This window comes from Rutilus rutilus (genome assembly GCF_951802725.1).
Source record: "Rutilus rutilus genome assembly, chromosome: 3".
NCBI classification, from domain to species: Eukaryota; Metazoa; Chordata; class Actinopteri; order Cypriniformes; family Leuciscidae; genus Rutilus; species Rutilus rutilus.
This window is the reverse complement of record NC_140211.1, coordinates 8409543-8481631: the sequence shown is the minus strand read 5'-3', so window position 1 is coordinate 8481631 and position 72089 is coordinate 8409543. Positions and strand designations below refer to the sequence as shown.

Sequence of the window (72089 nt, the reverse complement as noted above, 5' to 3'; positions counted from 1 at the left end):
TTGTAACGAAACATAAAAAAAAGTAGTCCTTCCTAGACTTCCTAGGTTGTCTATGAAAGCCTATAGACTCATTTGTATGAGAAGGATGTTTTTTACCAAAAGAATGAGACGTTTGCGCTTCCGAGAGCTTTTCTTCCGGTCAGTGACACATTTGCGAATGCTTATACAATGTTCAGGATAATGTTGAAAGAGCCATTCTGAACTGTAATGTCAATGTGTCACGCAAAGAAAAGGATTAATTCAAACAAAAGTCTCACATAGCCAGATCTATATAGTCTATAGACTCAAATATACTTTATAATCAAACCATCATAACACTGTAATTTTAATAACTTCATCTGTCGACATGATGTCGGTGAATTGCAGAGCTTGTGTGAACATCACTATGATCAGATGCTTTCTGAACTGATGTTTTCTCACCGCTCAGTTTTGTAATTGAGAGGAAATTGTTCAGAACATATTTATATATTCATCTAAACGTCGCTCTCAGCAGCGTGAACGGCGTCGGCATGTTCGTTAACAGTATATCACAGCAAAGGTATTTACAACTTTTTTTTACTTCTAAGCAAATAACAAAAAAAAGAACTTTGCAGTGTATCATATTTCGGGTCATTGAGTCACGTTCAGTCTCTTGTCAGGTGTCGCTAAAAATAACCTAAACAAGAGATTTCAAAATGATTTATATCAATTATCACATAAATTACAACTGTCCCTCATTTGTGAACTCAATAAGTGACATAATTTGTTATGCAACCCTCTCACGGATCCTTCTCTCACACACTGGAGCACAAATGCACTTTCTATCTCTTTTTCTCTTCTCTTGCAAGGAGAGCATCTGTAGAGTCTCCTCATGGGAAGAAACACGACCCATTTTCTACAGGGGGAAATGACCGTACCTGAAAAAAAGAGAGAAAATCCCTATCCTAGAAAACCTCATGCAAGGCGACCTCTTTTTCTTTTCTCCAATCTCTGCTTTAGTCTGAAGCACTCAAACCGCTCTGCCTGTGCCCTAACTTTTATCTTTTTTCAAGCATGATATTTTAGACCAAAGAGACTAGTGTGAAGCCATGCAGCGAAGCATGCCACAAAAAGCAATGCAAACACGAAAACAGGAGACAGCTTTCTCCTGAGCTTCAAAATAGTCTAAAACAACAGAACCAAACATAAACATATAAGCTATGTTCCATCCACCTATTTCTGTGTGCATTTTGGGATATCGCATCAAAAACTGCTGGATGGAAACGCCCAGATGTGCATAAATTCTAAAAATGGGCATAAAAAACATATGCTCTCGTTTGAGTCGGATACATTTTAACTACGATGGAAACACGTTTACTGAATAAATTCCTCAATGCACAACAAAAAAATCATGTGACTTTGCGTGATGGGACGGCATATAACCAGTAATGGGATGGGGCTATGACCAGTGGAACGATCTCATTGCACAGCATCTGAAATGCTGTTTTGGTTGTTGTGAAATGCTTGTCAAATCTCGTCAAAGTGGTCCGGTAGAATTCCCTCCCAGAACTCTCTTACACGACAGCGTTCCCAAACAGCAGCATCCGCCTCCGAAAGCAAGAGAACGCATTGATTGTATTTCGTCTGCATGCTCTGAGTAATTTATTATATGCGAAAATTATTATATACAGTGGCTTTTCCTAGTTTTCTTAGTGATATTTAGCGCCAGTTTATCAGGAAGTGACGATTTTGTTGTCTTCGACTTAAAAAGAGAAAAAGAGGAAATATTATTTCCATCCAATCCTGAGATTGCATAGGAAGGAGAGTTCCACCTCCTTATCAAGGAGCTGCGGGATTATCCCGAGCGATTCAAACTTTACTTCAGGATGTCAGTGGCTCAGTTTGATGCTTTGCTAGCGAGACTGGAGTCACATATTAAAGGGATAGTTCACCCAAAAATGAAAATTCTGTCAGTAATTACTCACCCTCATGTTGTTCCAAACTCGTAAGACTTTCGTTCATCTTCGGAACACAAATTAAGATATTTTTGATGAAATCTGAGAGCTGTCTCACTCCTCCATAGGCTTCTATGTAATTTAAACTTGCCGGCCCAGAAAGTTAGTAAAGACAATGTTTAAAATAGTCCAAGTGACTACAGTTAGGCTGGGAAAACCCAGACAAACTTCCGGCAAATTTAGATTTGCTCTGCAAAGAGCCCATTCAAGCCGATTTCTAATCCGTCCAAATCGAGGCACCAATCAGAAACGTTGGGGCGGGCTTTACACGATGACGATCGCTCTGATTGGTTTTAGGTCTATCCAATTGCGCCCAGAGGCATTTGAGCGACGTCCGTTGGTGAAGCGCACCAACTTTAAAATGCATTATTATATTCAAATTGCAAACACATGAGGACAGTCTCCATGAAAGACCCACTGGCAGATGAACGCGCTACTACATTTCTCTCCGAAACGGTAGGAAATTAAATTAGATTTAATAGAGGATTTTAACTGTGACAAGATGATTGACAGGGCAGTTTACATGACAGGATGCACGCGACAGATCCGTCCGATAAAGATGACAAAGTAGTATGTCCCAAAGCTTGCCTACTTTTTTGCTACACATTCAAAAGTAAATACCTTTTCTTCACAAAAAGAGTACATACTTTTATGGCGTAGTGTAACTTAGGCGAATTGGGACGCAGCATATATGGCTTTACACGATGACGATCGCTCTGATTGGTTTTAGGTCTATCCAATTGCGCCCAGAGGCATTTGAGCGACGTCCGTTGGTGACGCCCCTTTGGAAATGAGTTATTAATGAAGCTTTGCCAGACCATAACTCTACTGAAAGTTACTACTGAGAATGGTCTGGTTTTAACCAGGCTAGACTACAGTGGCTCAACCATAAGTTTATCAAGCAACGAGAATACTTTTTGTGCGCAAAAAAGCCACAAAAATAAAGACTTTATTCCACTATTCATTTCCTTCTCTCTGGGCCTCTGAGTGAGTTCACGTAGTGTAACAGCGCAGCGTCAGAACGTAGGCTCACTATTGGCCAGCATCACACACATGACCAGCGTTGGCCAATAGTGAGCCTACGTTCTGACGTTCTGAGTGAGACAGCTCTCAGATTTAATCAAAAATATCTTAATTTGTGTTCCGAAGATGAACGAAAGTCTTACGGGGTTGGAACAACATGAGGGTGAATAATTACTGACAGAATTTTCATTTTTGGGTGAACTAACCCTTTAAAAATACGACCACCAATTCCCGTGAACCAATTCTGGATTTTGGCATTCGCTTATACGGTGGCTCTGAATTGTCAAAACACCTCTCAAAATGCTTGCTACAGATGCAAAAACGCAGAAAATTGAACCTGATCCAAATTTTTTATGATGGACAAAAGTATCGGAGGCAGTGTGTAAACGTTATTGACACAACGTGAGGTCGCATTGATTTTTTAATGTGTGAAAATTTCAGATGAGAATTTCAGACTCGGGGTGCAAGGACCTTTAAGAGAGTGGTTTGTTTGTTGTTGTCATCAGGTTGTGCACTTTATTGGTCTTTGATTTGATGGTTGTCGTTGGAGAAATCTCGCTACAGAACTGTGCGTCAAATCTTCTGACACTGCCAGAAGTTCGTCGGAGGTAAAACTGGATCGCAGTGATCATTTCTCAGCTGTTGTAAACATGTCATACTAGCGATCAAAGACTTCAGATTTTGGCCTGGGATTAGAGGAATCTTTTAGGATTTACAAAATTTGTCTCAGACGGCAAAATCGTGGCCAAAATCATGCAGTTTGAAATCGGAGCAAGTTTGTGTGTGTTTGTGTTTGTGTTTGTGTGTGTGTTGCTCTCTCTGTCACACATACCTGCCCTAAACTCTGAGCTTATCAATAATTCATGTTTTCCAGTGGCTGACAAACTCGGACGCGGCTCTCCACTGGGACTAAATCACTCACACACACACACACACACACCTACATACAGCCTCTTCTCTCTCTCTCTCTCTCTCTCTCTCTCTCTCTCTCTCTCTCTCTTCTTCATGCTCGTTCAACTTCTACTACCTCAGCCATTCTCTCTTTCTGCATTCTTGGAGTTCTCTCCTTCTCTTTTTACCATCTTTATTTATTGCCACCCAACCAGGGTCAGCTGAATTTGTTTCCATAACATTACCATAGAATCATTTTTAGGGAAACTAGATTGTACATGTTCAAGTGATGCTTGCTTTGCAAAGTCACCAGAGCACAATGCTAGTTTTGCCAGCATGTTCCTTAAAGGTGCTGTATGTAACTTTTTTTATAAAATGAATCCTTTTTTTATTGCCCGTCTGTGAAGGGGTTGTAATCACACATTACAATGATCCACTTTTCGCGTTTTGCTATTACCTCTGAAGGCCAGTATTCCTATTTTTATGTGAAGTCTCCGGGTCGGATTTTCTGCGAAATCCACCGGATGTGACGTGCATGCGCGCTCCCGAGCCTCTCCGTTTTATATATACAGTCTATTGCGACGGCACTGCAGCTAACGACATGGAGTCTGATAACACCAAAAAGGCGACCTGCCTCCAGCACAACACAGACTCCAACACAAACTCCAAAAAAAAAAATAAAAAAAAAAAATAATAATTATCTGCTGAAGCTCGTCAGGCCAAACGTCAATCGGATCGACTCAGAACGAAAACACGGATCAACATTGGCAGAGCGTTTGAATTATGGAGAGACATCCGCTTTGTTTTAGGTAACAGTTATAAAAACAGACCCTAGTTGGCTTTCATCCTTTTGGACAGGTAAGCTAACAATACTTCAAAGCATGTAAAATATATTGTGATTTTGTGCTTTAGTTGGCTCAAGTTAGACATCATTAGTTCGCCAGCTAACGCCGACCATTTGCTAACGTTATCTGATGTGAAAGACTACAGTTGTAACTTTATTGCTTTTCACGAGCACGAGCGCTGTTGTTGCAATCTGAAACATCACCGCTAGAGGCCGCTGGATCCTACATACAGCACCTTTAAGATTTTCAGTGTATTTTTGTTATTGCACATGGTACTGTGGACACAAGTGGACACTAATGAAGACTCAGAATGAAAGAGGTCTCACTCAGAGGTCTTTCCCATGATCCTCTGCTCAGCTGTCTCGTGAACGTGCGTTTGTGGTGAAGCATGATTATATACCGCAGTAATCTGGCTGTCATCTCTCTCATCTGACAGAACGGTGACGTTTGGGAGGAATATGGAGAAGTTGAATGGTTCACGAGGGATGGAGGGATAGGGATGGAGGAGTACAGGCCAGCGGGGGGTCTCACCGCAGGAACAAAGGCCTCCATCATCCATAGGAAGGAATAGAGAGATGGATTGACAAGAGAAGGCATGCAGAGCGGAGCCCATGGGGTTGCGTTCATCACTCATTTTTTATCATCGCTCTTGATCTTTCATTCTCTCTTTATTCTCTATTTTTCGGTTCTGTCATTGTCCAGTGTTTTGATTCCTTGTTTAGCTTCCTCTCGTGCTCTCGTCTGTCGTTTCTCTCTGAGGTTAGATCTGCTGCGAGTTGTATGTAAAGGTTAAGGTGTTTGGGAAACTCAGTGTCATTGCTGTGTGCTGCATGTGTTACCTGTAGGCGACCACTGGAAATTGCTATCCGATAAAAATAGTGCTTTGTCTCTGTAACCTGACCCATTTTTTAAACTCGACACACAGTGGAAGCCCTCCTGGGCCAGGAACACAAAAAGAGAGGGAGAGAGAAGGTGGGAATGAAACAGCACGCACACACACACACACACACACACACACACACACATCAGTGCATATTTGCACTGATAGAGGTGACCTGACAGAATTGGGGCAGATTTTGTTGAACTGACCAGTTTTTTCATGACAAAGTTTTAAAAGTTACCTGAAATGAAGGTTTAAACCTTTTAATATGGTGACCGTAATATAGCACACATTTGAAGCGTACAGTCTTTTTTCCATTTCCGTCTCCCTTTCCTTCCTACCTCATTATCGTCCTCTTCCCCTTCTTCTTTCCCTTTCCCTTGCATTTACCTACCTTTTCTGTTCCTGCTTGCCCTTTCCATTTTTCCTGCTCTATTTCTTTTTGTATCCCTCTTTTCCATTTTGTTTCCTTTCCTTTTTCTACACATACCACTGCAATCAAGACAGGGTTACTTTGGGTCACATGAGACGCCCAGACAAGGGACGGTGAGAGCCTAAAGCTAACTTTTTGCCGCACCTGCCATTGGGCGATGGCTTAAGAAAATTTACCGGCCATCAATATTTTTTACCAGCCATGAAACATAGTAGCCTGGAAATCCAGACCTAAATCTGAAAGATTAATGGTCTGGCGTCAACTAATGAAAATCGGCCAGCTCGAGGGGCGGCACCAAGCATGCATTTGAAAAACTCACTGCACGCAATTGGATAACACCACGACCAATCACAACAAGCCCCATACGCTTAGCTACCAGCGGAGCTAACTGGTAGATTAGACTCTTACCGTATCCAGTCGGAAAAACAGCAAAAACGCCCTTCTTGCAAAGGAACGATTCGAGCGCCGTCTTCTGTTCCTCTTTTAGATAAAAAGCCAAGTCTAACTCGTTCATTATAGCGGCCAAAGCCGTTTCAAACAACTGGTGTTCATCCATAGCCATCTTGCAATGTTTACTAATGACTTCGACGTCACAGCGCTGTCGTCATCTGTTTAACTCGCCTCTGGCCCGCCTATATCAGATAACCCGATGTGATTGGTGCAGCTCAGATCGAGGGGCATATTTAATGAGGATCATTACTCGACGCCAGAGTGACTCGCTGAGCAAATTCAACTTGTGCTCTCGCGAGAACTCTGGATTTCCAGGGTAGAAACATAGAGTAATCCTTATTAAATTTACAAAAGATATTCAGTCTTGAGCGGTGAGTGATTTTCTCTTTGTCTTTTGTTGTTTGATTAACAGTAATGACACAGACGGCAGCAGGTTTATTAGGCTGCTGTCACTTTAAGAGCTACTGCACGGATCCAATATACTGATACACATGCGTTTTCTTTCTCAACTGTTTACGTTCACTTAAGACATAACTGACTATACGAGGATACTTGCCAAGACGGGCATTTTAACATAATTTTGTTTAAATATGTCAGTTCAAGCACAAGAAAACATGAAAGAGAGCTCAATTAAGTGTCGCGTTCTGTCTGATATGCAGCTTTCTGGGTGCGCACTTCAGATGTTTGCACGCACACAAAACTTCCCACACAGCGCATGAGTAATGAACTGAGCTCCCTTTCACATCTTCTCTCTTAAATATTTCAATTGGCAAGGCTTAAACAATGCCTAAACTCACAATATTACATTGTCAGAATTCATAAAAACTTACCAACTAACTAGCGATTGACACAGTTTCATATGCTTTCCACGCCGATTTTTACTTGCATTTAGCATTTGGCGAGTGTTAATTTTAGGCCCTGAGCACAAGTATTCTTCATTCAGCCTAGATAAAACATTGCAAATCAAGATGAGTTGAAAGTGAATTCAGTAGTTATTTAGCTAGTGTTAATATCACTCTTCTTCTTGTACTTTAAGTACTGATACTTCAATGGTGTTAGACACTACACTACCATCTATCGACGTGGATCAGCATGATCATCTCTGAGTTCTATGTAAATTACACTGATTCAAATTAGTTTTAGATAGCGGTCTACACAGTAATTTATTCCCTTACCTGCCCAACAATGGGAATCACTACTAAGGATTTTCTTAGTCATCAAATCTTTCCACCTTCTGTATGCCGTAGCAATGCTTACGCTTTTTTTGTGTGTGTGTTTGGTAGTTTTTGTTCAAATGTTTTCTGCTTCTTCTGACCAATAGGCACATTTTCCCATTGTCTTCACTGGTAAAGGCCCATTCACACTGCACCGACAGACGGCAAAAGACACTTCGTCGGGTCAGTGTGTTACCCGTCGGTGTCTGTTGGCATCTGTCTGAGCTTGTTCTCGTGGATTGAACATGCTGAATCAGCGCTTGTCTGGTCATGGAATGTCTGAGAAGAATCCAGTGATTGTCTATGTCTATCGGTGCAGTGTGAATTAGCCTTTAAATATGAGTGTGTTCCATTGTCCATTCATTCTTCGCATCACCAAACTACACTACGCTGCTAGCGTATCTACTGATGCGACAGTCATGAGTGGGAGGATCCTCTCCGATGTTTAGTAAAACTTCATTTCAGCATGGTTAAATATTTTGAGAGGGTGACCAGCACCATACATAATTATAGCACTTTTTTTTTTTTAGAAAACTATTATGAGGACAGTCTTCATCTCATTTGAATGTACAAAAACACAATTAAGAAAGCAATTTATTTACTAAAGGGATAGTTCACCCAAAAATTAAAATTCTGTCATCATTTACCTCATGTTGTTCCAAATCTGTATGACATTCTTCTGTGGAACATAAAATTAATTATTCTGAACTATGTTGGTAATCAAACCATTTTGTTTACCACTGACTTCTATTGTATGGACAAAAAACAGACATATCTTTTTTTTATGCTCCACTGGGAGAAAAAGTCATACAACTGTGACAATGAGCGTTTATCAGAATCAACAAAATTGCATGCCGGTCTGTGATTGTGGGGACATCGACTTTACATTTTCACACCCCTAACATGACGCAAAACAAAACGAACAGTGATTGGTTTCTTCACATGTCAGTCAGATGTCCTCTTGGGCGGTCCTTGGCCAATGAAAGCTGCGATAGAGTCCAGGCCTTCTGCCGTCAGTCTAAAGGTCTGGCTACGCGAGACTATACACATGCTGATGGGACTCTGCATTGTCTGCTGCGTCACATGCAGGTTGTGGTAAGAATGACTGGACACCAATAATAAGCCAAATACTTGGAGTGGATGAGCCGCAAACTCGAGGGAGCATATGTCAGGATGTGTGTGTGTGTTTGTGTAATATGTGTTTTGCTATGCCCTGTAGTTCTGGCAGGATTATTACTCATTTCCAGTAGAGGGTGTTTCTGCTCATGGCCCTCAGCACCCTGCCGCTGACACTCACACACCTGGATCCGAGCCTCAGGTCCTCACACACCCACACTGATGAAATAATTAGTCTAACTGCTGATCCCGAATGATTCTAGCTGACCTTAGACCACCTAGCCCACATGAACAAGTACACACACACACACACACACACATCCTTTTTCTTTTTCTTTCTTGTACACACCTGCAGTCTTTCCATCTCCTCACACACACACACACAAGTTTGTGACCTTGCCTGCCCTGTTTAAAGTGGACTTGATTGGTCCTCATTGAGTCAGCAGTCTATTCTCTCTTCCTCAGTTTAAAGAAGTTAACGTCTATGTGTGACTGAGTGAGAGAGTGACTGAGCGAGAGAGCGAGCGAGTAAGTGACTGAGCAAGTGAGTGAGTGAGTGAGTGAGTGACTGCATGAGTGAGTGAGTGAGTGAGTGAGTGATCTAGTGACTGAGTGACTGTGAGTGACAGTGAGTGAGTGAGTGAATGAGTGAGTGAGGGTTTGTGTGAGTGATTGAGTGAGTGAGTGACTGAGTAACTGAGTGAGTGAGTGAGTGAGTGAGTGAGTCAGTGGCTGAGTGATTGAGTGACTGAGTGAGTGAGTGAGTGACTGAGTGATTGAGTGACTGAGTGACTGAGCGAGTGACTGAGTAACTGAGTGACTGAGTGAGTGAGGGAGTGAGCGAGTGAGCGAGTAAGCGAGTGAGTGAGTGAGTGACTGACTGCGTGAGTGAGTGAGTGAGTGAGCGAGTGAGCGAGTGAGCGAGTGAGTGAGTGAGTGACTGAGTGACTGAGTGAGTGACTGAGTGAGTGAGTGAGTGAGTGCGTGTCTGAGTGAGTGAGTGACTGAGCAAGTGAGCGACTGAGTGAGAGAATGGGTGAGTGAGTGACAGTGAGTGAGTGAGTGAGTGAGTGACAGAGTGACTGTGAGTGAGTAAGTGAGTGAGTGAGTGAGTGAGTGAGTGAGTGAGTGGGTGACTGAGTGACAGTGAGTGAGTGAGTGAGTGAGTGACAGAGTGACTGTGAGTGAGTGAGTGAGTGAGTGAGTGATTTAGTGAGTGGGTGACTGAGTGACAGTGAGTGAGTGAGTGACAGAGTGACTGTGAGTGAGTGAGTGAGTGAGTGAGTGAGTGAGCGAGTGACTGACTGAGTGAGTGAGTGAGTGAGAGAATGGGTGACTGAGTGACAGTGAGTGAGTGATCTAGTGACTGAGTGACTGTGAGTGACAGTGAGTGAGTGAGTGAATGAGTGAGTGAGGGTTTGTGTGAGTGATTGAGTGAGTGAGTGACTGAGTAACTGAGTGAGTAACTGAGTGAGTGAGTGAGTGAGTGAGTGAGTGAGTGAGTGAGTGAGTCAGTGACTGACTGAGTGAGTGAGTGAGTGAGTGACTGACTGAGTGAGTGAGTGAGTGACTGAGTGAGTGAGCGACTGAGTGAGTGAGTGAGTGACTGACTGAGTGAGTGAGCGAGTGACTGAGTGAGTGAGCGAGTGAGTGAGTGACGGAGTGACTTCATGAGTGAGTGAGCGACTGAGTGAGTGAGTGAGAGAGTGACTGAGTAACTGAGTGAGTGAGTGAGTGAGTGAGTGAGTGAGTGAGGGAGTGAGTGACTGAGCGAGTGAGCGATTGAGCGACTGAGTGAGTGAGTGAGTGACTGAGTTATTGAGTAATTGATTGAGTGAGTGAGCGACTGAGTGAGTGAGTGAGTGAGTAACTGAGTAACCATGTGACTGAGCGAGTGAGTGACTGACTGAGTGAGTAAGTGACTGAGTGACCATGTGACTGAGCGAGTGACTGAGTGAGTGAGTGAGTGACTGAGTGACAGTGAGTGAGTGACTGAGCGAGTGAGTGAGTGAGTGACAGTGAGTGAGTGAGTGAGTGAGTGAGTGAGTGAGTGAGGGTTTGTGTGTGTGTGTGTGTGTGTGTGAGTGAGTGAGTGAGTGAGTGAGTGTGTGTGTGTGTGTGAGTGAGTGAGTGAGTGAGTGAGTGAGTGAGTGAGTGAGTGAGTGAGTGTGTTAGTGAGTGATTGCTGAAGGAGATGTGCAGCAATGATGTGCTGAAGGAGAAGAGAGTGAGAGAGTCTGTCTTGAAGGGGCTTGTTGTATTATTTTGTCTTGGAAATTCCCCAGTCGCTCAGCTGGGTCTAGCCAAGGAGAGAAGCAGAGGACGAGTGTGTCGCTACAGCTGTTGTGAGGTCAGCAGTGCAGGGACGAGCAGGTGTTCTGCCAAGGAAACCACCTCTCCTGCTGACCTGGGGTCAGTCTGTTGTCAGTCTTGTAATGGCCTCCTTGAGAACAACAGTTCGCAGGGCTGTTCTCAGACCTGTGCTTGAGGAAGTTTCGGAAAGTGTCTCAAGTCTGGTTAAAGGAAGAAAACACGGCTGCTTGTTTTATTTTTAGTGCTTAGTACAAGGTTTTATTGCTGGCCTCTGCAATTACAATCTCATTACAACACAGCAGCATGTTTGTCCTCTTTGAAATGAATTGCAATTAATTTGACTAATCATTTTGCAGTGAAATACTGCCTGTTTATTTACCCTCCATTTATTTGTTACCGAGTTATTCGTTACATTTTCTCCCACCTTGTCCATCTGATGTCTTCCTCATGCCCCTGTCATTCTGCAAGCTCGTCAATGCTCACTGGTGTGTTAAACACGTTCTTAGTAAGCAGTTTTTGGATCGCCTCATACCAGTGCACACATCTATCCGGCTAAATCAAAGTCTTATATCGCCTTTTTTAGAGGAAATTCTCATTTTCTCGTTTTGCTGCGGTCTTACGTACATTAAATCAATTCACCTCAATTCAATTAATTTTACAGTCATAGCAGTGAAAAGTTTATGTAAAAGCAAGCACTCTGTGTGTGTGTGTCTGTGTGTGTGTGTATGTGTATGTGTGTGTGTGGGTTACTCTCAAGTTCCACAATTAACACTCGCTAAAAGGCAAATGTGTGTAAATTTTGGCTTTATAAAATAAATTAATCAGTTGTCACCACTTATTACGATATGCATATTAGTAATACTTGGTTTAAATGGCTTCAATTGGCCCTCACTCATGTAAGCTAAATAATAGCAGCAAAAAATACAGTAAGACTAAATATATATTTATTTCTAAATAAATTACCCCTTTGTTGTTTTATTGTTTATATATTGAGATTCAACTACAGTTCATAGTGATCTCATCTGTCAAGCTTAAAAAGGGACAAGAAGAGTCGTCTATATGTAACTATATTAAAAGTCTGAGATGCATGGAAGTTTTCTTAAATTCCTCCTTCCACTGAAAAGCAAAAGGTGTGCAGGTTTGGAGCGATATGAGTTCATTTAATTTCTGTGTGAACTATCCCTTTAAATGTTGGTGTAAATGTTGTGCCTGTGTAAGAGGCTGATGAGGCATCTCTCCTGTCAGAATGCCAGTCCTCTGCTGATTGCTAGGAGATGTTTGTGGATTCAGAGGATTCTGCGGATTCTCAAGCATCCTGCATCTTCATTAACTTTATGCAACATAACATGTCAAAAAATCCTTCTGTAATAGTCAGATTTCCCTAAATCACACAATCCTGGATTAAAAGGGCAGGGGAGAGAGGGGGAAAAAGGAAGTGAGAGAGACTGTGTTATGATATGTAAGAAGCCAGTGAAAGTGTCTGAGCAGAATGAAGACGCTCACACGGAGCCTCGTGTGCTGCTCTGACACCTGCTGGTGAATGAGAGAAGTGCAGGCTGGAGGACAAAAACACCAGAGGTCAACCTCATCGCTCTTCTCCTTTATGGAGGACAACAGGGATCCCTTAAAGCTGGGCTAGGCAATGTTTTTCATAAACACTTATACTGGTTGAAACTCTCTTCTCAGCCTGATATCAATCAGCATATCTATTAATATCAACCTGATATCAATAGAAGGGGTCTAAATAAAACAAAAAAAGTAAAAATATCTTCTGTTAGGTGCAGTGTTTGGGATTGTAAACATGGATGTAGACACTTACTGTATGTTCACCTGAACAGAACACATGTGGTCGATAAATGTGTAATAAGAAAGTGTGTAGGGGGTTTCGCTTTCCTCATTTGCTGTTCCTCGGCACACTAATGCTTTCAGACTCAATCATCTTCAGCTGGAAGCGCCAGTTCAATTAAATTTGGTGATTAAATAATTAAAGTTGGCATAGACTTTAACTTTGAGCTCCTTACTCTGAATGATGTTTAATGTCCAGCTCAAGTCTTGATGAATGTTAAAAAATATATAAATGCAATTAAATTGTATTATTTATTATTATATTAATACATTATTTTAGACGTATTGTGTTTAAAATACTTCCTGTAGTATATTAATATTTAATAATAATAATAATTATAATTATTCATAACATGCATTTCTTTGATAGCACACTTTAAGACTATCGAAACCATGATGAAGATCAAAAGCTTAAATGACCTTAATTTAATTACAGATATTCTATTAAGCCTGGTCAATTTTGAACCTGTTTTATGAAGAACGCTTCATTTTAATTTTAGCTCTTTAGATGTTTAAAGTACAGTTCAAGCCTTATGCTTGAAAATATGCATAAAATGATTTCAGTCTTTCCATAAATGCAACTACATTTGATTATTCATTATTATATTATATTAATTTTATTCATCATTTTAAATATTTAAAATACTTCCCGTATAATAATATTATAATAATGTATAATATACTAATTCTTATAATAATAATAATTATTATTTATTACATGCTTTTCTTTAATATGGCACTTTAAAAGCCTGAATGGACACTATTTAATTACAGATATGCAATTAAACCAGGGAAAATATGAATCTGTTTTATGAAGAAGGCTCGATTTTACTTTGGTGACAGAGGGGAGTGTTTCAAAACAAACACATCCGAGCACGAGAGAGAGGAAGAGGAGTAAACCCCTTATTCAGCTGCTCTGCTCACCAGTCACACCAAGGATCCCAATCAATCCTGGAAATTGGTTTGTTCCCTGACAAGGTTACGAAATGACAGGGTGGTAGAGAGAGAGAGAGAGAGACAGATGGGATGGGAGGAGAGAGAGAGAGAGAGAGAGCGAGTCTCCAGCAGGGATGAAGAGAGTCTGGGAATTTGTCTGAGTTTGGGATTACGCTGAACAGAACACATGTGGTCGATAAATGTGTAATAAGAAAGTGTGTAGGGGGGTTCGCTTTCCTCATTTACTGTTCCTCGGATCACTAATGCGTTCACAATTCTGTCGCAGTGAAATGTGAGGCCCATTCTCCTCTTGATATTGCTGAACTCAATATATATGCTATATACAGCCAGCAGTTACAGTCTGTTATTCTGGTTAACTCACTATCTGTGTATCTCTGTTACAGGAACATTTCACGCCTGAGTGTAAGTTTAAGGAGTGTGTATTTGAGAACTATTATGTGACATACTCCTCGATCTTGTACCGCCAAACGCAGTCGGGTCGGGCCTGGTACATTGGCATTAACCGGGACGGACAGGTCATGAAAGGAAATCGGGTCAAAAAGACCAAAGGAGCTGCTCACTTCCTGCCCAAGCTCATAGAGGGTACGTCTTTGTTTAAAATATGCAATTATTTGTCATTTGTTGATACCATTCAAAAGGTTTAGGTCAGTAAGTACTTTTTTTTTTTTTTTTTTTATGCATTTATTTGATGAAAAATACAGTTAAAACATTGTAAAAATAGTGTGAAAAATGATTACAATCTAAAATAAATGTTTTCTATTTCAATATTTTTTAAAATGTATTTTATTCCTGTGATCAAAGCTGAATTTTCAGCATCATTACTCCAGTCTTCAATGTCACATGATCCTTCAGAAATCATTATAAAATGCTGATTTGCAAATTAAATGCAGTGCTTTTTACTTTTTACTTTTACATTTTGCCCACCACAAAAAAGTCATAAATAAATACAATTTTAATTGTTTTTAACAATTTGGTTGTGAAACCAAAAACTACTAGCCTAAATGTATGTTTATGTAAACTGTCAGTAATGAAATAAGAACATATAATCAAATTATGATAATTTAAGATATAACACACTATGTTTACAAGGATACTCGCCAATCCCTCTTTCGCGTCTTCTCGCGCTTGAATATTTAAATTGGCAAGGCTTAAAAACACATTCAAATGATAAACTTTCATACGCACGGTTGCGCTTAAAGAAGATTAAGGAAAATAGTCCGAAGCCGTGGTATAACGAGCACATTCGGGCCCTTAAGAAAGCAGCGTAGCTGGAAAAAAACTAAACTAGAGGTATTTCGCATTTCGTGGAAGGAAAGTGTTATTGCATACAAAAAGGCCTTAAAAACTCCTAGATCTCTCAGCAAGAGACAGTGAGAGTTGCGTCAACTATCCCGAGGCCATCGGGCAGTCCTTATGGTTGAGCCCTGAACTAATTACGTTACTTAGTTTTTTTTTTTTTTTTTTTATGGAAAGTAATCCGTTATGTTGTTGTACAGTACAGTAAAGAGCTCAAACAAACCTTTCAGCTGTGCTGCCATTTTGGACTGCAGAAGAAAAGGATGCAGGAAAAGAAAGTTTAACACAATGGCTGCGTCTGAAATCGCATACTCCCTTGAGTTAGGTACTTATTTTGAATAAGTAATTACTGGTAATTCACGACAGCTAAAAACATACGTATGAATGTTTGTAGTATGAATGTAATCTGGACGTACTAGATTTTCCATGTTGTCATTATCATGTGACCTACCAGCGTCAGTTGCGTCGCTTCACTGTCATTCACAAATCCTCTCCTGTGGCCTCATGGGACAGTAAAGTGCCCATCAAATACACACTTCAGAATCTCACCGAAGGGATAGGTCATCCGGGGACTTTTTGCCTACTCTTTTTTGAGTACTGTGAATTCAGACATTTGATACATACTGTTTATCGCCTACTATATAGTAGGGAAGTATGCGATTTCGAATGCAGCCTCTTACTTCAGCTATTAAAAAAAAAAGTTTTATATATAAGTTTATATAAAGTAATTTTTGCTTATTGGTATGGTTGAATTTATGAAGTTCCTAAAGGGACATGGTGATGGGGAAAAAAGGGGCAAACTATACTTCAATGCTTCTCTTTGCATTCTCTGAGAAACTTGAATTTTGCTCGTAAATCCTTTGCGTTCCTTCACAAGAAATGTGCGTTCCCTGGTAAACTTTGCGTTTGCTCACAAAGAAGAAAGTTTTGCAAGCGGACGCAAAGTTTCTCAGGGGAACACAAAACTTTGCATTGAAATATATGTTTTCCCTCCCATCCGATCCCATATTTTTTCCATCACCATGTCCCTTTAGGGGCTCCGTATGAATCGGATCATCGAAGGTCAGCAGCAAAGACATTGCAAAGTGAGATTAAATGCATAAAGTATATTTAAAGAATCTGTATTCATTTTGAGAAATGCTGTTTTTCTGCAAGTGTGATGAGAAAATGCCTGCTTACGTTAGTCTACAGTAACCATCATGTTCACACACAACGCCTCTGCTCTTACTCATGATTTCTCTCAACACGAGGATAGGAGAGCTGTCAGTCAATTCCTGGAAAAACAAAGTAACTTGTATTGTTGTCAAAAAGTAACTCAGATATTTTGCTGTAAATGTAAAAGTAATGTGTAACTTCACTTGTTACTTGAAAAAAGTAATCTGATTACTTAACTCACGTTACTTGTGGTTAAATGTTGACGGACTTTTCATTTCAGGGTGAACTGTCCCTTTAAGAGTCTCTCTTTTTCTCCTGTCTCTCCAGTTGCCATGTACAGGGAGCCATCGCTACATGAGGTTGCTGAGCAAAGCCCGCCTAGGAAAACAGCCAAAACCTCAGACTCGCCCGTCCATAAAAACGGCAAGAAAGAAAAAGTGCTTCCCGTCCCCACAGCATCCTAGCGGCAGGAGAAGAAACGCTTCATTTGCACGGACACGCCACGATCGCCAACAGTGGCACGGGAGGTTTGGTACAAACAATGTTTTGTAGTCCCTCCACCGATCCTCAGAACTTTGACATTTCCAACAATGCATCAGGGCTCGAAAGACCCTTGCCGATAGGTCTAATGCCCACCGCACTTCCTTTTTGGTCTCTCCCGCTTCCCTAACCAAGGGAATACTGAGCAATAATAACCGTAATGGTCTGGGATCAGAGTGTGGCAGTGCCGCTTTTGTAAGAACAGCAACACCTGAAAGAAAGGATCTTCGTCTTCCTCTCCTTTTTTCGTATTTCTAGAAGAAACTTTCCTCTTTGTGAAGCGATTCGTGCTTGACATTTAAACCCTTTCTTTTCCTTTGTTCAGGCATTTATAGATCCCTCAAATCGTTTTTTTTTTTTTTTACAGAGATCCCCCGCCATCTCTAAGCCTAGTTTGTAATCTCCTCTCCCTTCTCTACCTCTTCTGCACTTTGATTAGCTTGAGACAGAAGCCATTTTCCACTTCACAACACAGGAAAAGCCCCGCACACTCTCCCGGGGAACATTAATGATGCACACACACACACACACACACACACACACCAAATAACTAACTAAATAAAAGTTCCCCTCCTCTTAGGATGATGATGCTCACTGGCTCCTGCGCTGATGAGTCTGTGGAGGGTGGACGTGTGTGTATGTGTGTGTGAGTGTGTGCGTGAACAGTAATACAATATCATTTGTAAGATGACTCATATCAGAGGGAGTAGGGTGGCATTATTGTTTATTTTGTTATGATAAGTCGTTGTTTTCCTCATTGCAATATGCCCAGAGAGCAATATTGGTACAGCTGCACTCGCTCTCCTCCCTTCTTAGCATGCGTGTTGCTTTAGAGCAGGGTTTTTCAAAGTAGATGTGCTGACTACCGAGGCTGCAAGTTTCCCAAAGTTCATGTCCCTACATTCAGTTTTATTCTATTACATTTGCCTGAGAGCAAAGGCACTTCGCCCAGCCGAATGAAACAACACAAGTGCTGAAAAGTCCAATTCTGCTTTATTTTCTTCTGATAAAACCGGGGAATTGGACCCGGAGGAGCTCATAGGGAATCGGTTTGGGAATCCTTGCACAAACAGAGCTGTAACGTCTGACCTCCAGTTGTTAATGATATCAGTATGTGTGTTTTGAGTGCTATTAGGGAACCTGGTGACACATTGCACTTCTTCCTTTGCAATAATAGTCCTGATATGTTCATGCATATCACCTACATTACAGAAATATGATTTAATAATACACAACCGTTCAAAAGTTTAGGGTTGGTAAGCTTCTTTTTTATGTTTTTTGAAAAAAGTCAAAGTTTATTTGATTAAATATGCAGTAAAAACAGTAATATTGTGAAATGTTATTACAATTTAAATTTTCAGCATCATTACTCCAGTGTTGAGTGTCACATGACCCTTCAGAAATCATTCTAATGTGATGATTTGCTGCCCAAGAAACATTTCTGATTATTATAAAGTTTGAAAACAGCAGTGCTGCCTCATATTTTTGAGGAAAATATGATTTTTAGGATTTTATGATGAAGAGAATTTTTTTTTTCAAATATATAAATATATATTTTTTGTGACGGAGTTGTTTTCTTTTAAACGGTTGTGTATATAATGTAGCTATAATATAATTTTGGATGTAGAAAATGTTCCCTATTTAAATACATAATTATTAGGATCCCTTACAGAAAGAACTTGCTGGTTATATCATCACTGTGGTATCAAGAGCAGAGCTTAAACAAAGTGCAAAAATCAAACTTTTCTTCTGCTGAGCTGAATAATTTCTCATAACGTGCACCTGGTGTTGAGGAAATTATGTCTGCGATAATTATAGGTTCAGTCCCCTGCAGCAATGCATTATCGGGAGAAACAAAGTTATTAAGACCAAAGTGGAAAACCTATAAAAATCTGGAATGTTTGCGAAATTCTTCAACATTTCGATCAGGATGTCAATCTTTCCCAGGTTACAGTTCACAGCACCCGCAGGTCATGCACAATCCCCGTTCTAGAAGTTTGTGTTTGCGTTTAAGGTCTCGAGCAGATTGTTTTTCAAATATTCGGCATCTCATTGCTTCTAGGTACACATCAATAAGACTATAAGGCATCTTGGTTTTTCTTCATACTCTATAATTTGTTTGTAGTTTTGCAAGCAACATTGCTCATCTCAGACTCTAGCTTTTCTTAAAGGGAGACTTTTCCACTGGCAAAATGGGCTTTCAATAACATCCGGACGCCTGTACAGTAGAGAGGTGCATAAAAATAAATCTGTGCTACCTGACTAGAGAAAACAGTTGCTAAATAGGTAGGAAAACTTACCCATAATGCACTGGGCATGTTGCCATCCATGGCCACTCCCATCATCTGCTGTGGAAAAGCTTACCAGAGTCAAATACCGCTTTGCTTTAGTAGGAAATACTTCTTAGCAAACACTGACACGCCACCAACTCGTGCAGATCGTGGCTCAAAGAAAATCCTGAGCTTCCCTCTGGTATTTATGACTTTGTGTTGCCGTTCATGTGCATTCAACTCGTAGATCTTTCCAACATGACTTGAAAGCACCAAAATAGGTGTCGACTTGTGTTGATCGCGGGTGCAAGAGTTCAAAGAGTCAACGTTTATCGGGAGTGAGTTACTTACTTTCGATTTCCAGTGAAGGATCCAGACCGTATTCGCAGTCATGCAAAGAATCGTAAATACGGAGAGAGCGGTACGACAGAAAATCTGAAAAACCTCCATGTTTGTAGTCAACATTTCAAACTATATGCCTACGAACAGTGTTCCAGGCCAATTTTTCGGTCCAGGTAAACATGGAGAACAAGTAAACATTGTTCTTTTACATATCCTACCGACACTATAACAATAAAAAGCGGATTGAAAATTGGCAAAGTTAATCTTTAAGTCTTGCATTGTCCACAGCTCATTCAGCTGCCACAGTTTAAGGTTCAGTAATATCTGAAGGGCTATTTACATAAGGTTTTGCAGGCCCATGTGTTGTTGTAATCACAATCAAGGAAAAGTTGACCAAAGCACATGATTATGTAACAGCTGGATGCGACACTGAAACAAAATCCAGCAGGACAGACAGCAAAGGTTGAATAAATGACAAAGGCAATGTCGTATGAAGGCACAACTGTGCTTTGATTAGCATGGTTCATTCATTCAGTTTAATCACAATTAGACCATGAAATTGATAGTTACTTTCAAATGTCTCGCTTCTCCAATCCCCCACTCTTCTTTCAAACTTTGAAATGTCACGGTGGGGCTTGTGCTAACTTGTAACCTGACTGAACGAAAAAGGCTCTTGTGTTTGTAAGGGCTTTCTAATCCAATGCTTGAGTACAAAAGAAGATGAAATGCCATAACTGGCACTTAAACTACCATTATAACATCTGCTTTGGGACAATTTTTGAGCTGATTGTGAACACAACATAATATTAGAGAAAAGAAAAGGGGGGAAAAAGAACATTAGTACTTTTTTTGCTTTGATATATTTGGCGTGCGCATAAGGGCCAGATCGGGTGATTTAACAATTATTTTAATGAAACCACTCTCTGTGCACAGCTAAGTGCTTCTCTCTCAATCTCCCTGCTATTTTTCAGCCATAAACACAGAGGCCAGAAGATGAAAGCTAAGGGCTAATGCTTTTCAGAATATAGCCAAGCCATTAAAACACTGTACGTGTGTACTTATAGATAGAGATGACCTTGTAAACTTCAATTTGATACATTTACTAAACTGACATTTTTGCACATCATATTTCTGTCTTTTTATGTTTCTTCTTTCTTTGAATGTCCTGGTCATGTTGTCAGTGTGTGTGTGTTGCCCATCAATGTTGTGCATATGTTTGCATTTAATGTTTGCATTTAAGGTATTTCATTTAAGTTTAATCTACCTGTTCATTGTAATTTGCACGAGTTCCAGTCTTTCTAGAAAGATACAGGCACTTCAGCGGATGAGCATTGGGTCAGAAGGTCATTATGATGTTGGGTTATTGGTTAGGGTTAGTCTGTGTAATTGTAATCAGCTCTTAACAGATAATTAACAGACTGATCTTGCTGTGTTAACTCTACACTGATATATTGGCTTACAACTTTCAGTGTTTATGTTACACATATTACACATTAAATTAATTACCAAGCAATAATATTAACAATCTGCAATTACAAAGCTTTTTGCAAATGATTATATTAAGTATGCATCGTTCATCAGTATTATTTATTGCTTAATTAAATCATTTATTGTGACACGAACACTGTGATCCCCCCTTACACACACACACACGCACACACAGTTAAAACGTTGTCTTCCTTTTCACTGATTGCCTTTTTCTGTGCTGCAGGATGGGTTTGATCCATATGCTCCATGTTCACTCCCTTTTATTGACTCATTGTCGATAAATGCTTTAAAAACAGATGTTATTTTTCTCTCCAAGTTATTTCAGATAGATTTATCAAATCTGACCTATTGGTTTTGTTCAGACGGACTGCAAAAAATCAGATTCTTTCATTTCTTTTTTGCAAAATAGCAAAAACATAAACAAATGAAAAAACAAACCACATCCATGTGGTTTGAAATCAATCAGATTTCTAATATTTTTGAGTCATCTCTGGCTGAACACTCAGATCGTCATTTTTGCTGCTGTTGTTGTTAATCGGGGTTCAGTATGTGTGTAACGTCATACAAAGTGCTCAAAATTATCTGGAGCTCTGTATTTAGACTTTCTAACTTGATCTAGTGAGCACTGTACATTACAAGTAACACATGTAATCAGATTACTTTACCAAGTAACTAGTAAGGTAATGCATTACTTTTAAATTTACATCAAAATATCTGAGTTACTTTTTCAAATTAGTAATGCAAGTTACTTTTTTCCCCATGTATTGACTGACAGCTCTCCTGTGCATATGTTGAGAGAAATCATTAGTAAGTGCAGAGGCGTTGTGTGTGAAAACATGATGGTTTCTGATTTATGTAGACTAATGCGAACAGGTATATATATCTCACTTGCACAAACAGATTCAGTATTCCTGAACAGTGAAATGCAAACTCAGAATATTACAAAACCCATGAAATAACACAAATGTACTTTATGTATTTAATCTCAATTTATTAACCAATATCTTTGCTGCTGACCTTCGATGATCCAATTCAGCCATACTAATAAGCAAAAATGACTTTAGATAAACTTTCTTCAGCATCCTATTCTTCTGTGATCCAGAACAGCAGAACAGCTGAAAGGTTTGTTTGAGCAGCGCCCTCTTCTGTACAGACGTGAATTGATTCACTTTTGGTGTGAAAAGGCCTTAATGTTAGCAAAAAATATAAAAACAAACAAGCAAGCCCAGGTGAGAAAGAGTAATGCAACAAATTACTTTCCATAAAAAGTAACTAAGTAATGTAATTAGTTACTTTTTTAGGGAGTGACGGAATATTGCAACATTACTTTTAAAAGTAACTTTCACCATCACTGGTAGTCAGCATTTTTGACACGCTTTATGCCTTAATGCATAAAATACCGCAAAATGTCCATCCCCCCTTGCTAAATGACAGTGACTCGGTTGTTGTGAAGTCTCTTGGCATCATGCTGACACTTCACATCATTATATTCACTACAATATCTGAACAGACGGATCGGATTGCCTCATTTACAAAGTCATCAGATTTGAAAACCAAATCAGATTTGTGTGCGGTGTGAACAAAGCCACTATCATTTGTGTTTGTGTGTGTGCTGCTAATATATATGTGTGTTTGTGTCCATTTTTAGATAGAATCTATAAAACATCCAAGTTCGCATTGTTTGCTGCTAGTGGCTTGTTTTAAAATTCATATTTTCCTCAGGTAATGTTTTAGTTGGCACTTAGTTTTGGTTGGATTTGTTTCACATGTTGTTTGCAAGAATCCTTTGGGGGTTTAAAATGCAGCACATTTACTTTTCTTTCTTTTTTGGGGGGGGGTTTGTTTCTCCAGAGTGATGTGGTTTGCTGTGGATTGTGACATATATATATATAAAGTGTAACATATACATGTTATAATTTACAGTATTGAAGTCTGGGCTCTTAATAGACAATCAGACATGAGTTTATCATCATTACCAACAGCAGTTAAAGTGAACTACATCATTTTCCAGACATGAGAAGTGCAAACATATTAGTTTGATGTGATTTTCTTCTTGCATTAGGTGGATTCTGAAGATATATTTTCAAAATCAGTGGTGTGATAGATTATTTTACATAAGAGAATTGTTAAGCTGCAGAGACCCTGTATTTACTGATCGTCAGTGTCTGTAATTGCTTTGCGTGTGTGTGTGTGTGTGTGTGTGTGTGTTTGTGTGTTCATGTGTGCGTGACTTTGAGGAGTAGCCCCAACCCAGTATCTGCAATGCAGCAGAAAAGACAAAAACTCAACCCTCCTCCCATGTTTCGACCAAAGTCTCGTCCCCCAGGATACATCTCTTAGCCCTCACAACAGTGCTGTGCAAATGTACCACGCTTCCCCTCAGCTGAATGTCATCGCCTCTGTATGTGTGTGTGTGTGACCACGAGAGAGAGAGAAACTCTGCTGCATTTTAAACGCACATCTGCATTGCACACACAGCAGTGGTGTGTTAGTCTCTCAGCAGATGTGTGTTGCGAGAGTGACCTTTAGAAATCTGAGTTATTTAGCTCCATCCCAGCTTTAGTATAATCACAAAGTTCTCCCACGGTCCCGTGGAGGTAACCTTTAGTTTAGGGTTTAACTGCTGTTTATGTGGCTGGACAGAGATGATGTTGGACGAGTCTCCCCTGGCTCAATTTTACGTGAAATAATCTCAAATACAGTCACAACTGGTTTTGTTTTGTCTTTTTTTGTTCAAAATTTTGTATTATTACCTATTTTGAATGGAATAGTAAGTATTTGAATATAATTATAAAACTATATTATTATTATTATTATCAGTTATTCTTTTTAACGGACAATGTTCCATCTCTCTTTAGACGTTTGTTGACACTTTTAAAAATATGAAACATGATTACTGTCTAATCTATCAAACTCGAACCTTGGCTTCCCCCATCTCACAGGATGAAAAGCAGTTCAACTTTTATTTTTATAAAATAGGTATTATAACTTATTATTTTGAATTGAATATGTAATATTTTAAGAAAATTATTATAAATATTTTATTATAATTTTATAATATTACTTATATATATATATATATATTATCAGTTATTTTTTTAAGTCCCTTCTTCGTTCCATCTTGTCTGTGGTCCTAAACGTGTGACACTTTGAAACATGTGAATCATGAACCAATATGTCAGTGTTTTTACTGTCTGTTTGTTCCTTCAGTTTTTGTGTCCCTGAAAACAAAAGGTCGTTGTCAGTTTTATTTGTGTTTGCTTGGTATAAATCAGTGAAACAGTGTGGATATGAGTTGTTGCCATTCAACCTTGTGATGCAAACGGTCCCATTTAAGCTCACTTTGGGAAGATCAAAAAGACAATTGGTGACCAATGGCGATGGGCCCGAACTCTTGGTCTGTGTGTTGAATGTTGATCCCTGATCTAAAGGTCAACAGAGGTCATGATCTTAAACCCTCAATGGACACTGTCTGGGATCTCCTGCAACAAAACTGACTGCTGGTTTGTTGCCGTCACCGTTGAAGTGTGTGCATATTAAAATGCCCACCTCACATCAGTTCAAGTCGGAGATGTGCTTATGGACAATGAGAGTCTGCTTTGTATCGAAGGAATCCCATAAATTTTGTATGTTCTGCATGGATTATCCAAGTTATTGTAAGGAAGTCTTCCAAAAGAAAGGAAAATAAACCATATTCGTTTTTTCTCTTGTCTTCCAAACCAAGGCAAAGCAAAGGTCTTCCAGTCAAAGCCACGATGACACTATTTTTAATTTTTATAGCTACAGAAACCAATAACCACCCGGACAGACTCAACAGAATCGCTCGAACTGTGGCTTCGTGCAGCTGGACCACTTGGACGGAAACGGCACATCTGTGGTATTTTGCAATATTGGAAGGAACAACCCAATACAGTCATGCATGTACCAATATTTACTGGACACATTAACAATTAAAATGAGAAGAAAAAAAAAAAGGTGAGGAGGATGATTCCTGTTTTAGTATTTAACTCACTGTTACTCTTAATACTCTATTCTGCATAAACTCTCAGCCCCGTATTTGCAATAGAATCTATATCTATTTCTATAAGTCTATGGGAGACGTATTATTAAACATTATTGAATAAAACTAATATATTTGTATGATTGTAAAACCAAAGTGTCGTTTGTTTTATTCTCTGCTTGTGAGCGTGTAAACGCTCTGTGACAACAACAGCCATTCAGATGAACGTATAATTCAATGCCCTCGTTTAAAGTGAAGCGTATTAATTGGCGCTCAGGTAAGTGCCAGCGTTCGTCATCTCAATAGAATTATACAGGCGAGTCAGCATTAGTTATGGGTTGTTAAGTTGACTTCTATAATGATTAAATTGGCAGAGGACCAGTGAATATGGTGGGACGGCGCCATTACGGCTCGACGGGAAGTGAGGATGAACGGGAGACGGGTGTTCCAAGCGTCTTTCGCTTCGTTCCCATGGAAAAATCAGGCTTTCCAAAAAGAGCTGTTTCCATCTTTTATCCTGCTAACTGCGGAGGAAAAACTTCAGCAATCCCCTGACCTCTGATTTCAAAAGGCCCATCAAAGTGTCAACACTCGAGAGCAGCGGAATAAATCTCATCCTTTAATCTAATTGGTGGGATAAAGCTGCATAATTCTTTTTAACAGCTCTGATGAATTACATAAAAGTACTGCACATTAATGCTACACCTCGTCTTGCGCCAAAAGCACCCCAGAACTGAATAAATATGCTGGCGTGGTTTCAAACACATCAGTTTGCCTTATTTAAAGAGCACGTTTGGGGGAAGACTCAGTGACTACCTTAAGTAGGGTAGGTTACATGAGTGCTCTGCCTCTTTGTAAGGCAGGAAATAGTTTGAAATGATCATGATTTTTAAGTCACACACATAGAGTTAAACCATTCATGTGCTCTTTCAGTCTGTGGATCTGGATTTGTATTAGAAAAACAGTATACCTTTTGTGAATTCAGGCCTACCTTATATCATCTTTACATTGCAAAAACAGTTTCAGTGGCTCATTTTTACACAGATGCTACATCGATGAAGCATAAATAACTGCATTTACATTTACAAACAAAAATGTGAAATTATGATTAAAAAAATTAAAATAATAAGTTACAAAAATAAGTTCTCTGAAATACTATTTTGTTAGCTGACGTTTGGTCTGGGCGCGTGCGCTCATGCTCCGTGAGAGCGCGCATACGGCCGCGCGCCTGTAACCCGAGCACAGTAACAGCGGTCTGACTTGTGCTGGGAAAAACACGAATGGACCCTCACGTTGACTTTCTATGAAGATATCCCTGTGGTTTCATTTGGTGAATCGCCATGAAGGCCCAGGACTGGTTTATTGTCTCCTGCTGCCTCTGTGGCCTGAGCGCAATGGCAGGTAAGTTGAGTTGAAGTTTCCAAACTGAATGTGTGCGTTGTGTTTTCACACGTGTAAATTCCCATTTCCCAGTAAACTTAAAAAGTAACATTATAGTAAATCGAAGTTCTGAGGTCCTAAAACACCAGAGGGGTTTGAAAAGTTACTTTTTTCACATTTTAAATCGGTTTGGTACCGTTTTCAACATAATTTGAGTCATTTCTAACATTAACCTACATGTTTTTAATTAACCCAATTCTCACAATCGCAGTCTACGTTTCCAATTATGAGATAAAGCCTTTAATTTGACCTGTTCACATTAATTGTACAGTTTAATCCGAATTATCTTCATGGTTATTTAACACATCATTTGATGTAGACATGTGTCATGATTTGGTCAAAGAGTACAGTATAGGCTACAATAATATATAAATAAACAGACGTCTTACTACTGTATGACAGAGGCTGCCAAATTAATATAACACCCAGTGTGAAAAGGTCAACTGCAGTATCACGTCAGTCATTTGTCAGGAATGCAATATGTCTGCAGTCTATAGCGAACCATAGTAGCATTATACTGTACAATTATTACGCCTTTAACAATTCTACTTTCAGAATTGGCACAAAACCTCATGGTGGTCTCATATATTCATTTGATAACACATCGCATAGAAATTGCATAAGTGTATTTCTTATACGATGTCTGTAGCCTACAATACTGTAGTTCTGTAGTATTTTTCATCCAGAAACACCCTAAGGGTGATTTGATCTCGCATTGTTTCCTATTGGGTTGACTGGTCATTAAGATCCATAAATTGATGTTGTTGTGCTTAAACCAAAATTTCCCAATGGCATGTCACAGTAATTAAAGAAAACATATAGGCTACAACAGAAAGCATGAGAGTCAGGTAGGAGAATTTACCACTTGTGAAAATAGTACCAAAGTGATTAAAATAAAAGGGACATTTGTTCAAGATTACCAGTTTTATAAATACCCCTGGGAAAACTGTAAATTAACCTCGAGTCAGACTTTCACCAGGAACTCTTTAAATTAAAAGTTGATTTAAAGGTGTTTCGGAGAGGTTAATTGTGGTAATTATTGTAGGGAAGCTTTCAATGGGACTGCTGGGCAGCAGATGGCATGTACTCTGCAAGGCCTAATTTATTTCACAATATAAACGCTCGCTCGCACAAGAAAAAAAAAAGAAAAAAGATTTCTCATTTCCATGCAGTTTCAGTACAGCGTTGGGGGTTCTTTTCTCAATAAAAGCCACTTGAAGTTATTACTCGCCGAAAAAGTCCGTCAAAATCATGTGAAAGTGTGTGCATATGCTCCGAGCAGCAGCCGCTGGTAATGAAGGTGACGCGCGTCGTTTGTTACTGTCAGTTCGTATTCTGGGGGGCTCGAGCTGGCGACACTTGATGAATGTGGCGCCCCTAGAAGGCCCGCTTATAAATGCGCCCAACCTTCGAAAGCTGAGGGGAAAAAACCAGCAGACATGATGCATATAAACCTCAGAGATGGCCGGGGCGGTGGAGTAAACAGGCACCCTCAAAACTGTGAAAACCCAAGGCTATTCGTGAGGCTCTTATCTGTTCGCCTTTATGTTCAGAGCTCAAGTCCATCCATCCATCATTACACTCACTTTGCTTTGCTCAAAGATTAGGTTGTAAACTGCCTTATGCACAAGACATATTCTGTCTTTCAACCTGCAAGACTTTTAATACTTGAGATTCTTAAGATTAAAGACTTATACAACACCGGTTTCAACTAAAAAACTTCCAAAACTGCCACTTCCATATGTGGTACTAAATCCGATACAGGTCAGATGTTTTGCAATGCGACCGCAGTCTGAACAGTCAAATCGGGATTCAAGCGACTTTTACGTCACTATAGATCGACATTCGTCACCAATTACCATGGGATTCACTTAAAAGATTTTACATACCCGACCTTATCAAGACAGTTGCGAAAGCTAGTCAGTGCAGGACAGTGACGTGTCTGTCAGAACTCATAAGTATTACAGTGATCGCTCTACAAGCAATATGGCTCGTAGCATAAATGTTTAAAAACCTCTGCTCTCTTTTTTCGTATCCTTGTCTTTGATTTGCCTTTGCATAAGTTGACTTGCTTCCACGGCAGATCACACACACACAAAAAAGATCTCTTCGCTCTGGAATCGGATATTGGCCACATTTAAAACGACATTGTGAACAGCTGGACAGAAAAATCGGATCTGAGCAATAAATCGGAATGGATCACCAAGGCTCGCAGTGTGAACGTGCAGTATGAACGTAAGCGTAGAAGAGACTTGTACTGCTCTATTTACCTGAAATACATCATCTTTCCTAGGTGCATCAGAATCAGAAGGTAAGCTGATGAAGAAACTGTTTTCTTCATACAACGTTAAAGTCCGGCCTGCAAGGAGCCCAGAGGAAAGGGTCGTCGTGAGGATAGGCATGACCCTTTCAGCATTCGTCAGCCTGGTATGAGATACACACACACACACACACACACACACACATTTATGTAACTTAATTGTTGCTTTATATTATCATTCATTTTATTATTAACCCTGCCGGGAAAAACACAGCTAAAACCAGCCTAAGCTGGTCTTCCAGCCTGGTCATTAGCAGACTGGTTTTAGAGGGGTTTCGGCAACTTCTTCAGATGGTCAGGCTGGTCTTAGACTGGGAGTCCAGCTGACCAAACATTTAGACACCAGTTTGACCAGATTAAACCAGCTGCATCTAACTTAAACCAGCCCAGACCAGCCAACCAGATCAGGCTGTTTTAACTGAGCAAGGAAAATAAAAAGGGGTCTCATCTCTCATCTTAATGGTTAGTATGACTTTTTAAAGGCTGCTTTGAAATAATGAGTGTTGTGAAAAGCACTATAGAAATTAACTTGACGACTTTAATCTTATGTTATATTGATTATGGTTTAATTTTAATGTGAATGACTTGGTACTTATTATAGTGCTTTTTCTATTGTAAAGCACTTTAATCTGAATTTCTTGAATGAAAGGTGCTATACACATAAAGTTAATAATGATGATGATTGTCTGACTGAAAAGCTAGTCATTTTATCCAGGGTTTCTGTGGATCTTAAAACGTCTTAATTCGCCCTTACGCAAATTAAGACCTTAAAAATATCTTAAATCAGAGCAGAAAGTCATGGCATGAAATTTTGCATACATTGCAAAAAAAATTTGTCCAGGTTTCCAATACAAATATCTAAAAAAATTTTGATGAAAATTTGAACAAGAACAAATATCTATCTAGTTATGAAAACCTCCCTTTGAATTACGTTTTTTCTTTTTCTGAGCGCATTGGCAGATATTTGTTCTTGTTTTAATCATAAACTCACACATTTTGTATCTCCAGTAAATGTATCTTGATTTAAGAATCTTTAGACATTTGCACTGGAAAAGAAGGCAAAAATAATTGAGGAAGATGGATTGATGCAACTCATTGTGTTTCTCCTTTAGAAGACAGATTGATGTATCGTGTTACCTTTAATTTATTCCTTAAATTTTCTTTACTTGGTCTTAAAAAGGCCTTTAAAAAGTCTTAAATGTACCTTCATAAATCCTGTTCATCATAAGTTGTGAGTCAAAAACATTTTCACATGTATTTCATAAAGGCACGTCAGCAAAAAACAGACCGTTTAAGTCTCTCAGAGTGTGGAAGAAATATGACTGGTTACGATCCTCATAAAAATGAAATCATATAATATGACCGCTTTACAAAACGCTGTTAATTAGAGTTAGGATAAATTAGCCAAAGGAAAACCTCTCTCATTCTTTGCAGGCCCATGATAAAAGCTGGTTTGAAGCAGGTCTGATGGTTGGTTCAGCTGTTCAGTGTGTGAATTTGGTATGTGAAACACAGGGATTTAATAACCCGGTCTCGGATAACAGTGCACACGCAGATTTGCATTTGCACTTTCTTATCAATGTTTTGTTTTCATGACTCCGAACAGAAAGGAACAGTACAGGCTTCATGAACAGTGATTACACGTGGAGTTTTTTCAAACAACCATATGTGTGTCCAAAACAAGATGTATATTGAGATATTATTCATGTATCACTCTTAATCAGCCTGGACGCATCCACACATTTAAGGCATTGCATGCATATTAATCATATGAAGTGTGTATATACAATGTCTGTATGAGTGTGTGTGTGTGTGTGTTGACCCTTCCCCCCCACTGTCTGTGCTCTGTACTGACAGCTGACATTCCTACGCTAGTTTTAAATAGCATTCAGGACTGTGTACTGATCTAACATTGAGTCTCAGGTCTTTCCCTTGTCTGCTAATCATTTCCCATCACCCCCTTCTCCCATTGGAGCCAGTGTTCCCATTATTTGTGTTGGCTTTAAACACATCTCAGTTGCAGAGAATTTGGGGATTCTTCATTATAGAAATGCTCAATGTTTTTCTTCTAAAGTCCCCCATTTGTGTATCAACCGTCAAGGAAACACGCCACTTGACACGCTTTTTATAATACAGATTGTTTCAAAGCAGCTTTACAGTGAGAACAGGAAAATAATGCAACAAAGTTTGTTTCTGCTGGACAGCAGATCTAGAAGAAAATACTGTCATAGTCCAGCTTAAGTAAGTTCAGTGATTCATTCATTCGGTTCATCTCAGTTGTAAAAAAGTTATTTTAGTCCATTTATATATATTTATATGAAGACTTCAGATGCAAAAGCCTCTAAGTGCCATCTGAAATGTTCTTCTAAAATGAGCATTTTTATCAAGCTTGTATATATAGAGTCAGTAATTTCACTTTAATGACAATTAACAGGTAATTTTCATTGCCATTTAAGTGAAATAACTGAACATAAACATACAAGCTTGATAGAAATGATCATTCTAGAAGAAAATTTCAGATGGCACTTATAGAGGCTTTTGCATCTGAAGTCTTCATATACAGCCGATCTGTAGAAAACAGTGATGTCATCGTCCGGCTCAGCTCAGTTCTCATATAATGGTGTCAATGCATGCAGATCAATAATATTGTTGAATATTAAGTGTCCATAAAGAAGTCTATAGTGCTAGATGGTTACAGTGTTTTTTACATTCACAAGAGCTCCTGCTTTGGAGGTAAGGCTAGAGAAATGTCTCACATTTTTTAAATATGATTTACCTTGCCCAATATAGCATAGTGTTGAAATTGCTTTAAATTGGGATTCTTGAGTTCATAGAGCCGCCAGTTCGGGAAGCGGCGTTCCAAGATTGCTGATATTTCTTTGATACTGTTGTCATTGGTAGAGTAAAAATAAACTAAATGACTGGCCGTATTGTGTCTAAAATGCGATTTGCTCAGTATTAAAAACTTGTTTATTGTACTGTTGTATAAAAGCAACATCACACTCATACAAGCACAGCCAGGCACTCTAGATATTGTAAATTGTAATTGTAAAACCCAAAGAAACTCTCATTTTGAAACTCTAAACACATGTGCATTCACTAATTGAATTAATTAATTAATTTGATTTGTTCTGTTTCATATTTTTTTGTATTCTAGAACATGAAAGACGAGGAGATGAACACTGTTGTTATTATGAACTTGGTAAGTCAGCACGATTTCTTTCGACTCCCGTGTGTCATTTTGAGAAATAACGTCTTGAAGCGCAATTCAAATTCATAAAGCTTTATTTGCATCGAAGAAAAGTTATCCATCATCTATCATGACAATTTAGTGGACTGAAATTGCCACGTTACCTCACAAGACAAACTCTGACAATAATAACTTGGATCAATATAGCATAACTTTGAATGCAAAATGAAAGATTATGCAAATGCCGTTAATAATATGTATTGAAAAATGTGCAGAGATATTGCATTTGGTATAGTTAATGACACAAGCCAGATCATTTGATTAAATGATGAACTGGTTGTACTTATAATTTCAGCGATGACCCTCATCTATCTATACATGAACACACACACACACACACTCACACTCACACACAACTTGTGTGCTCTTGCAGGAGTGGAACGATTATCGCCTCTCCTGGAACCCGAAAGATTACGGGGGATTTGATGTGTTGCGTATCCCGTCTTCAAAAGTGTGGCTTCCTGATATTGTTCTCATCAACAAGTAAGTGTGTGTGTGTGTGATGCTTCACATATTATCTCAGAAAGCCTAGTGTCAGGCACATTATCTTAGAGAGTCTTTGTTGAGTTTCTGCAAGAACAGCAAAAATAACAAAGAAATTATCAAAGCGCTTGTGAAGCTTGTCGAGAGATGCATGCACACACATTACTTTCTCTCTCTATCTGTTCCTTTCTCACACACTCTCGCTGTAATGCCCAGGTAGACCCTCATCACTGCTGGTGTAAATATCCTGCCTCCTTCATTCATCTCTGCTTTATAGCCAATTAAACAACACTGCTGTCCGCTATAAGCCTCTCTGGTCCAGCGTTCTCACACACACACACACACACACACACACACACACACACACACACACACACACACACACACTCGCAAACACCATCCCACACACTGTTCAATGAGGGACATCTTGGAGTCCCACAGCACCATTACTGTAATAGATGGGAAGTTTTAAATGCCTGTTTTGTGTCCTATGAGGATTATACACCAGTGCCGTACGGTTTAAGGGCTCAAATGGTCAATCCATCTTAATTGTAGGTATTACTCTTACTTATTGTGATACAGTCATACAATATATCATAAAAAAAAACATAATTGGACAGTGACATGTCAATAACTCTAAGCTGACAATGATAATTGCCTGTCGACCTCCAAAAAGGACAAAAAAAATAAAATAAATGGTACATACATTTTGTACCCTAGTCATATGATAGCTTGACTGAAATGTGAGCCATTATTCACTGTAAATCTTACCTTATTCAAAGACCATAAACAACACACAAGATGAACAAGGGCCAGTGCCTTTTCCCAGCACCTGGGACAAGGTGTTTTTTGTGTGTGTGCGTGTGTAAACCTTTAAGATTGTGTATGACTGCAGGCCAGTATCTGCATTCAGACAAACCTCCTGTGTCACATTACAGACTACCTAAGAAATAATGCAGAGACAGCATCACTAGCCGCGTTTCCAGTACAGATTTGCAAAAAACTTTTGCGATATTTTCTAAATGTCGATAAAAAACCTATTGCGAAATGACGCCTGTTTCCATTAAACGAAGTTACTTTTTTTAACCTTTATTTTTTTTTTATTTTTTTTTTCTACAGGCAAGTCATTAAGAACAAGTTCTTATTTACAATGGCGGCCTGAAAAGTATAAGTATAATTATGCGACTGAAACGTAATTTTTTCCCTCTCGCAATAAGTCATTCCAAAAATCATGGCAACGGATGTTAGTAGATATAAGTAGCCATTATTTTTAATGGAAGGAGTCGTGGCGTGTTATCCAATCATTACTGGCAAGGAAAGCCTCTTATACTTGAGAGCCGCACATATGAGGTGTTTCTGGGTGTTTCTCCCTCATATCTGCTTCGAGGTCTTGATAAATTGTGGCATTTCTTTGTTGTTTAGAATCCAGTATTCCTGTAATTCTTCTGTCTTTTATCAGTTTAATGAAGAACTATCTCGTATTCTGTCCAAACACACCGCGTCATCTACGTCAGGTGACCTGTAAATGCGCAAAAACTGTTTCCATTGCAGTTTTGCGAAATATTTCTTTTTCGAATTGCCTGAAAAACCACCTCATGCGAGCGTAAAATCTTTTTTGCGATAAATGGGAGTTTTTGCGAAATTGACGTGTTTCCATTGGCCGTATTTTCAATTCACAATTTCAATTTGCGCAATTTGAAGGGTAATAGAAACGCAGCTATTGATAGAAAATAAGTTGATGTGGCTACTTGCAAACCCTAAGTTACCTCAGGTTTTGGAACTGAAAGTTGAGGTTATCCGCTTGCTCTGAGTAATCTTAACCAGGTAATACCCCCCGGTGTAAACAAACCCAAAGAAACTCTCATTTTGAATCTGATATTGTCAATGTGGACTTTCAGGGGAAACCATTCAAATTGCCTCTATGTGGAGGTTTAGGTTTGTAGTAGCTATGCAAGTTTATCTGCGCTTAAACTTCTGTTTGTGTGTGTGTTTGTGTGTGCAGTAATGACGGCGTGTTCAATGTAGCTCTACAGGTCCACGTGCAGGCCTACAGTAATGGCCGTGTGACGTGGACTCCACCTGCTCTTTTCAGGAGTTCTTGTGGAGTGAAGGTAAATTCTGCAACTCAACAGACACTGTACTGCATAATGGACCAATAAAAACATCAAGTGCTCCATAATGTTTTAATTGTTTAAATCAGTGCTGTGAAACATTAACAGCATGGCATAACAATTCAAGATGTGCATTTAAATTATAGGTGATGGTACTTTCATGTATTATAGGTGATGTTTTTTTTTTTTAGCACTCATTTTTTAGTTCTTGCTCTTAAATGAATGTTCAGCACCTTTCGGTAAATACTGTAGTAATAAGAGTAAGTTATGGATGAGACCTTTAAATACTGTAAATGATGTGTCGAAACATAAGACGTTTAATGACGCATTAAATCACAAGTGTTTATACTCAGCACAACTGCACTATGAATATATATCACTTGTACACTGCCGGGGTGAATTTCTTGTTTAAAAGAGTCTTATTTACCTTATATAAGTGGCAATCTCTCTCACTTTTGTACTTGTTTTGTGAACTTTTCCCCCTCCTCATTTGTATTGCTGCTTTTGTTTGGCCTCGCTCTAGTTTGGCTGCGTTTGATGATGTTCCGTCTGGTCTTTGCATGTGTGAAACCAGAAAGAGAGATGATTAAAGGAAGTTGCTCGTCAGCCAGAAGCGCACGCACTAACATGCACAAATCACATTCTCCATCTGCAGGTGACATACTTTCCTTTTGACTGGCAAAATTGCACCATGGTTTTCCAGTCTTATACGTATGATTCCTCAGAAGTGGATCTGCAGCCTGGCCTTGATAAGAATGGAAATGAAATCCGAGAGATAGTCTTGGACACAGGCTTCAGCGGTAATGGCGCTCTAACACTGTCACAATGCACAACAACCTTTTAAACATTCAGACAAAGCTTTTTCAAGCCAATGTGAAAGATTGTCTTGAACCCATCTAGTTTTTTTACCTTATTTCAGCCTTTGAAGTGAAATGTCATTTTAATTTTAATTTTTTTTTAAATACTTTTAAAGAGGACCTATTATGCCCTTTTACAAAGTCTTGATTTTGTTTTTGGGCGATGCTTGAATGTTCAGAAAACACATTTTTTTTCCCATAATCTCCATTGTTGCAGCTCCTCTCTTCCCAGCCAGGGGGGCAGCGTTTCATATTATGTTGAAGCTTCCCCGGGCGCCGCCATTGGCTATCAGACCATCACCTGCTGTTAGCATCCCATTGACTCCCATTCATTTTGGCGTCACTTTGACAGTGAATAACTTTACATCTGAGGCGTTTAAAGACTCCATTTGTCCATTATTTATTTCTAAAGAAACACGAAAATGTATAAAAGGCTCCATTACCTTGTGTCTTACGTTATGGCCCCGTAGAAGCAGTTTTTGTAAAAATAGGCTAACGATTGCGTCATAACCACGCGACTCTCTGTCGCACAGTAGAGAAATTACCGTGAAATTATGGACAGGAGGAGAAGCTCGCGCGCAATCGGGGGGACATGGAGGCAAAATGACAAAATAATGAATCAGAATACTTAGCAAAAGTTTCTCCTGCTCCTAGCTCATGGACACCTCCTACTCACACTCTCCGTCTCTGCAAGTTTCGGAAGGTAATGATTCAGATTTCTCTTGGCACAGCTACTAGAAGACAGACGGGTTGCTCACGTCACATCTACGTCGTCAAGCTCAGTTTGAATCTGCGCAGTACGCTCGACCATCAGGAAGTTAGTGCCTCTAATTGACTTCACTTGTCTCCGTTGAATCCAATGGGGTCGCTGTGTCCAGTTTATATACTGTCTATGTTCCCAGCCTGTCAGTAATGCTCGGTTTAGTTCCTGTCTCTATGAAGCCCCTCCTTCTGAAAAGTGCAGTGTGCTCTGATTGGTCAGCTATACCAGTGTGTTGTGATTGGTCAACCGCTTCAAGCATGTTTGGAAATGTCCCGCCTCCTATCATAACCATGGGTTTCAGCCCAAAAAAATATGGACGTAGTGTCCGTGATGTCATCCGTAGGTTTCTGAAGAGTTGGGCAGAGCCGGCCGTCGCCATCTTGGATAAACGAAAATGGGCAAAGAGGCGGATTAGCTGAGGTGACGTGACGGCTAACAGACAACAGACAAACGGCTAGTAGTCACAGCAGCGGCAATCCACCTGTCACTCAAGTGGCCACGCCCTTAAGTTAATTATGCAGAACTTTATGGATTAAAGGGATAGTTCACCCAAAAATGAAAATTAGCCCATGTTTTACTCACCCTGAAGCCATCCTAGGATAATACGACATTCTTCTTTCAGACGAATACAATCGGAGTTATATTAAAAATTGTCCTGGCTCTTCCAAGCTTGATAATGGGAGTGAATGGCTGTCCATTAAGTCCATCAAAGCACATCTATTCATGATTGAAGTGCTCCACGCGTCTCCGGGGGTTAATAAAGGCCTTCTGAAGTGAAGCTCATAAAACAACTAGCTTCTGGTTGTACGTCAAGTTCAAGTGTTACTCTTTTGGCGTAAATCGATGCGTACGGCCGTCTGACGGAAGACAGTTATTTTAGTCGATAAAGTTTTAAATATGGATATTTTTCTTACACGAACACATCGCTTCACTTCAGAAGACCTTTATGAACCCACGCAGAGCCGTAGAGCTCTTTAATCATGAATAGATGCACTTTGATGGACTTCCAAAAACAAACAGCCATTCACTCCCATTATCAAACTTGGAAGAGCCAGCACAATTTTTAATACAACTCTGATTGTATTCGTCTGAGAAGAATGCCATATACACCTAGGATGGCTTCTGGGTGAGTAAATCATGGGATAATTTTAATTTTTTGGTGAACTATCCCTTTAATATAATTTAAACGGAGGGGTAAAAAAAAAAGCACCCCCTCACAGTTGTCATGAAGGGCAAAATTAGCTATAAAGACCACTTTTTGTACCAGGCTGTAAACATATTTTTTTCTGCTGTAAAGTTGGGCATTTTAACATGGGGGTCTATGGGATTGACTGTTTTGCAACCGGTCTCTAGTGGCCAGTCGATGAATTGCAGTTTAAGTCTCTTCCGGGATTCAAGAGAGAGACAGGCAGGTTTCCGCTTGGTTTCAACACACTACAAACTAACTCAACCAGGCCTCATCCCTTTATTCTGCGTATGCCTTGGGCAGGAATTATTTAAATGAGGAATATTGTGACGTGTTTGTTCCTGGAAGAAAACTCAAGACTACAATGGAGGCGTTTCAGGGAGTTGACAGTGACAGTGACAGTGACACTGATATGGAGAAGAACTGCCTTTGCAAACCATTTTCCTGCTTAAACAGCAACATTACACACTAAAGAAAGTTGAACATGTTAAGTAGTATAATAGGTCCTCTTTAATGGGATGTTTTAATACACTTAATACTTGAAAAATGTTATATTTAAAAAAAAAAATCACCTAATGACTGGTTGATTGCACTCAAAATGGCAATGTTGTGTAAAGTCATTGTATTGTTTGCAGAGGCGGACAGAGTACACAGCTACATTACTTGAGTAAAAGTACAGATACCCCTTGCTAAATTTTACTCAAGTACAAGTAAAAGTACTACAGTCAGATGTCTACTTAAGTAAAAGTACTAAAGTACTTGTTTTTAAAAGTACTTGAGTATCAAGAGTACAAGAGTACATTTTCTAAATATTGCATTACTACTGCCACAGTGCTTACATTGGTAAACACAGCAAACACTTGAAGCGAAAACTATCATTAACTTGTTCAGAAAATTGAAATAGTCTGGCGAGGTGGGGCCACGGGTTGGCACATTCCCGGGATGCGATTTTTTTTTTTTTTCAGGATGGTAGGGGAAGACTCATGAATATTCATTAGGGAAGTCATGCCTGATTGGTCTGATGACCTGCCCCTAACCCCACCCCTAAACCTACCCGTCACTGGGGGTCTTATGACCTCCATAACCCCGCCCCTAAACCTACCCGTCACTGGGGTTAAGACCAATCAGGGATGACTTCCCTAATGAATATTCATGAGTCTTCCCCTACCATCCTGGGAAAAAAAATATCGCTCCCGGGATGGACCTGCTGCGTCTTCATCCATTGTTTCGCCCATGGTTTCGTCTCTTATCTAAATCTGACCATGGAGTTGACTTTGGCGGAAAGCTGAAGGTGATTGCTGATAGGCTGTCCCAATCAGTGGCACCTGCACAATCCAATCACATTTGAGAGGGTTTCCGAGATGTTGCTTTTTTCCTTTTTTTAATTTTTTTTTTAGAAGAAGTAACGGGTACTCACAGTTATGGATAGAAATGTAGTGGAGTAAAGAGTACAATATTTGCCTCTCAAATGTACTTGAGTAAAGTCATGAGTACTCCCCAAAAATGATACTCGAGTAAAGTACAGATCCCTCAAAATTGTACTTAAGTACTGTACTCAAGTAAATGTACTCAGTTACTGTCCGGCTCTGATTGTTTGAACACTACACCTACACACAGAGACAAACACCATTTTGTTTTTCTCATCATCATATCTTCTGTCATCCCAGAGAGTGGAGAATGGCACATTCGTCATAAGGTTTCTCAGAAGAATATGCGAGAGGACCTGTATGAGGACATCACCTTCTACCTGATCATCGAGAGGAAGCCCATGTATTACGTGTTTAACATCGTCGTGCCCTGTATCCTCATCACCATCATTGCCATCTTTAACTTCTACTTGCCACCTGATGCAGGTAAAGAGTCTTTGCTCTGTTTTTTTTTTTTTTTTTTTTTTACTGATGCCAGGATTGGTTAAAATATTTTTTGTCAAATCCACTTTAAATCCGTGTTTTTCGTGTTTTGCATTTTGCTGCATTCCAAAGTCCAAGTTTGGTGAACTCTGAGCTGCGAATTCGCATCACGTGGAGACGAGTGACCTGTAGGAGGACAATATGTCTCGGCGTGACCCCTTGGCTGAATTATTAGAATAATATTTTTGCAGTAAAGTCGAGTAGATTGTATATTTTTTTTATTACTATTTGTTATATGTTGAATTCATGTTTATAAAAACGACGCTTCGGAGCGTGACGTCAAGTCACGACCGTTGCAGTGTCTCGTGCTCAAGGTCTAGTGTGACCGTGGCTTTAGACTGGTTGAAGACTAGACGTCCACTTGTCCAGTCTTGAGATGACAGGAGCTTGGACAAGAAGTTGAATCACATACTCTGCTGTTGTAAAGAGCAAACCTGCACGATCGGGCTGTTGTTAAAATGGTCGTTCAACACATCCGCCAATATAAATAACTTTTTATTAGATTGAGGTTTTATTGACCTTGAACTAATGAATGTCCAATTACTGCCCATTATAAATAGATCTTTTACCTGCATGGATAAGCTCCTGCTACAACAAGATCAATCTTTCAGTTCTACCAGTTAAGAGTGTAACAAATAATGAAGGGATCATTAGTACAAGCTTATTGCACTGCTTATACAGTCTGGTCTATTAATTCCATTATATAGAACAATTAACCTAATCACAAAAAAGCACATTAAGACTCTGTATAAGTATGTCTTGTGTATGCACGAGTAGATCAAGAGGAGCTCTCTTTTCTTTTCAGGGGAGAAGATGGGTCTTTCAATCAACGTACTGCTGACTTTAACTGTCTTCCTGCTTCTGCTGGCCAACAAGGTTCCAGAAACATCTCTGGGTGTTCCCATTATCGTCAACTACCTGATGTTCACCATGATCCTGGTCACCTGCTCCGTCATTCTCAGTGTTGTGGTGCTCAACCTTCACCATCGTTCCCCCAACACACACCAAATGCCTCTCTGGGTGCGCAAGGTCAGTACAGGAGACCTCCAGTCAAAGTGTCAGAGAAGGTCTCAGGCCCTGTTTACTCCTGGTATTAAGATGCGTTTTGGTTGACCGGATCACAAGTGGACGACGATAAATACAGGTGTAAACGGGGTCTAAAACGTTTTGAGCTTGTCCACCTTCGGCTACTTCCAGAGGTAGATGAAAACGCGTTAAACCGGATTGCTTTCGTAGGGTAAACACTCATGTGATCGAATGTGTTCAAACAGCCACAAAAGACCGTCTTCTCTCCGTCTACTGACCTCATGCATAACATTATGGGAAGCAGCTAGCCAGACGGGATTTAAAATTTGTCAACTGAAGACGAAAAACGTACCAAGCACAATGTCCTCTCACCATTCCTGATTTCTAACACACACACACACACACACACACACACACACGGCTGATCTTGCGGCTGTCAGAGCAGAAACTAAAGCTGATGCTCTCTGTGTGTTTTTCAGTCGTCTCCGGTCGTGTTCATATGTAAATTACACACGCTTATTTTGTCCTTTAGATCAAAAGATCTGAAAAGGTATTTGAACTCAGCTTTCAACAAACTAGAATTTTGATCTATGAAGTTATAGTTAAAGGTACACAATGCAACTTTTGTCCCTTTAGCGGTTAAAAAAACAAAACTGCATGCATTTTGCAGAGGAACATTGTTGCTTCGGCACTGTGTGGATAAATATGATTATACTGCTCATAAAACATTCACTATAGGTTTAAGAGATATAACCAGATTAGATCTGGATCCAAGGATCTCAAGCTGACCAGCTGAAGTCGTTACTGTATCTTTACCCATTAATACACACGGCACTTCCTTGAAAATAAATTCCAGCACAGCGCTACAACAACCATAATGAAATGAGCCTTCACAATAGATAATGCGTTATAATGAACTCTGTTAGAGAGCTATATATGACAATTTATATGTTCAATAAAATACTTTACTCATATGTTGAGTAATAGAAACACCATCATCTCTGCGTTGCTTTTACAACATTTCAAATCCTTCAGTTCTTGCCATCTCCGAAAAGCCAAGTCAATGTTGATTCTTGTTTTATTACGAGCTCTCGTTCTCTTTCTCCAGCAGACTCTCCTCTGTCCGCCATTTGTTTAAAACGAGTGATTCTTGGAGGATGGAGATTTAACTGCTCAATGTCAACCTTTCTCACTTGTAAAACTAACCTCTGCCACTCTCACACCAAAGTAGACGGAGAAACTTCTCTACATTTACGGATGTGACGAGACACACACGCGCCAGTGATGGATGTTCGCGATTTCCTGCAAAAACCATCCCCAGTCTAGACATATAAACACTTATAATAGGCTTACCATTGTGAATCAGGGTAAGACAAAAACACATTTTGGGAGAAGGATTGGTGATGTATTGACTCATTACTTACATTTAGTTCATTTTGAAAAAAAAAAAGTTCCATAGTGTATCTTTAAAGTCTTTCTTGGACCAGAAATGTTTCTCAATTTTTGGTTGAGAGTTAAGTAACCATTAGCAAAACACAAAATCAGCCTGCTTTTGTAATGAGATGCACAAACTTTTGTGGAGTCAGCGGCTTTCAACAAATTGAGGGCTACATTGTTAAAATGACAGATGCAGAAAACATTTCCATTTAGCATTTTCTTTTATTCCCGGACACTCCAAAACAACCCTGTCGGCCAATTACAAACTTATGAAAAAAGGATAAAAATGTTGAATAGATAAAGGCTAAAAATAGGAAATTCAGTTTAGCAAACAGACTGTGCAGCAAAATAAAAGCATCTTTTCAAAAATCAGCCTATTATGTTAGACTATTAACCTTTATCGATGGCTGTAAGCTCGACATTATTTAAAATTATTAGAGTCACGGCTTCTCCATCACACCACAGTGACCCTTTTACACCTTCTATTCACACCCGTCTCAAGCACAACCCTACATGTATTTCTGAAGATTATATATTGCAGCATTTCTTTATTCAGATTCAGTTCAGTTTTGCAGGACATTCACTCGTAACAGCAAGGCCATGTGAAAATAGACACGTGATGCTAGGCTGAAAGATGATGTGCTGGGCGAATGCAGTCTGTCTCTTTCTTTTAGATCCTTTGTGAAGTCATGCAGAGGAAGCGAGGACTCAGCCATCTCTACACAACTCAACACTCAGTTTTAAGAAGCACTGTAGTGCTTTTAATTAAAGGGATAGTTCACCCAAAAATGTAAATTAGCCCATGATTTACTCACCCTATGACATTCTTCTTTCAGACGAATATAATCTGAGTTATTTAAAAAAAAATTGTCCTGGCTCTTCCAAGCGTTATAATGGGTGTCAATGGGTATATATTTTTTGGAAGTCCATCAAAGCGCATTAATCCGTGATAAAAGTGCTCGAAACGGCTCTGCAGGGGTTAATAAAGGCCTTCTGAAGTAAGAAAAATATCCATATTTAAAACTTTATCGACGTCAGACGGCCGTACGCAAGTCTTTTCCACTTCCATTTCATGCAGACTTTAATTTTCAAACCCTACATTTTCATTGCTGCCTGACATCTATAATAAATATATCTTTTTTATTATATATAATAAAAATCCAGTGGACTTGCACTGAAGGAGGGGCCTTTAAGTTTGCACTAGCAATCTCCCTCCACTCACACTTTCTTCAGAACACGTAAATGTGTTTCTGCCGTTTTTGAAAGTCTTTATATTTCCGAATTAGAAGAACTTGAGGTTTAACGGGCCTGTTTTTACTGCATTTCTTCTAGATCTTCATCCACATGTTGCCTCCATACCTGGGGATGCTGCGACCCAAAGTAGAAACCCCTCTGTTTCTCGAGAAACCTTCCAAAAAGGAGAACATCCAAGCCATCAGCAGAGTGGCAGATGAGTACTTCATCCGCAAGCCCAATAACACCAACTTCCTCTTCCCCAAACCCCACAGGTGAGCCTCTGGGGTTATCAGAAGGTCTCAGATCATTAGGGTCATGGGTCAGACGGGTCCGTGAGAATGGAAGGGAGAAGATAGCTGGTTTTAGGGGTGAATGGATAGGCTGCTTTCTGGAGATAAGTGTCACCACTTGCGCACAGGTGCAGAATATATTATCTATGCAGTAATGAATCTATATAAGGATTCATTATGATTATTTTGGAGGCACCTGTAAAGACCCAAGACACATTAAAAAATCTGGGACTCAAACATCTAAACCAAACAAAGAAGTTTGAAAGTGAAAATGAACTATGTTAATATCTGCACTATATCTAGGTCACTACCCAGTTAACAAGGAACGTTCTCAGAACATTCTGGCAAGATTCTCTCAAAGTTATGAGCGAACATTATTCTAGTAACTTTAATAGAACTTTTTAACGAAAGTTATCTGGTTTTTAATAATGTTCTCAAAACATTAGCACAAAAACATTATTTATGTATCGCTCATGGAACGTTTTTTAGCGCAATTTTCCACCGGACAAAATTGCGATTGTTAACTCATGATTTCTCTTCTGCGCACCAATCTTGCACTTCTATCTACTCCTCAACCAGACCACCTAGAGACTTCGGGTTTTCGGCATTATGTTAAGGAAGGTCTAATCTCGGGAACGCACAAAAAAAATCCAGGAAAAGATTTTGGATTTCCTGGAAATTCCAGAAAAAATTCCGTTTTTTACAAATTTCTCGGCAACCATAATAGCTATCGAGTTGAAACAAATTGCAATCGATAGCTTCTAAAATTTACAATAATATTAGAAAAAAAAGATTTGATCAAAAATCTTTCCTTTATGCTTCAAAAATTGAATTTTGAGCGTTGTGATCCCATGACGTGAGAAAATTGCGCTAAAACACTCACTGAGTTTTTATTACTTGTTTTTTTTCATTTAGTTGAATGTTCTTTTGACTTTTTTTATGTTATACTTGTTACAGTACTTTATAATGTTCTCTAAACATTCTTTAATGCTCCATTTTCTGTTTGCTAAATTAGTAACTGGAATGTTCCCTTAACATTCGCATGACCAAGAAAAAACTGGATGTTCAGAGAACATTGAAAAATAATGTTTTTATAACTTAAAGTGAACGTTAGCAAAACATTCTTAGAACATGTCTTTGTTAGCTGGGGAATCACATCACTAAATTTGTAACATTGATCATGTGACTCTCCTTGGAGTTCATGCAAAAAAAAAATGTAGGCTGTTTAATTATAAAAATGCTAAATAGAGGCACTAGTGGTCTCAGACTGTGTGTGTGTGTGTGTGTGTGTGTGTGAGAGAGAGAGAGCATGGCTGAACGCTTTAGGGTTTGATTAATCCTTTACTCTCTCTCACACACTTTAAATCATCTCAACCAGGGAATTTCTCTGTGTGTATCTGGGGTATATGTGTATGTGGAGGGTGTGAAAAAAGGGAAGAAATCATCACTAAAATAATAACGATCAGCACAAATGGGCTCTGACACATTAGACCTGGCCTGCATCAGGCTCAAGAGAGGAGGGAGGAGAAATCGCGACAGGACAGAAAAGATGAGGAAGAGAAATTCGATGAGGCAGTGGTATCTTGCTTTTTAATTGGTTTTATAGCGTGTTTTGGCAGCATTGCCACCATGGTTTAGTCAAATTAGTCTTTCCTGATTAGTCATCTGTGTCTGTCGATGTACAGAGTGAGGAGGGAGGAGGATGAAAGAAGAACAAATCTCCAAGACTGGCAGAGGATGCCTTTGACCTTTTCTTTCATTAATTTAATACTCCGCTAGTCTTGTGCAGCCACTAGCCAGACTTTGATTATTGCCATCTGACTTAATCAGGTCAAGATATGTAAAACATATGCTGCAACCATGGGACCACAGTTTGCTTTTTAATGCGAGATTTTTAATGTTTTTTGCTCACCAAGGCTGAATTTATATGATAAAAATACAGTAAAATCAGTAATATTGTGAAATATTATTACAACTTAAAATAACTGATTTCTATTTTAAAATATTTTAAAATGTAATTTATTCCTGTGATGCAAAGCTGAATTTTCAGTCTTCACTGTCACATGATCCTTCAGAAATCATTCTAATATGATGATTTGCTGCTCGAGAAACATTTCTTATCATTATGAATGTTGAAAACAGTTGTGCTGCTTTAATATTTAATAGAACAGAATTAACTGAAATCGAAATCTTTGACATACTATCTTTACTGTCACTTTTGATCAATCGAATGCATCCTTGTTGAATAAAATATGTCATTTCTTTCAAAAAAACCAAATCGTACTGACTCCAAACTTTTAAATGGTAGTATAAATCTGAACTCCATCATTCCACAATATTAGACTGGCACGATATTGCAGTCAAATAATGCTGCCGTACATCAGTTATACTGATGACATCAAAGACATTTGTGGAAAATTCATTTTAGACTTTGTTCAGAACTTCTGTTTTTTCCTAAATGAAATATACTAATTATTTCACTGAACGATTCAGTGCCATGAACCTTGCAAACTTGGAAAAATCCAGTGATTTAGTTCTTCCTCACTCATTTTAACCCTCTGGTGTTCTTCCTCGAATAACTGATGAAATATTGTGCTCACTGACTCCAGAAAGTAACATAAGCCAGTAAATCAGATTGAGGCTTGCCATTCTGGATATGCATCTGATTGTAGCTAATGCTTTTGATTTAGTGAAAAAAAAAAAAAAAATTAAGGATATTTTTAACAATCTTAACAATATGCTATATTTTTTTATTTATGTTTTATCATCTGCTGTGAGCTCAAACAGTAGAGCGTTGGCACTTGCAACGCCAAGGTCATGGGTTCGATTCCCAGGGAAGGCAAGAACTGATAAGAATGTAAAAAATGTGTACCTTGGAATGCAATGCAAAGCCCTATTCGCACTGGATTAGTACTATCTGGGGACCTCGTGCGACTTAGAAATTTCCCCCCCACATCTGAATTTCATGTGGCGCATTCGCACGGGATAAGCCTGTGATTTTACTCGAATTTACTGACTTATCTCCCGGATATGATGTCAATAGGCTATTGCTTGGACATGTCTTGTCGTTATAGGTCTAGCTGTATGATATATCATAAACAGAAGAATGTTCCTTACCGCATTCTGCTATACATGTCATCCATCTCCATCTAATCATGGTTTTCAGCTTTCTCTTTCTGCAAATTGTGTAGTTGTATGGTGTAGCCTATAGTGATGTGACCCAGCACCCAAAATACTATCAAAACAATCCAACGCAGCCTCCATTCTTGCGAAAAATGGATAAAAGGCGCACAGGAAACAAAAACCTTGAAAAAAAATGATATACGACCCGCCAAATCACAGAGATGCCGATTCGCACGGGACTAATATTATCACAGGACCTCTGTGTTCGGTGAAATATAGTAGGTCATTTGCGGGGGAATTTTTACTTTACAAATCACAGACATGGCCGATTCGCACGGGATTAAGATCACAGACAACCTCAGCAATTATGACGAATGACTAGAGGTCACCAGGTAATACTAATCCAGTGCGAATAGGGCTTAAGTCGCATTGGATAAAACGCATAAATGTAAATGTGATCATGTTAATGCTTTTCCGGGCTCTAAATGAAGGTACACGCTAGATGTTAAACACACTCCTCTGCTGGGTTAAAGCTTTCCTCTGCTCTCTTCTCCCGATCTGCTGGTCTCTCCGCCCGGCATTGACGTATGTCTCAGTCTAATGGGGTTCCTCTCGGGTCACTGAAGCTCACTGGGGAACCACAGACTACCTGCAATGAGCTCCTGTTTCAGCACCTGAATACACAAACACAGACGAGAGCGGCGAGGAATGAAGAGTCACACTGACCCCTTGTGGTGGGATGGGGAGGTGAATATCTGGAAAATTGATGAGGAGCAGTGGGAGAGAAAGAAAGAGAGGGGATTCATAATGAAACAGATGTTAGTGAACAGATTCTCAAAAGAGGAATGCAACACATCAGCGGTGATAAGCATTTCATCAGCACATTGGAAGGATTTCATGGGTGGGTGGTTACACCATCAGCATAAAACAGATTTGGGGAGAAAAAAGAGAGATTATGACTCAGAGTGACTGACTGAATGATTGAGTGAGGGTTTTACATGAAAAACTAAGTATGACAGTAAGTGAATGAGTGATTAAATGAATGAGTTAAAGCGATAGTTCACCAAAAAAATTAAGATTCTGTCATTAATTACTTTCGTTAATCGTCGGAACACAAATGAAGATCTTTTTTGATGAAATCTCTCCGATCCCTTTAGTAACAGCTACGCAACTGACACTTTGACTCTTCCAAAAGTTCATAAAGAGATGGTAAAACTAATCCATATGAATTGAGCAATTTAGTCCAAATTTTTTGAAGAGACACGATCACTTTATATGAAGTTTTTATACGTCAGTCAGTCCTCATTGGAACGGGTCACCTTGACACAGGAGTTTTGAGAAACTGCCTCTTTTTCTGCTGTGGGATTATGTGGACACACGCACACACGCACACACACACACACACACACACACACACAGCAGGAATGGTGCACAGCCCAATGCATTCTAAGGCTTTAAATGCTTCCACCCTTTTCTCAAGGACAAAGTAATCAGATCCACTGTGGATTTAGACTTGCTGCCTGAGGTTTCACTCTGTGTTCATAACTTCCCGATACAAATTTACTGAGGTCAACCCTTACACTTCAGAAAATAAGAAGATATTTAAAGGAATAGTCCACGCAGAAAAATGGAAATCATTTGGTCATTCCAAACCTGTGTTACTTAAATGTTAGTAACCAAACAGGTTCAGTTCCTATTGACTTGGATATATGGATAACAAAATATAGTCTATTGGACTATCCCTTTAAGTTTAAGCATGTTTTACTACAAACAATAAAGTTACATTTTATATTACATGGATTTTTTTCAGATGCTTTTATCCAAATGCTACTTGCATTACATTCAAAGTATATATTTGAACAGTTCATGCATTTACTGGGACTGAAACCTATGACCTTGGTGTTACTAGTGGCATATGAAAATGGTTCATATGTAACAGAACATTTCTGGTATGTTTGTACAAACATTTGAAGGTAACTATCACTACCCTGAAGCAGAAGTATGTATTTACAGTAAGTATGTTCAACAGGACCTTGTGCTTGCATTCTCATCAGTGTGTGTATGTTTATATAGAGCATGTTTCTGGGCAGTTCACACATAAAACAATGCCAAGCCTGCCCCGAATTGAATAAATCAGTGTTGCAGTCAGTGTTGTGGAAAGTTACTGTTACAAGGGATGTTACAATATTGCGTCACTCCCTAAAAAAGTAACTAATTACATTACTTAGGAACTTGTTATGTGTTGCGTTACTTTCTTGCTTGTTTTGTAATAACAAAAAAAGTTATATTTTTGGCCTTTTCACATGAAAAGTGAATAAATGAATAAATTCACATCTTTACAGTAGAGGGCACTGCTCAAACAAACCTTTCAGCTTTCTTCACAAAAGAAGAAAGTTCAACACTCATTTTAGCTTATTAGTATGGCTGAATTGGATCCTCGAAGGTCAGCAGCAAAGACATTGGTTAATAAAGTGAGATTAAATGCATAAAGTGCATTTGTTTTATTTAACATTTAATTATTGCAGGTTTGTGTAATCTGAGTTTGATATTTTAAGGAATTCTGAGTCTGTTTAGTGCAAGTGAGATGAGTAAATGCTCTCATTCAGTCTAGAACTACAACCATCTCATGTTCACACACAACGCCTCTACACTCACAGTGTACTCACGAATTCTCTCAACAAAGCTGTCAGTCAATACATTTGCGTTACTTATTTGAAAAAGTAACTTTGATGTAAATTTAAAAGTAATGCATTACTTTACTAGCCTGGAAATCCAGACCTAAATCTGAAAGATTAATGGTCTGGCATCGACTAATGAATTTCGGCCAGCTCGAGGGGCGGCACCAAGCATGCATTTGAAAATCTCACTGCACGCAATTGGATAACACTACGACCAATCACAACAAGCCCCATACGCTTAGCTACCAGCGGAGCTAACTGGTAGATTAGACTCTTGCCGTATCCAGTCGGAAAAACAGCAAAAACGCACTTCTTGCAAAGGAACGATTCGAGCGCCGTCTTCTGTTCCTCTTTTAGATAAAAAGCCAAGTCTAACTCGTTCATTATAGCGGCCAAAGCCGTTTCAAACAACTGGTGTTCATCCATAGCCATCTTGCAATGTTTACTTCCTGTGTTGCAGGTTCCAGCCTGATGGTCAATGCACTGACCTGAGGAAGTTCATTGACGGACCGAGTCATTTCCTCAGTCTTCCTCCAGAGCTCAAGGCAGCCGTGGAGGCCATCACTTACATCGCAGAGCAACTGCAGGCCGAGAAAGACTACGAGGCTGTAAGTCAATTACAATCATAACCAGAACCATAGGTTTACTTTTCCTGCTTCAGAGCTCTCGAAATCTTTACCTTCCCTTCGTTCTCACTGTTTTCCATCTCATTTTTCTCCCCTTCTCTACTGTCTCTCTTCTTTTCCTCTTTCTGTCTGTCTCTCAGTTGAAGGAGGACTGGCAGTATGTTGCCATGGTGGTTGATCGACTCTTTCTCTGGATCTTTGTGGTTTTTACCACCGTTGGGACGCTGGCCATTTTCACTTATGCCAGCTTCAATACCACTCCCACTGACCCCTTCCCCTAAATCTGTCATTCTCTCACGCCTTGAACCTCACAAACATTGGCATGTGATGTGTACAAAAAGAGCACAGCAATTCATTCACAGAATATTTCCATTAAGAAAATGGATGGATGCGTCTAAACAGCTTTATTATTGCTGAGTTCAGTAGGATTTTATACAATTAGGTCTTAAGCATTGATAATCAGAAATGTTTCTTGAGCAGCAAATCAGCATATTATAATGATTTCTGAAGGATCATGTGACACTGAAGACTGGAGTGATGCTGAAAATGTATTCTTTGATCACAGGAATAAATAATGTTTTTAAATATATTCAAATAGAAAACATTAAGTGTAATAATATTTCTCAATATTACTGTTTCTCAAACTTTACTGTATTTTTGATCAAATAAATGATACTACTTTTAGTTTTTACAGAATAAAAGTGGTCACTGCGGCGGCACCTTATCAAATGGTACTAATATGCACAATTTAGATACTAATATGCATACTTTATAGGAACTATTATGTATTTTTAAGACAATAATATGCACCTTTTAGGGGTAAATATGGTACAAAGGGTTACCTTTAGAAAGGGTGCCGCCCCAGTGACGGCTTTTATACCTTTTTTTCTGAGAATGTAGTCTACATGCATCTATGCATGGTGTGCAAGACATTTTTTGATACCCAGTGTGAAGTGTGCTCTTAAGTGTGTGAAGGCTGGTCTAGTCATGATGTTTTTAAAGAACGTTTTTATGTGATGAATAAAGAGCAAAGGTGTTCAGGTGTTGTTTTTTTTGAGAATACAAAAACTGTTACTTGCACCGTGTTTGTGTGTGTGTGTAGCTCAGGTAAACCCTACATTATGGAGACATTTTGTCACAAAGATGGCCATATCTGAAATCCCTGTCCTTGTGGGGGCATTTTTTGGCCCCCATGATGAAAACGGCTTATAAATCACACTAAGTGATGTTTTTATAAAAAAAAATACGTTTTTTCTAATGGGTAGGGTTAGTGTAAGAGGATAGAATATACAGTTTGTACAGTTTAAAAATCATTATGTCTATGGAAAGTTTTATGGGGACTTTCCATAGAAACTGTTTTGGAAAAGTGTGGCTGTACTTCTGAGGGCCAAATACCCTCAGCTATATTGATGGGAAGGTTTTGGGGTTGGGCTTTGGTTAGGCAATAGATAATATCATTACCCTGATATAAAATCAATTGAAGTCCATGCAATGTCTTCACTAATATCTATCTCAACATTTTGATTGCAAATAATATATCAATAACATGTTTTTGAATGAGAGTCAGAGAGGCGGGGTAAATCAAATACATAGAGGGATCACAGTTGAGAGACCATTATACCATACCTACAGTATATAGACACTACAGAGAGAAGATCAGGGGTGAAGATCATTGAGTAGATCAGGGGTGATTCTAGGATTTCAATCATGTATGGTATGTATGGTATGTATGTATTGTTTGTATATGTATCGCGTGTTGCTTTTGGATTTATTATAAAATGAATATTATAATAAATGTTAGCAATTTTATTGCACTGAAGTATGAAGTTTAGCAAGAGTATATGAAATAAATGTAATGAATAAATGAATAGCCTGAATATATAAGCCCAGATTTAAAGTGGATTGGAAACCGTCTTTAACTGCTCCCACATCATATTATGTAAACTACATTTATGACAATGAACTATACAGATGCAGATATCATAACAATCTATCAATAAATGCAGACACGTTGTTCTCTGCTTTTGACGCTCTCACTGGATAAAGCCCTCCTAAAATGAGCCTAGTGACACCCCTGGAGTAGATGCAGGGAAATGTTTTTATATATATATATATATATATATATAAAGCCAGATCTTTCACTGCCCACACTAACTCTGTGCAGCTTTGGGTTTAAGGGTGTTTTGAATGAAATATTTTCAGAGGAGATGTTTGTGTGGCTTGTGTTGCACTTGTCTGAGTTTAATTTACAGCCTGTTTGGCTTACAACAGTTGTCTAAAGCATGTTGACTGTGGTCTAAATCAATAAACAGCCGTTGCTGCAATGATTATCATCACTAAAATGTGACCCTGGGTCACAAAACCAGTCATAAGTTGCACGGGTATATTTGTGGCAACAGCCAACAATACATTATATGGGGCAAAATTATAATATAATATAATATAATATAATATAATATAATAGCATTTTAATTAATAGTAAAATTCCATCAAATTGAACTGAATAATCCTTAAATATTATTCAAATTATGAATTAAGAATGTATCTTAATAAAACATTTTGTATAAATCTTAAACTTTTTTTAAAACTTTCTTTTTTTAAATGTATGAATATGAATCACAAACTAAATGGTCCATTCCCTTCTTCCATTAAGATTTATACAACATTTTTCATTAAGGTTTTTATTTTATTTATTTTTTACTCATTTACAATTCTTAATTCAAAATATGAATAATATGTAAGGATTAATCAATTCAATTTGATAAAATTTTTACTATTAATTGAAATGTATTAATCTTAAAAAAGACTTATAAACACTCTAAAAAATGCTGGGTTGTTTCAACCAATGTTTGGGTCAAATATGGACCAACTCAACCGTTGGGTTAAAACATTAATAAAAAAAATGTAGACCAATGGTTGGGTTTGTCCATATTTGACCCAAACATGGGTTGAAACAACCCAGCATTTTTTTAGGGTGAAATGTTTGTGTGTGTAACCCAGATTTGTTTGATGCCGGAGTGATTTCTGTTCACAATGCACGTTTTTCGCTCAACGCGCTCTGATTACCTTCCGAGATGGTCATGATAAAATTACCCTCAAAAGGGTTATACTTTTTTACATGTTCAACTTTCTTTAGTGTGTAATGTTGCTGTTTGAGAATGAAAAAGGTCTGCAAAGTCCCTCCAGCGGGAGTTATTCTCTATATCAGTGTCACTGTTTCTGAACTCCCTGAAACGCCTCCACTGTAGTCTTGAGTTTTCTTCCAGGAACAAACACGTCACAATATTCCTCATTTAAATAATTCCTGCCCAAGGCATACGCAGAATAAAGGGATGAGGCCTGGTTGAGTTAAGCCCTTTTCGCACTGGATAAGTATTACCTGGTGACCTCTAGTCACTTGTAATAATTGCGGAGGTTGTCTGTGATCTTAATCCCGTGCGAATTGGCTATGTCTGTAATTTGTAAAGTAAAAATTCCCCCGCAAATGACCTACTATATTTCGCCGAACACAGAGGTCCTGTGATAATATTAGTCCCGCGCGAATCTGCATTTAGTTAGTAGTGTGTTGAAAATGGCGGTTATGGAAAGAGGCGGGACATTTCCCAAACACATTAGAATCGTTTGACCGAAAACAACACAACACACTGGTACAGCCGACCAATCAGAGCACAATACGCTTTTCAGAAGGAGGGGCTTCAGAGACAGGAACTAAACAGAGCGTTACTGACAGACTGGGAAGAGAGGAGCTGCAACAATGGAGAATATGGGAAAAAAATATGTTTTTAAACATTTAAGCATGAAAACCTCTTCTATTAGAGCCCAAAAACTAAATCAAGACTGTAAAAGGGCATAAAATGGCATCTTGTAAACTTTAATTAACTTAAAAATGGCAAAAGGTACTTACTAGAGTTAGTGTATAATTACATATTGGGCTATATTGAGAACAAGTGTGAAAGGGAAGTCCCCACACAAAGTATGCCAGCAGTGTAACAGTACATGTGTGTGTATGAGAGTATGTTCAATTATGTCCTATCTCACCCTGCGGAAAGGAACAGTCGTGCCCACCTCTTCCCTTTGTTCTCCCACAAAAATATCCCCTCTGCCACACACACACACACACACACACACACACACACCATCAACAGGTGCCTGATCAGCGCTGCCACAGATTCCAAACACATTCTTTTCTCCCTCCCATAATTCTTTGGCCTCCCGACCAATCACGGATACTGCATTTCACAAGTCAGGTTGCAGGGAGGAGAAAAATTATCAGGTGACCGTGTCAGGGGTTTGTCGGAAAGGTTCGGCCCTGCAGCCGGTATCGAAATGACCAGAATCACATCGGGCTGTCGGTTAGTGAGAGCGCAGAGACTGTGGAGCGGGATATGTGAGTTTGAGCGAGTTTGTTGAGGTGTGTTTGTACACGGTGGCAGTGGTGAAGGGACCAAACTCTGGATATACAGCTTGTGCTTAACATGAAGACTCTGCTTTGGGTCCTGTGGATCTGCTGGCTGCTGACTCTCACAGGTAACACAGATCGGGAGGTGTGTGTCCTTTTGTTAAGGGAAAAGAGCATTTGTGTTGAAACAATTACACGACCCTTTAAAGGTTTGGGGTCCATGAGTTTTTTTTACAAATGTCTCTTTTCCTCACCAGGGCTGCATTTATTAAATACAGTAAAAACAGTAATATTTTGAAATAATATTACAGTTTAAAATAACTGTTTTCTATTTGAATATATACATTTTCTTAATTTATTCATGTGATCAAAAGATGAATTTTCAGCATCATTACTCCAGTCTTCAGTGTCACATTATAATCACTGCTCGAGAAACATTTATGATTATTATCAATGTTGATAAAACATTTTTTGGATTCTTTGATGGATAAAAAGGTCAAACCAACAGCATTTATTTGAAATGTAAAAGTATTTGCTTTCTCTTTTGATCAATGGAACATTCTAGCTGAATAAATTCCTTTCAAAAACATTTACTGACTTTTTAAACAGTATAAAATTACAGAATGTATGTATATGTGTGTGTGTGTGTGTGTGTGTGTGTGTGTGTGTGTGTGTGTGTGTGTGTGTGTGTGTGTGTTTATAACAGTGTGCATTCTTCTTAATATTTATTATTAAAAAATATGTATGATAATACATTTTGTATATTTACTACATATGTGGTTACAACTGATTTTTTTTATTTATTTAATATATTTGTTGTTGTTATTTGTTAACGATCGATCGATCAATCTAATATTATGAATAATGATCTCGTAATTTGGACCACTTTAAGACCTGATGCACAGATCCATTATACTGTTACACGTGTGTTTTCTTTCTCATCCATGTGTATATATATATATATATATATATATATATATATATATATATTAAAATGTATTATAAAATATGAAAAAAAAATCAATTATTTTTGCATTGCAGTAGGTGGTCTAGTTTATCAGAATAGACGTCATTGAGGATAGTAACAGGTGTATATGTCACCATTGTGTGTCAGTTATGTGCTTTGATGAACTGTGACTGCTTCTGCACATTTGACCTTGTAATAAGAAGACAAAGCAAGCGGCGCTGAGGCCAGTGGCTCTGCATGCTGAAGTGGGTCAGAAAACCCTTTCATGACTGAAGAGAGTTCAGTGCTGGGCTTATTTTGATAAAGAAACATGGAGAGGAAAGGAGTTAATTACATGCCAAAATAAAACAAGCGTGTGTCTGTGTGTGTGTGTGTGTGTACAGGGGCGTCCGAGGCTGAACGGAGGCTACTGGAGGATTTGTTTCAGGATTACAACCTGAAGGTGCGACCGGCGCGGACCTGGAATGAGCGAGTGATGGTCCGAGTGGGAATGACTTTAGTACAGCTCATCAGCTTGGTATGACACACATAACACACACACACATCTGATCCTATCTTTATTCATTCTTTTTTTTCCCCAAAGCATTTCTCTCTCTCTCTCTCTCTCTCTCTCTCTCTCTCTCTCTGTCATCGCTCACACAGTTTGTGTTCGGTGATTTTGCTGCCTCTGACCCACTGGTTCAGAAACATTTCCCTGACATTAGAGGAACATTAGCGCTCCAGCTTTCCAGTCATGCATGCAGCATTAGCTTTCATATGGAGGACTGACAGCATGACACACTCGACACACACTAATGTCTCTATCTCTCCTGTCTCGCAGAACGAGAAGAATGAAGAGATGACAACAAACGTGTTCATGAATATGGTGAGAGGCAGAGCGTTTATCTCATCCCTTCTAACCGCTGGTTATTTTACGGCTAAATTGACTTGTCACTTTTTATATCTGCGAGTAATTCCTGGATTTAAATTCCCTTTTTGTAAAACTGTCTCATGTGCTTTCTTCTGATGTAGAGCAAATAAGTGTGTGTGTGTGTGTGTGTGTGTGTGTGTGTGTGTGTGTGTGTGTGTGTGTGTGTGAGAGAGAGAGAGAATGTTTACTTAGCTAAAAGGATAAGGTTTGGGGATAAATTTGTTCCCAAAATTATCTGTCAAAATTTAAGGGACAAGGGAATATCCTCATATATAAATGAGATATCCTCATTGGACATACCATTAAACCTAATATACACTACCGTTCAAAAGTTTGGAGTCAGTAAGATTTGAGAAAAACTAAACGAAATTAATATTCAGCAAGGATGTTACAGTAACTTTTACATTGTTTTAAAAATATATATTTCAAATAAATGCTGTTCGTTTGAACTTTTTAGTGTTTATGGTTGTATCACGGTTTTCACAACAACTGTTTTCAACATTGATGATAATTATAAATGTTTCTTGAGCATCAGATGAGAATGATTTCTGAAGGATCATGTGACACTGAAGACTGGAGTAATGATGCTGAAAATAATAGGAATAAATTACATTTTTATTATATATTATCTCACAGGAAAACAGCCATTTTAAATTGTAATAATATTTCACAATATTACAGTTATTCCTGTATTTTTGGTCAAATAAATGCAGCCTTAATGAGAAAAAGAGACTTTTGAATGGTAGTGTTCATATATAAGCAGTTTGCATGTATGTATCTCTCTCTGTTTTCCAGGAATGGATCGACTACAGGTTATCCTGGAATCCTGAGGACTACGACAGTATTGACGTTGTGCGGATTCCTCCCATAAAAGTGTGGCGTCCAGACATCTACCTAATCAACAAGTGAGAACATCCTCATATAACGCCACACTGACAACATTTTTTCCTTTAAAAAGCATGATTTATAACAGGACACCTGCCACAAATTTCTTTCTTTGTTTATATGAACTGAAAACAAATCTACCAACAAAATACATCTATATTCAAGATACGCTGTTTAGATATTTATACTTGACAAGAGAACATTTTTGCAGTGCAATTTAATAATTGTTTAGGAACTTGCTAAATCCTAAGCAGCCAAAATCAAATAGGTATTTGGTTTAAATGACACTAAAGCATCTAAACTGCTGAGGGCACATGGACTGTGCGATGTTCTCCCTGTGTTTAACAGTAATGATGGTCAGTTTGACGTGGCTCTGTATGTGAACGTGCTGGTGAGGAGTGATGGGACCGTCTCCTGGTATCCGCCTGCCATCTACCGCAGCTCCTGCTCCATAGAGGTACATGTAAACGTCTTAGTGTTCACACATTAGAGGAATGTTCTGGGATCAGTTGAAGTAGACCAGAGCCCGTCTACGGAGAGCCTGTCCACTCCCTATTAAGCCCTATTGTACCGAATTTTGGTTGTAGTACCACCAGAGTTCCACTGGGGGCGCTCGCCATGAGTGCAAAATGAATGGGAGTCAATGGGGCTAGACAGCTAAATTTGTCTCTTTCACCCGATTGCCGTTGAGAAATCTCAGATGTGATTGTAGATTTTGCAAGTTCAACATGGGTTTTAGGTCGAAAGTTGAATGAACGAGTACTTATGTCCTTTCGATTTCTTACAGGTTGAGTTGTTGTTGCCCATAACACGCTAGCATTCTGCTAATGACGTCAGCATTCTGACGTCATTGACGTTTTGAAAGACTTTTTTAAAGCAAATAAGTGACTCTAAAAAATCTAACACCAAGCAATGTGTAATTTCTTTGCATCTCCTTTCGAATACAACATTCAAATTACTAGACAAAAAATTATATCCTGAGAAAAGTGGATTTTGAGGGGTATACCGCCATTGACCTCCATTCATTCTGCACTCGTCCTGTGAGCGCCCTCATATGGAATCAGAGTGGAACTGCAACCAGTTCAGAAGCCGGAAGTGTAGTGAGAGTGAAACTTCTCGCCATATTAGACATTCTCTGAGTAGACTTCCGTTGAATGAACGAATGTCACACATTTTTGACAGAATCAAAGAAACTATTGTTAGTTTAACTTGTACTGAACCTTGAACATTGACTGTTGGCATTTCACTGATTGAAATGGCTAAAGCTAGGGTGTGCAGTTTCAGAGGCTAGTAATAGCAAGCTAGCTTTGAAAGCAGAAGATCCCAGCCTCTCTTCAGAGCGTCTCAAAAAGCCACGCCTCCTTCAAAACGCATGAACGCCTGTTTACATTCACTTTAGACGATATCAGAGTCTGCAAAGCGTCACGACATTAAGGCTGCGTTTACACTGCGAGTCTTTTTACACCGCAGACAATTTTCATTTGATGATCACGAGGGAGAGATCGTAAGTGTGAATTACCTGCATGCGTCTGTATGTAATAGTGAAGCTTGTTAGTTTATTTACAAACACAGTAATGTAGCTTTCTAAGGAAGCTTGTTTCCGCCAGAGAATTTAAAAAAATGTGTTTACATCTCGCGAGTTTATTTCTTGCAATTGCGAATTTAAATCTCACAATTCTGACTTTATAACATGCAATTCTAACATTTCTGAGAATTGTGAGATATAAACTTGCAATTGTGAGTTATAAAGTCCAATTATGATGATAAAAAAAGAACAAAAAATTCTCAAATTGCGAGTTTATGTCTCACAATTCTGACTTTACATCTACCTATTGCATGTTATAAAGTCAGAATTGCGAGATATAAAAATGCAGTTCTCAGAAAATGCAGTCTTTTTTTCCTTAGAATTGGACTTTATAACTCACAATTCTGGCTTTATGACTCGCAATTGTGACTTTATATCACGCAACTCTGAATAGCGAGATGTAAACTCGCAGTTGTGAGAAAAAAAGTCCGAATTGTGGCAGAACCCGTCACCCTCTGGAAACCAGATATACGTGTTTTGACGCTTAAATTAACTCATGTCTCAAAACATTACAATAATATTGAACTTTAACAACTTACAGAGCTCTAGTTGTAACACCTGACTGCTACAGATTCATTTCGGCGTTGATAGTGTTGCCATTGAAAGGTATAAATCCGGGTGGAACGTCACGGGTTGCCATCTCTTTTAACTACGGTAGTTATGGCGTGAACGCAGTATAAGCTTGTTGTTTTGGCTCAGGAGGAACTGTAAAAGGTTTCTGCTGTTTGTTTGTGGCGCTCAGTGACTGACGTCTGTCTACAGCTCTGGATAGCCTCATAAAACACTCTGATGTCTGTGAGAGCAGGTGCGCAGAGGTATGGAAATAAATATGTTGACATCCAATCTATCCTCATTCCGAATGCAATGATTGGACGAACGTTTTTTGGACCTGAGACTTCCACAGAAGATATATGTACAGTTTTTAATATTTAGACCACTTGTGCTATTGAATGCTTTCAGAGTTTCGACCAATATAACAAAACATTTCCTACTGTAGCTTTAGCTGTTGTTATTGTATTGTCCTCGCTCGTTCATGTCACTGTAGTTTAAAGTTGTGCTCTATAGGTTGCATACTTTCCATTCGACTGGCAGAACTGCACAATGGTGTTTCGTTCCTACACGTATGACTCCTCAGAAGTGGACCTTCAGTACAGTCTAGATGAAGATGGCAACGAGCTCCATGAGATAGTTATTGATGAGAACGCCTTCACTGGTTAGTGTACTTCCTCTTAAATGTGACAACTTCCTGTCCAACATCATAAATGACGCAAGAATGTTCAGTAAATATGTACATTTATAATAATAGTTTACGGTTGCCAAGCAATGTAGCAGCTCTGCATATGGCACACTCTCTCCTTCCTTCTATCTCTTTTTCTCTCACTAGTCCTCTCTCTTCCCTAAGAGAACGGCGAGTGGCAGATTTGTCACAAGCCCAGCAGGAAGATCGTCCAGGAGGACCTGTACGAGGACATCACCTTCTACCTGATCATCGAGAGGAAGCCTCTGTTCTACATCATCAACATCATCGTGCCCTGCATCCTCACCAGTGTGCTGGCCATATTTGTCTTCTACCTGCCACCTGGCGCAGGTGCCCATCTTTAATTAGAAAATCAATACCATGACTGTTTTATGTTCAACTTTGCCATTTTATGAAACACGCTGACTATTTAAAAAACACTACCATTCAAAATTGTATGTTTTCTCTTATGCTCGCCAAAGCTGCATTTATTTGATCAAAAATACTGTAAAAACAGTAGTATTGTGAAATATTTTTGCAATTCGAAATAGCTGTTTTTCTATTGTAATAGATCTTAAAATGTAATTTATTCCTGTGATCAAAGCTGTATTTTCAGCATCATTACTCCAGTCTTCAGTGTCACATGATCCTTCAGAAATCTCTCTAATATGATGATTTGATGCTCAAGAAACATTTCTGATTATTATCAATGATAAAAATAGTGCTGCTTCATATTTTTATGAAAACCGTTGATACATTTCTTTTAAGGATTCTTTGATTAATAGAAAGTTCAAATGAATGGCAGTTATTTGAAGTATAATTATTTTGGAGCATTATAAATGTCTTTACTAATTATAAAAGTATTGATGTCTTTTAAAAAAACGTACTTTCCCCAAGCCTTTGAATGGTAGTTTTTTACAAGACTCAAAAAGTATTTAAGGTGTATACAAAATGTGGGTGACAAAAAAAATACATATTCTTTTGCAGTGTTATTTTAGTTTTATTATAATTGTATTAATATTTTGAATTAACTTCTATTTTTATATTTTTTATATATGTTGATTTTGGTTAATTTTTTTAGTAATTTCATTTATTTTTTTATTTTTATTTCAGTTTTAGATTTATTTTTTTAGATTTTATTTATTTCCAGTTGATCATTTTAGTTTATTGCCAAGGAAACATTTCTCATTTTCATTTAGTTTTTCATCTAATATTTACTTTATTTCACCTTTATTTCAACTAACAGAAATGTTTTTTTATAATTTTAGTTAACAGAAAGTCTGCCTAATTTTTTAATTTGCCTCCATGATATAACATAACATAACTAAGATATGCCCGTATATACAGTATAAGACGTGATTTCTGACCTCTCCCTCAGGTGAGAAGATGACTCTATCCATCTCAGTCCTCATTGCTCTCACTGTTTTCATGCTGTTGTTGGCTGACAGAGTCCCAGAAACATCACTTGGCATTCCTATCATCGTGAAATACGTGATGTTCACCATGATCCTGGTGACGTTCTCAGTCATCCTAAGCGTGGTGGTCCTGAACCTCCACCACAGGACTCCCAGCACACACCACATGCCCGTATGGGTGCGAAAGGTGACGCATTTTGATTCAAAGAGCAGCTTCATTACATTATTCCATCCAATTACTTAAAACTGAAAGCATATCCTGTCGTCTAACATTCTGCAGGTGTTCATCAACTTGCTGCCTCGTTACTTGGGTGTGCTCAGGCCCCAAACTGAGGAACCGGTGGAGGACGAGACAAAAGAAAACGTCCCACTGGGTTGTTTGGACCAGGGCCTCAGACCTGGAGGTGAATATTTCATCCGAAAGATCAACCCAGAGCTGGTAATGCCGTGGAGAGGAAGGTAAGTGTTCAACATTTTAGTTAAAACCAGGCTGGTTTTGCAGACAGAAAATAAGCTGCTTCTGTATGTAACAATTTGTATCCCTTAAAACTTTTGAAGTCCCCGAGTAGTCAATGATTTTATCACTTAAAACTCATCTTTGAAGTTTTTTCATAAAAAAAAAAAAAAGTCTTCATGCCTTGAAATATCTTGAATGTAACTCTACACCCTTGCCTCATTTAGTTCTATGAATATGCAAATGAGCCCCGCCTCCACTCACTCACTCAGCTCAGAGATCCACTCGTTGACGATCACACGTTGATCTGATTGGTTTTGAGACTGTCTTTGGTTCACTGCAGTTTTAAAGAGAAAATACTCAGCAATGGTGTCGACTTATGAATTTGCCTATGGTTTGTCCTAAAGCATATTAAAAACATCACATAGACATATAAACAACATTAAAAGCTGGATTTTCACCACAGGAGGACTTTAAGTTTTATATGTGAAATAAAAAAGCATATGAAATAAAGTATGTACTGTTCTGTAGAGTTGTGTTGAGTAATGTCTCATTTGGTTGTAGTTAAAGTAGGTTAATTGAATTTCTAATCTATTGTGTTCTATTTGGGCGGGACTAATGTGTTATATGGGCGGGGCTAATCTATTGTGTGGGTGGAGCTTGATTTTGTCCATGACAAATTGATTGGATGGTTGTGGTTTGCTTTCAGTGGATCTCATGTGAGTGACAGGTTGTCCCCAGAATATTTTGTTGTATGAATATCTGAACATGCAAAATATCACCGGAAAAACAGAGCCTCTGCTTTTAAACAACAACGAAAAAAGTTTTATTCTAGCTTCATGCTTTCTTTTTTATCAACACTTAAATGTGTAAGTTTCATTAAAAACAAACAGCGACATTTTGAACAAAAGTTGATAAAATCGCGGTTTGCTTTTTCAAAGATTACAATGTGCATTAGCAATGCTTTTATCTCTTGTTTCTGCTCCTTTTTGCCTGTGTTTTGATCTGGAGATTCGGTACTCTTTCAGAAGATGCCTAATAGCGCCCCCTACTGTATAAAAGTGAAAACACGGAAAGCCGGAAATTTTTTAGAGGAAAAGAGTTAAATGTGGAATTCAGGTCATTGGAGGAATGTTATTCATGAGGCATAAAGCAGTGGGAAAAGATCTTATAGCTTGAATGTTTAAATCTCTGCCAGCAGCTTGTGAGTGAAGCCGGTCTCCCACTTCCCATCTCGAAAATGTCAGAAATATTAGCTGTTGTTAAGACTGTTTAAGACTGGAGGAGAGACAATCAATGAAACAAGTGCCTCTGATATCTGATTGCCTGTCACGTATTGCACTGGATCAATTTGGAAGGCAAACAACTTCACAGCCAAAACAAGAACAGAAGCACAGCAGGAACATAAACCAACATCGTGGAAATAATCCGCCTCTTGCTGTAGCATTTGGAAAGTGTGTCTTTGCGCTTGCTATGCAATTTCATTGCCAAATGATGAGAGAATTTAACTTTTTTACTTTTGACTTTATAACTTGTCATAGACATTTTAGAGCATGAAAGTTATCCTATAATTGGCCCTTTTTAACTGAACTAAAATATGGAAATTGTGCATTAGTATTTATAAAATACTACTGACAAACCGTATAATGTGTGCTTTAACTACACACGTTGCCATATGAACTACCGGTCAGTAACTTCTCTAATCTAAGTGTCACAGTTACTTAAAAGCTATGTTTGATTCACTAAAAAGAGCTGACTCATTAGAGTCATTCATTCTGTAATCAAACTACACTCGTTGTGTGCAGTATCATTTTTGATTCACTAAATCGAACCAACTCATAAGAGTAATTTGTTCGTGAATCAGACTACACTGGCCACTGTATGTTTTGGTTTCTCTATAATGGAAGCAAACATCATTCGGATCGGTTTTAATATATATTTTTTTGTTTTTTGTTTTTACTAAAATGGAATTCTCAGTTCTATAAATGGTATTTCTGGTTTATTATATAAAAGACTCGGTAGTTTGCCTATTTAATTTTTTTTTTTTTAAATGTCTTGTCAAATATTTCTGACTGCAAATGCTCAAAACAACTCTTGGGGGTGTGTGATATTGACGACAAATGATATCTCGATATTTTGCTGAGTGTGTTTATTGTGTTTCCCATTAACAGCTGACTCCTAAAGTTTTTGTCATTCTTCATAATCATATTCTGTGCGGTGGTTAGTTCGCAACAGTGACAGAAATTAAAATTTCACACAAGTTTAAATAGTTTTTTACCTTTTATCTGCATTTTTACCTTTATAAGGGCCATTTTTCTTACCTAATTAAATGTAGCCTCTGTATCATTTATTATGTGGCGGAAAGTCACTGTTAATGAGCGAATCGAGTCATTAATTAAACCGATTTTTGTTGAAACGGCTGATCATTCCAGGAACGAAGCATTTGACTTTCTTATTGAGTCAGTCATTGAATAATTCACTCAACTGATTTGTTCAAATGGAATGATTCATTGAGTAACAAAACACAGCTGTGTTTGACTCAGAGACGCAAAACAGTTCTGCTGTGGCTTTATTTGGAGCTATTTTTGTCGGTGAAATAGGGCAAAACTATTGTGCTTAAAATTTTAGTCATTTAATTCTAACTTTTTGTTTATTAAACTGTAATTGTAATTGTAATTGCTTAACTATATCATAAATGTAGCCTAAAAGACTACTCAATACACATTTTTACATGAGTAAAAGGCTACATCATGCAGTGTCTTGGGTGTTTTTGTTTGGTGTTTGCAAAGTGAGGGTCATACTCGATAATATCTGATTGCACATCGTTAAAACAACAATTACGATAGTATCATAGACTATATATACCCATTGCACACTCTTGTTAGACACAGTTCATGTTCACAGTGCATGAACACTCACTTCAACAAAAACACACTTAGATGCCAAATCAATAACAAGAGTATAATGTGCTTGTACCATAATCTGCTGGTTTTTAAGCAACTCATAAACGCGGATCAGGGCGACGGATGATGAAAGTCTCTGTGCTGGCTGTTCGTCCTCTCAATCCAAGGGCATTTGATCTCAGCCCAGTTAAGCCCAGTCACCCCTCTAGAGTCGCCAGAACCTAAGCTCTTGTTGAGCTGAGGCATTAGAGTGAAATGCACACAAGAACAGCAGGGGAGGCCGAGGGTCGAGGATGCACATAAATGGATGAATGGGAGGATAGACAGATGGATGGGTTTTGTCTGTAAACGTGTAGAGCGTGCAGAAGAGAAAGGGTCTCCATCTGTCTGTAATAGACATAACAAACTGTCTATTCCCCTCCTCATCTGTTTGAGAAAGGCTCGTCTCGCAGTTATAATGTGGTGCCCTCTCTTTAGTCAGTCTAACAGGTGGTCTCTGCTACAGCTTTATTAACGTGCTAAGCTCACAAGTCCTTCAAGAAATGCCGCCGGTCTTGAGGGCTACCGGATTAGAAAAGTGATTTCAAGGAAAGTTAATTTTTGTTTGGGTTTGGGTTTATTTGTTCATAAGTGACAATCCATTGTTATTAGCAGGTGGTACTTTCTATCCAAAATTTGGAGCAACCCAAAGGCCTAAATAACCCAAATTTCTTGCTTATGTCGTTTTGTCACTAGCGATTTAAATGGGTGGTATCTTTTCCACAAGATGTCAAATAAGTCTCTGATGTCCCCAGAGTGTGTATGTGAAGGTTTAGCTCAAAATACCCCACAGATATTTTTATATAGCATCTTAAAGTTGTCACTTTTTGAGGGTGAGCAAAAACGCAGTTCTTGTGTCTGTCCCTTTAAATGCAAATGAGCTGCTGCTCCCGGCACAGGGGGCGGAGCTACAACAGCTTGTGTCCTTTAACCTCACACAGACATGCACTGGAAATTTCAAAAACTTTTAGCCTTTTATGTTCAAACCGGAGTTGGAAAGATGGAGAGACTCAAGAAGTGTATAGACAACGTTTCTGAATGGTTAGTTGATGAATTTATGTAGCTTATGTGTAGTTATCTTCTAGTCATTGATTAGCATATTCTGTCATGATAATCTATAAATCGTGTTCAGGAGGCGGGTTTATGTAAATTTTAGGGTTAGTGATGTCACTAACCCGGGAGGAATGTTGTGTAGTCCCTACCAGCCGTTTGTTGTAGTCCTTAAAAAGCAATGTCTTTAAAAGCATATATCTCCCTTTGCTTTGAACTTTGAGCGTCATAACTTTGCAGATGTTGTTTATGCTCAAACAGCAACATTACACACTAACTAAAGTTAGAAAAGTGAATTCATAATCAACCACCCCTTTAAGTGTGTCTGATGTCTGAGTTTGCTTGGTGTGAAGAATGTGTAATGAACTCAGGCCTGCCTGAAAACAGGTGTTTGGAGACCTGATTCGCAACTGCTATGAAAGCATATCACATTGTATTGTGATATTTTGCAAGCAGAGTTGCAAATGTATTTCTCATTGCTTCTTGTTAAAAACAAATATACTTTATGTATTTAGCTCACTTTATTAACAATGTCTTTGCTGTTGACTTTCAATGATCCAATTCAACCATATTAAAAAGCATGAGTAAAAAAAGTTTTTTGGGGAGTTTTCTCCTCCTGAATCTTTAACAGTGGTATTTTAGTATTATTTATTCACTATTATAGTAGGCCTACTTATTCATATTTTGAATTGGCATATATTTATATTTTCAGTTCTTCTTCCACTCTTCAAGTCAATGGCAGCCTGCCTTCCAACAATCCGCATCCTTGAAAGGCTTATAGTTCATCATAACATCGTAATATACATCATATTGATAATTCACCCGCTGTATTGCTAAATCTACCCGATTTTTAATATCACCCGAAAAATATACCTGGATAACCTGTCTTCTCTTGAGACTCCCCTACTTCAGAGTGATCATAGTTAATGATATGCTAAAGCCCGCCCACACGTTGATCTGATCGGTTACAAGGTAGTTTGTCTTTGGTTCACTGTAGTTTTAAGGAGAAAGTACTCAGCAATGGTGTTGACTTATGAATTTGCACATGGTTTGTCTTAAATCATATTAAAAACACCACATAGACATATAAACAACATTAAAAGCTTGGTTTTCACCCCAGGGGGACTTTAATAGTTTCTGGTAATCAAGGAAGTACTTGTGTCCATGATGCAAATATACTGCAGAAAGGAGACCTGTAACAAGGGTCGGGTCGAAGCGGTTCATTCTTCTGCAAACTAGTTGTCCAGCAACAGAGTAGTTATATATTCAGTAATGTTGTTGAGGTAGTTAAAAAAAAAAAAAAGGTGCTTTTAGCATATTAAAACACTCTTCGAGAACACTTATTTCCATTCCTGGCTGTTTTTGAATGCAAAAACATGCTCGTCTCATCAGGATCAAATGAATTTGAAGGCAGCCTAAAATGCTTGGTAAAAGAGCGAGTTAGCTTGTTGCTCTGATGAACTAGTGTTCACTGATATGTTCATTTAACTGTCTGAAGAAACAGATGGAATAGTTCTCAGTGCAACAGTGTGGAGTTTGAATCTGTGTTGAATTGATGTGCATTGTGTAGTGTAAAGGTCTGTGTATGTAATCATGTCAGGACATGTCTTTGTATAATTAGGTGCAGGGCTGCACGATATTGACTCAATAAAACCATATTGATTTAATAACTCATTAAATAATGCGATAACTCATTAAATAATGTGATATGCGATACGATAATGCTTAAAAAGTGTGTAAAGTAAACTTAAATTATCTTTAAAATATATTTATAATTATATAACCTACATACGTGTTTAACATTTTTTTGTGACAAGAAAACATCCCTACAGCTTCTAAAAGTGAACAGCAGTGTTTTACTGTTGCATAAGAAGTGTTATTTTAACATCAGTGTAAACCACAGGGTTCAGGGTTTCAGGTTATCCTACATTAGGTTTATTTAACAACAGAAACTGAATAATCAAATGTAAAATTAAAGCACTGCTTAGTTTTCACTATATGAATTAAATATATACTGATTCGTATTAAAGCTACAAAAGTTATTCAGCCAAGAGCAGTGAGTGATTTTCTCTTTGTCTTTTGTTCATAACCCCAGTTATTGCAATATCGTGATATATACAGTGGGGAGAACAAGTATTTGATACACTGCCGATTTTGCAGGTTTTGTAGAAGTCTGTAATTTTTATCATAGGTACACTTCAACTGTGAGTGACGGAATCTAAAACAAAAATCCAGAAAATCACATTGTATGATTTTTAAGTAATTAATTTGCATTTTATTGCATGACATAAGTATTTGATACATCAGAAAAGCAGAACTTAATATTTGGTATAGAAACCTTTGTTTGCAATTACAGAGATCATACTTTTCCTGTAGTTCTTGACCAGGTTTGCACACACTGCTGCAGGGATTTTGGCCCACTCCTCCATACAGACCTTCTCCAGATCCTTCAGGTTTCGGGGCTGTCGCTGGGCAATACGGACTTTCAGCTCCCTCCAAAGATTTTCTATTGGGTTCAGGTCTGGAGACTGGCTAGGCCACTCCAGGACCTTGAGATGCTTCTTAAGGAGCCACTCATTAGTTGCCCTGGCTGTGTGTTTCGGGTCGTTGTCATGCTGGAAGACCCAGCCACGACCCATCTTCAATGCTCTTACTGAGGGAAGGAGGTTGTTGGCCAAGATCTCGCGATATTATGGCCCCATCCATCCTCCCCTCAATACGGTGCAGTCGTCCTGTCCCCTTTGCAGAAAAGCATCCCCAAAGAATGATGTTTCCACCTCCATGCTTCACGGTTGGGATGGTGTTCTTGGGGTTGTACTCATCCTTCTTCTTCCTCCAAACACGGCGAGTGGAGTTTAGACCAAAAAGCTCTATTTTTGTCTATTTTGCCTTCTCCCATTCCTCCTCTGGATCATCCAGATGGTCATTGGCAAACTTCAGACGGGCCTGGACATGCGCTGGCTTGAGCAGGGGGACCTTGCGTGCGCTGCAGGATTTTAATCCATGACGGCGTAGTGTGTTACTAATGGTTTTCTTTGAGACTGTCGTCCCAGCTCTCTTCAGGTCATTGACCAGGTCCTGCCGTGTAGTTCTGAGCTGATCCCTCACCTTCCTCATGATTATTGATGCCCCACGAGGTGAGATCTTGCATGATGCCCCAGACCGAGGGAGATTGACCGTCATCTTGAACTTCTTCCATTTTCTAATAATTGCGCCAACAGTTGTTGCCTTCTCACCAAGCTGCTTGCCTATTGTCCTGTAGCCCATCCCAGCCTTGTGCAGGTCTACAATTTTATCCCTGATGTCCTTACACAGCTCTCTGGTCTTGGCCATTGTGGAGAGGTTGGAGTTTGTTTGATTGAGTGTGTGGACAGGTGTCTTTTATACAGGTAACGAGTTCAAACAGGTGCAGTTAATACAGGTAATGAGTGGAGAACAGGAGGGCTTCTTAAAGAAAAACTAACAGGTCTGTGAGAGCCGGAATTCTTACTGGTTGGTAGGTGATCAAATACTTATTTCATGCAAGAAAATGCAAATTAATTATTTAAAAATCATACAATGTGATTTTCTGGATTTTTGTTTTTGATTCCGTCTCTCGCAGTGGAAGTGTACCTATGATAAAAATTACAGACCTCTACATGCTTTGTAAGTGGGAAAACCTGCAAAATCGGCAGTGTATCAAATACTTGTTCTCCCCACTGTACATTTGTGATATTTCGATATATTGTGCAGCCCTACTTAGCACTAGTGTGCTTACAGCAAAAGCACGTACACCACATATACAGTGTGTGGAAACAAACGCTTGTATGAGTTCCTGTCTATACCAGTGTGCATCTCATTGACCGTGCATGTCATGTGCCGGACGTGTGGTGCTCTCTATAATCCCTGTTGGAAAAAACTCACCCTTGAAAGAATGGGAATGTGAGAGAGGAGAGGTCAGTCCCAGACACAGCACAGCTCTCATTCATTCTGCACTGTATGACAGACGCATTCCCACTATAGCACAGAGCAACACAATCCTGAGCTCTGCAATGCTCTCGCGCTACTGTACAACACGCCATGCACAACGCTATATTAGTGATGCATACTAAGCACTATTTCTCATACTTAGTCATTTATTACCATCAAATATTAAATTTAGTGCATGACTTGTCCTGCAGACGAGACCTTAAATTAACAGCCAACTGAAATCTTAGTGCAAGCTTAAGAATTATGAGCAATATAACAATTGGGGTGGTGTGGCGCAATGGATAAGACACATGCCTTTGGTGTGAAAGACCCGGGTTCGAATCCACTGTGAGACACCAATGTGTCCCTGAGCAAGACACTTAACCCCTAGTTGCTCCAGAGGCGTGCGACCTCTGACATATATAGCAATTGTAAGTCGCTTTGGATAAAAGCGTCAGCTAAATGAATAAATGTAAATGTAAATGTAAATCACAATATTCCTAATTTAAATAACTCCTGCCCAAGGCATACGCGGAATAAAGGGGGCATGGCCTGGTTGAGTTACTTAGTAGTGTGTTGAAACTCGCGGTTATGGTAAGGGGCATGGCATTTCCCAAACACACTCGAAGCGGTTGACCAATCACAACACGCTGCTCCAGCCGACCAATCAGAGCACACTGTGCTTTTCAGAAGGAGGGGCTTCATAGAGACAGGAACTAAACAGAGCGTTACTGACAGACTGGGAAGAGAGGAGCTGCAACAATTTGTTGAACATTCAACCATAAAAACCCAAAACAAAATCAAGACTGTAAAAGGGCATAATAAGGCAATTGTGTGCAGTAAAACGCAATTTATAAGCACCTTTTAAAGTCCCCCTGCGGTGAAAACCAAGCTTTTAATGTTGTTTATATGTCTATGTGGTGTTTTTAATATGCTTTAAGACAAACCATATGCAAATTCATAAGTCGACACCATTGCTGAGTACTTTCTCCTTAAAACTGCAGTGAACCAAAGACAGTCTAAAAAACACGGTTTGAAATCGCTGGTGTTTCTGACGTCACAAACTACCTTGTAACCAATCAGATCAACGTGTGATCGTCAACGAGTGGATATCTGAGCTGGTGTGAGTGAGTGGAGGCGGGGCTCATTTGCATATTCATAGAACCGCGTACACTAAATGAGTCAAGGGTGTAGAGTTACATTCAAGCTATTTTAAGGCATGAAGACTTTTTTCCAGACATTTAAATTTGTCATTTTGGTGACCAAAGATGAGTTTTAATAGATAAAAATATTGACTACAGGGGGACTTTAATGATAACTGTCATATATTTTAATAATCCACTTACAGTAATTTGTGTAGTGTTAATACACTTATGAACTTTTGTATAGGGTTAATTATTCTTTATTTGTGTGTGTGTATGTGTGTGTATGTGTGTGTGTGTGTGTGTGTGTTTTAGTCATAATGAGAGCACTGTGAAATTGCAGAGGTTCTCAAACAGTGACAACTATTGTCTGATTCTGCCCCCGAATCTCAAATCTGCAATCGCCGCCATCAATTACATGTCTGAACAATTGAAGAAACAGGATGTGGATGATACTGTAAGTCTATAAACACACACACACACACACACACCTTCCATCTCTCTTTTCCACACACTCACAGAAACACAAAGAAACCTTTATCTGAGGCTCGTCCTCTTGGTCTGTCCCTGATCCTCATGATTATTCATAAACTGCCAGCACATCCTGGTGTGTCGGAGAGATAAACGTGTCCCGTTGTGTGTGTAGATGACAGATGACTGGCAGTACATCGCTGTGGTTTTGGATCGACTCTTCTTCTGGCTCTTTGTCATCATCACTTCACTGGGAACACTGGCCATGTTTCTGGATGCCAGTTTCAACTACACTCCTGACCAGCCTTTTCCATGAGCACATCCCTGATTACACAGCAGACACACTGAACACTCAACACAGGGACTCAAGGGGGCGCCAGAGAACCCTCTCTCTCTCTGTCTGTCTGTTTGTCTTTCTTCCTCCCTTTCTTTCTTCCCCCCTTTCTTTCTTTCCTTCCTTCCTTCCTTCCTTCTGTCCATCTTTTCCTTCGTTCCGTGTTCCATCTGTCCATCCTTCCTTCTTTCCTACCTTTCCTTTCTTTCCTTCTTTCTTTCCTTCCGTTTCTTTCCGTCCATCCAGCTTTTCCTTCCATCTGTCTATCCTTCCTTCTTTCCTCCCTTTTCTTTCTTTCTTTCTTTCTTTCTTTCTTTCTTTCTTTCTTTCTTTCTTTCTTTCTTTCTTTCTTTCTTTCTTTCTTTCTTTCTTTCTTTCTTTCTTTCTTTCCTTTCTGTCCTTCCATCCTTCCTTCCTTCCTTTCCCTCCTTTCCACCTTTCTTTCTTTCTTTCTTTCTTTCTTTCTTTCTTTCTTTCTTTCTTTCTTTCTCCCTTCTTGAATTAATGTTTCCATTTGTTTGTAGTGTGTATATATATGTATATATGTATATATATATATATATATATATATATATATATATAT

The 72089-nt window shown here is 38.9% G+C and overlaps 2 protein-coding genes across 2 annotated transcripts in view; both read left to right on the top strand.

Moving 5' to 3' along the window:
* Positions 1–18185, top strand: part of fgf11a (fibroblast growth factor 11a) — a 67251-nt gene extending 49066 nt beyond the window's left edge. The window contains exons 4-5 of the mRNA XM_084405333.1: positions 14324–14522; positions 16719–18185. Coding sequence (XP_084261459.1) covers positions 14324–14522; positions 16719–16855 — 336 coding nt within the window. The 3' untranslated portion in view covers positions 16856–18185. The remainder of the gene's footprint in view (positions 1–14323; positions 14523–16718) is intronic.
* Positions 18186–26272: 8087 nt separating this feature from the next.
* Positions 26273–71488, top strand: LOC311287436 (uncharacterized protein; the record flags this gene model as incomplete). The annotated part of the gene is made up of 22 exons (XM_084404305.1): positions 26273–26432; positions 28765–28898; positions 31949–31993; positions 32415–32524; positions 34527–34635; positions 35291–35435; positions 39109–39294; positions 40157–40380; positions 43147–43322; positions 49602–49749; positions 49908–50045; positions 54231–54294; positions 55517–55650; positions 55954–55998; positions 56839–56948; positions 57277–57385; positions 59579–59726; positions 59916–60101; positions 61129–61352; positions 61446–61624; positions 71017–71158; positions 71348–71488. Exons 1-22 carry the CDS (start codon positions 26372–26374, stop codon positions 71486–71488), a joined length of 2958 nt encoding a protein of 985 aa, XP_084260431.1. The 5' UTR covers positions 26273–26371.
* Positions 71489–72089: the final 601 nt, after the last annotated feature.